This window comes from Melanostigma gelatinosum (genome assembly GCF_949748355.1).
Source record: "Melanostigma gelatinosum genome assembly, chromosome: 22".
NCBI lineage: Eukaryota > Metazoa > Chordata > Actinopteri > Perciformes > Zoarcidae > Melanostigma > Melanostigma gelatinosum.
In genome coordinates, this window is record NC_136655.1 from 1,806,696 (window position 1) to 1,877,430 (window position 70,735).

At 43.3% G+C, this 70,735-nt stretch overlaps 4 protein-coding genes across 8 annotated transcripts; 1 reads left to right on the plus strand and 3 right to left on the minus strand.

Annotated features, from left to right (window-relative positions):
• Positions 1-2,820: 2,820 nt before the first annotated feature.
• Positions 2,821-12,231, minus strand: rab3ip (RAB3A interacting protein (rabin3)). 4 transcript variants are annotated; one of them, XM_079294817.1, is made up of 14 exons: positions 12,104-12,231; positions 9,375-9,489; positions 8,883-8,999; positions 8,546-8,712; positions 8,278-8,449; positions 7,689-7,784; positions 6,340-6,417; positions 5,998-6,207; positions 5,774-5,902; positions 5,516-5,628; positions 5,346-5,369; positions 4,984-5,083; positions 4,792-4,861; positions 2,821-4,236 (listed from the first exon to the last, which is right to left on the minus strand). In XM_079294817.1, exons 3-14 carry the CDS (start codon positions 8,970-8,972, stop codon positions 4,154-4,156), a joined length of 1,332 nt encoding a protein of 443 aa, XP_079150943.1. In that variant the 5' UTR covers positions 8,973-8,999; positions 9,375-9,489; positions 12,104-12,231; the 3' UTR covers positions 2,821-4,153. The 4 variants fall into 4 exon arrangements, with proteins under 4 accessions (XP_079150943.1, XP_079150945.1, XP_079150944.1 ...); XM_079294819.1 differs by lacking the exon at positions 7,689-7,784; XM_079294818.1 differs by lacking the exon at positions 5,346-5,369.
• A 1,417-nt stretch (positions 12,232-13,648) lies between these two features.
• On the plus strand, positions 13,649-21,418 carry proser2 (proline and serine rich 2). The gene is made up of 4 exons (XM_079294844.1): positions 13,649-13,783; positions 15,228-15,433; positions 17,955-18,198; positions 18,313-21,418. Exons 2-4 carry the CDS (start codon positions 15,335-15,337, stop codon positions 19,785-19,787), a joined length of 1,818 nt encoding a protein of 605 aa, XP_079150970.1. The 5' UTR covers positions 13,649-13,783; positions 15,228-15,334; the 3' UTR covers positions 19,788-21,418.
• A 1,884-nt stretch (positions 21,419-23,302) lies between these two features.
• On the minus strand, positions 23,303-38,857 carry upf2 (UPF2 regulator of nonsense mediated mRNA decay). Of its 2 annotated transcripts, XM_079294572.1 has the most exons (21): positions 38,817-38,857; positions 37,695-38,059; positions 36,653-37,432; positions 35,918-36,078; positions 35,630-35,821; positions 35,397-35,549; positions 35,210-35,313; positions 34,931-35,016; positions 34,446-34,554; positions 34,220-34,333; positions 34,014-34,130; positions 33,526-33,915; positions 33,040-33,315; positions 32,613-32,796; positions 31,288-31,424; positions 31,006-31,110; positions 30,821-30,919; positions 29,873-30,049; positions 28,423-28,564; positions 28,135-28,255; positions 23,303-25,252 (listed from the first exon to the last, which is right to left on the minus strand). In XM_079294572.1, the coding sequence occupies exons 2-21, from the start codon at positions 38,045-38,047 to the stop codon at positions 25,243-25,245; spliced, it is 3,810 nt and encodes a 1,269-aa protein (XP_079150698.1). In that variant the 5' UTR covers positions 38,048-38,059; positions 38,817-38,857; the 3' UTR covers positions 23,303-25,242. The 2 variants fall into 2 exon arrangements, with proteins under 2 accessions (XP_079150698.1, XP_079150699.1); XM_079294573.1 differs by lacking the exon at positions 23,303-25,252 and having other exon boundaries at positions 27,139-28,255.
• Positions 38,858-40,285: 1,428 nt separating this feature from the next.
• Positions 40,286-45,644, minus strand: slc35e3 (solute carrier family 35 member E3). Its single transcript, XM_079294684.1, has 8 exons — positions 45,453-45,644; positions 44,221-44,661; positions 43,971-44,081; positions 43,807-43,866; positions 43,048-43,146; positions 42,844-42,926; positions 41,556-41,640; positions 40,286-41,456 (listed from the first exon to the last, which is right to left on the minus strand). Exons 2-8 carry the CDS (start codon positions 44,614-44,616, stop codon positions 41,355-41,357), a joined length of 936 nt encoding a protein of 311 aa, XP_079150810.1. The 5' UTR covers positions 44,617-44,661; positions 45,453-45,644; the 3' UTR covers positions 40,286-41,354.
• Between the last annotated feature and the right edge of the window lie 25,091 nt (positions 45,645-70,735).

Below are 70,735 nucleotides of genomic sequence, written 5' to 3' on the forward strand. Positions count from 1 at the left end.
TGGTAGATGATGGGGGTTGATAGATGAGGGTTTGTAGATGATGGGGGTTGATAGATGATGAGGGTTGATAGATGAGGGTTGGTAGATGATGGGGGTTGATAGATGAGGGTTTGTAGATGATGGGGGTTGATAGATGATGAGGGTTGATAGATGAGGGTTGATAGATGATGGGGGTTGATAGATGATGAGGGTTGATAGATGAGGGTTGATAGATGATGGGGGTTGATAGATGAGGGTTGATAGATGATGGGGGTTGATAGATGAGGGTTGGTAGATGATGGGGGTTGATAGATGAGGGTTGATAGATGAGGGTTGATAGATGATGGGGGTTGATAGATGAGGGTTGGTAGATGATGGGGGTTGATAGATGAGGGTTGATAGATGAGGGTTGATAGATGAGGGTTGATAGAGGGTTGATAGATGAGGGTTGGTAGATGAGGGTTGGTAGATGATGAGGGTTGATAGATGATGAGGGTTGATAGATGAGGGTTGATAGATGATGAGGGTTGGTAGATGAGGGTTGGTAGATGATGAGGGTTGGTAGATGAGGGTTGATAGATGATGAGGGTTGGTAGATGAGGGTTGGTAGATGATGAGGGTTGATAGATGATGAGGGTTGATAGATGAGGGTTGATAGATGATGAGGGTTGCTAGATGAGGGTTGATAGATGAGGGTTGATAGATGAGGGTTGATAGATGAGGGTTGGTAGATGATGAGGGTTGATAGATGAGGGTTGATAGATGATGAGGGTTGATAGATGAGGGTTGATAGATGAGGGTTGATAGATGAGGGTTGATAGATGAGGGTTGATAGATGATGAGGGTTGATAGATGATGAGGGTTGATAGATGAGGGTTGATAGATGATGGGGGTTGATAGATGATGGTTGATAGATGAGGGTTGGTAGATGAGGGTTGGTAGATAATGAGGGTTGATAGATGATGGGGGTTGATAGATGATGGGGGTTGATAGATGAGGGTTGATAGATGAGGGTTGATAGATGAGGGTTGATATATGAGGGTTGGTAGATGATGAGGGTTGGTAGATGATGGGGGTTGATAGATGATGGGGGTTGATAGATGAGGGTTGATAGATGGGGTTGATAGATGATGGGGGTTGATAGATGAGGGTTGATAGATGGGGGTTGATAGATGAGGGTTGATAGATGATGAGGGTTGGTAGATGATGGGGGTTGATAGATGATGGGGGTTGATAGATGATGGGGGTTGATAGATGAGGGTTGATAGATGAGGGTTGATAGATGATGAGGGTTGATAGATGATGAGGGTTGATAGATGATGAGGGTTGATAGATGAGGGTTGGTAGATGATGGGGGTTGGTAGATGATGAGGGTTGATAGATGATGGGGGTTGATAGATGATGAGGGTTGATTGCTCAATGGACGCGGTGGCAGAGTTTGCGTGTTCTCTTAGCTGGAGACTTTTTAAGATGTGAGCAGAGATTTGTGGTGTTTAGCCCAGACTTTTACGTTTATCTCTGGCTCTCCTCATTCGTTGGGTTTTTATCACCGTATTTGTTGGCTTTTAGTCTTTTAAAAACATTTTCACTGATAAAGACTGTTCACTCTCCCGTGTGAACCTGATTCAACGGGACTGTCTCGCAGCATTCTAACAGCACCGTAATAGTACAAAATGTAGACATATGCAAGCATGTTAAAATAATGCAGTGAAGCATAAAGACAGCAAGAGAGAAGGACACTCGTGTCCAGCTGTAGAGTGCACTGCAGTGAATGAAACGCTAGAATGATGTCATATTTGTCATATTCTCATTCCATACATTTATATTTTATACATGTAAAAAGTTGTGCCTGTTGAACAGATAAAATAAAATAGAACAGAAAGGAATTCAGTCGAGTCATTAAGCTCAGCGCTGTGTTGACTTTAGACTAAAAATAACTGAAAGGGACAGACGGACTCTGTGTGTGTGTGTGTGTGTGTGTGTGTGTGTGTGTGTGTGTGTGTGTTCCTGCTCTCAGCTGGTTTCTCAACAGGCACTCGGTGTGTTTCCATAACGTATGAATATCCTTACATAGTGATAATGATGATAAACACTTCAGCTGCTCACCGCGGTCACGTGCGATGGAACATTTTCATCCATCACTCTCCATCGCACCCAGCGAGCTCATCCACTTTCTGCAGAACTTGTTCTGTGAGAATGTTCTTCCATCTACTGGTGTGTAGTTAACATCGCAGCCTCCAGAGGGTGCTGTTAGGACTTTATACTGTTGTCATAAAAATAGCAGAACAAATTAGTGTTGTATGCCATAAAATCATAAAGAGTCATAGTACACGGCACAACTGTTTCATTCTGGAAACAGTTGTATGTTGTATCTGGAAAAGATGTATGTTTAAGGGTCTGCAGTGCAGTGAATTCAAAAGAAATTTCATTGTATAGTATGTCCAAAAAAGTCAAAGAAGTCATAGTATAGCATGTCGTAAGATGTCACAACAGTATTTAAAAAAAATATATATATATGTACAAATGTCTAAAAATTCATAGTATAGTGTGTCATAAAAACGCTGGCACTCCTGTTGGTTTCTCCAAATTGGTCAAAAGTCGTATGTCAAAAAAACGTCAAAAGTCATAGCACATGTTGAATACCCTCTTGGTATAGTTTGTCAGTATATGTCACAGTTTAGTATGTCGGAAGCATCTCTTGAACCACTTGTATCACTCTCAAAATTACACCGTTCACCTGTAGTGTACATCTCACCTGACCTGTAGTGGACTCGACCTCTGACCTCGTCTCGTAAACAGACTCCACAGACAGCAGCAGGTTTCCAGAGGTATTACTGTTTTTATTTCAGAGTGTTTGAGAGAAAAGGCACTAAACCAAACCGGGAGAGTGACATTGACTTTGAGAGTGAGTGAGTGAGAGAGAGAGAGAGAGAGAGAGAGAGAGAGAGATGCAGAGGATCAGGTTTAAATTAACATATATATAAAGTTTAAACACCAGGCATACAAACACACTCGACATCCCCACAGCGTACTATCTACACATGTCCTGATTGATTAAATACAGCAGGCTGAAAAACACCAGGAGCCCCCCCCCTCCCCTGCAAATATATCGAGTCAAAGTATCTAAAAGATGTCGTGCTTAACAGCAGAAAATGTAAATGTAGTGTTTTTATTTTTTACTTTAATTCTCCTGAAGCTTCATCAAAACCCCGACAACAACATAACTCTTAAAAGGAATTATAAATACTGTTTTACTTCATACAGAGACAAACTTTACAATGTTGAAAATACATTTTGTTGAAGCTCCGTTCAGACGGGACTGACTCCACAGAGGGAGGAGGGCAGACGTCCACCGTGTGCTCGTTTGTCACTGAACTCAGGTTTGAGATGTTTAGGACGTTTGATGTTTGTAATTATAAAGTCATGACCCGTTAATGTCCCCCCCGCCTCCCTTAGAGACACGAGTCCGGCCTGAACGGGGTTTTACAGGAACGTTTGTACTCGTGATCTGCTGATTATCTTTGCATCAAACTTCTTTACATTTCACACACTGCCTTCAACATAAATTAAATCAAAGCTTATACTTGCTTTCACCAGAAGTGATTGTTTGGTCATCATTTTACTGTAATATGTTTGAGATTCAGCTTCGAGTTTTGAATACAGATAATAACACATAAACGGAGCAGCCGTTCCACTGTCGGCAAACAATATTCAACTCGAACTAGTTCAGGTTGTTCAATTGGTGTTGTGGACATACAATTGGAATTTCCAGTGAATTTCAGAGAAAAAGTCTATTTGAAAATAAATTGATGATTTAAAGCGTCACTATTTATCGAGGTAAAGTCAAAATTTCACAATAAAATAAAATCTTGAAAATAAAGTTTTAGTTTTAAATTTTTAAAAAGCCTCAAAGCTCCTCAGACGGGTTGAAATGCAGACATATTTAAATGTGTAACTCCTCTTTTCATGCCACTTGTCTTCATATATTGGAGTGTTACATGTACATAAAGTAAATATCATATTTTGGACAGAAACCCACCAAAGACAACAGACCACTGACGTCACAGTCTTTTAAAAGCAAGGAGGAGGGAGGGAGGGCGGGGGAGGGACCAGGGCGAGGGCGGGGCTTCCGGGGCGTGGTCTGCTGTGATTGGAGGGCGGGGCCATCCGTCGGTCACAGCTGGTCTTTGTAGTAGCCGAGCTTGGCAAAGGACATTTCCCTGCGGAGCTGCATCACCTCCCAGAACATCTGCTCCGCTGCAAACACAGCAGAGAGCAACACCGCCGGGTCACGTGGTTTCTTCAGTCAATATAACAAGTAGTGCAGTGTGTTGAAAAACATTACAGTGTAGAATGTTGGAAAAAGGCCGAACCGTCGAATTACAACCTCCGTGTGCGTCACATGATGCCATGACCAAAGAGACTTGTTCCCATAGACGTACATGACCAAAGAGACTTGTTCCCATAGACGTACATGACCAAAGAGACTTGTTCCCATAGACGTACATGACCAAAGAGACTTGTTCCCATAGACGTACATGACCAAAGAGACTTGTTCCCATAGACGTACATGGGCAGAGACGTAGTCATTTTGTTCTGTTGTTGAAGTGAATGAACTTAAGTACAAACACCCGAATAACCTTTATTTAATTTGTAAAATGCACGAACAACTGAATCCAGAGTTATGTTCATGTGAAGGAGAACCAGGATGGAGCGAGGGCTGGGAGGCGGGACTAAAGGTCTGTTTCTTATTAGATGACAGGGTGTTTCCAGATGACAGGGTGTTTATAGGTGTGTGTGTGTGTGTCTCACCATCCTGCTGTTTGACCAGCCCTTGGTAGATGTAGCGAATGTAGGTGAAGAAATTGCACACGGCTGTGATCTGAGAGAAAAGACAAAGAGACAGAAACACCGTCACAACGTCGTTGAGTCGAACAGAACTGAGAAACTTCTGAAGATGTTCTTCTGAAGATGTTCTTTTTCTGTGTTTGCGTCGGTACTCACTTTATATCGACAGTACGGAGACACGTAGTAATAGTTGGACGAGTCTTCGAACTTGATTCTGTGCTTACAGGTTTTGGTCTGACCACTCAGCGCACATTTTCTATCAGAGGGACACGAAGAGACAAAGACACGGAGTTATTGGTGGGTTTCGATGTCAACGTGAGGAAAAACTGAACACAAACTGGGACTCGGAGGAAGCAAGGAAAGGAAGTAAGGAGAGAGGGACGGCTGTTCGACATGTATTAAAGGTTTGTCTCATTGATAAAGCCGGACAGAAGGATGTTCATGACTCAGAGGGTGTTTGTTAGGAGGAGCAACTGAGGAGAGATGCAAAGATGCTGATGAGAGAGAGTCAGACTCACGTGACGAGCTCGTCCTTTCGCCCACTAGAGGAGGAAATTGAGGGAAGATGGAGAGATGACGATGAAAGAGTGAGAGCTCGATGAAGAGGAGGAAGAGTTTTTACATTGATGTGTGTGTGTGTGTGTGTGTGTGTGTGTGTGTGCGTGTGCGTGTGTGTGTGCAGGCTCACTTTGGTCCTCCACACTCCACCGCCGAGGCTTTGACCACAGGCAGCGGCTGGAAGCCGACCGGCTCCACACTGAGCGTGTTCTGCTCCACGGCTTCCAAGATGGCCGATCCGAGCTGAGGGAAGGGAGAAGACGACGAAGGACATCAAGGACGGGTTCACAACTTTTCTAGTTTGTGTAAACACTATCGTCAGGTTGTTGCATTTGTGTGTTCATTGATTGGACGTCCTTTCCGACACTCGATCTTTGTGGTCGTGTACCTCACACTTGTTGAAGGCGAGGCAGGGGTAGATGTCCTCACGGTAAACTCTCTCCAGGAAGCGGCAGCCGCGGTCGAGCGTCGGCTCCTCCTTCCACGCCTTGAAGTCGCTGAACAGCTGACTGTCCACCTACACGTCCGACAACACAGGTTACGTCACACAGTGACGCTCGAAATGGAGGCCACGGAGAGAACAACAAGTCAGCAGTTATTATGTGGCGCTACCTCCCGACACTCCCGTACGATGGGCTGCGTGGCCGACGGGTCGGGCTGCGTCCCCAGCATGGCGGAGGAGGTGCTCTTGTTCCGGCTGTGGCCCTTCCTGAAGGGGGTCTTCACGCCTCCTCCCGAAGAGGGCAGCTCGCCCAGCGGGGAGGTGGGGGAGGAGAGCACCAGCGTCTTCAGGGCCTGGACCTCCGCCTGGAGGACGTCGATCTGAAGCGCAGGAGGAAAAGCTCTTTGACTCAAATCCCGATGCCGTCGCCCTGTATTTCAGTCCTATTTAACGTTAAACGGGAGCTCGGTCGACATGAACGTCTGTAGTGAGCGAGTGTTCCGCGTCGTCACCTTCCCCAGGGCTTCTTTCAGTTGCTTTTCAGCGTTCGCCTGTTTGACGTTTGCTTCTCTGACCATCTTGTGGGCCTCCTGTAAAAGAACACAATGATTTGATATTTTTGCATATTTTCATCACTGGCGATGGAAGTGTTGGGATTTACTTCATAGTGAAGCAGCATCTCCACAAGATCGGTGACGTTTAAAGGAACAATTTACTGACATAAATATCAGAAAAACACAGGAAATGAACTGTTTGAATCCTAGTTTTGCTGCATAGATGTAAACAGGCTGCAGAAAACACACACACACACACACACACACACACAGAAGAGGGAAAAACATGTGCCGGCCAGCCGGACAGACTCAGTCTGCTTCAGGAGCTCCAACGTCGAGGTTTGTCAAAACAAGTGGAAAAAGTCCAACTGAAATCACATCGAGTCGTCCCTTCTTCTTGAATGCGCTGTCAGAATAACACCGGAGCTTTCCTCCAGCCTCCATCATCGATTGATCCGCCAATTATATGGCAATTAATCGATGAATCGTTTTGGTTTCAATAAAGAAAAATAGCCATCGCAGTATCTCAGAGCGCAAAGTAACGCCGTCACAGTATAAAATCCCAAACTGTATTTATTAAGTTTAATTAAATTTACTATGATTTAAGCAGTAAATTCTCCCATTTACAGAACATGGGTCAGAGCCCCAGATAGCAGCTGACGTGCTAACAGCTGACGTGCTAACAGCTGACGTGCTAACAGCTGACGTGCTAACAGCTGACGTGCTAACAGCTGACGTGCTAACAGCGTTTTGTGAGTCTCAAACGTCCTCACTTGAGTCGGTTGGTTCTGAAGACTACAAGTTTGCTACTAACGAGCTTAACACACCTGAATAACTCACTGGACTGGTGTGTGGTCAAGTTGCATTGTGGGTAATGTAGGCTCCAGTGCAGAATAAGAAAAATAAAACATCTCTGCTGCATCGATCCTTAAAGGTTCCGTCATGAGTCCAACGCTGAATAAGTGGAGAACTCTTTCTAGTGATTCATTAACAAACGTGCGGAGAGCTGAAACAAAGCTTTCTCTCTTGTAGTCGTTTCTATTTTAATCTCTTGATGGAGGATGAAGAAAAACAACCTGAGAGGTCGTAAATCTTTAGAAATCAGCTTCCCATCGACCTCACAACGCCTCCGTATCACATCTCTGCTGCCGAAGAACACAGAGCAACCAATCCCGTGAGAATCGTCTTCATATATTTAGCTTTTTGGTCCGGTTTCAGTCTGGCCGCTGCCTCAGGGAGGAAACAGGAAACAGGAAACGGGAAGCAGAGACGGACAGACGGACGGAGGAGGAGAGGGATGAACCGACCTGGAAGAGACTGGCGGTGAGCTCCTCCAGCTCCTGGCCGAGCTGGTCTCTGACTTTAGACAACCTCTCACACTCCTCATCCTTCAACAGCAGCTCCTTCCACACACACACACACACACACATAAACAGAAAACAACACAAAAAATACAACCGCCAAATGAAAACACATGAAGGTGAAATCATAGCATGGCAACAAACAAATGCTCTCCCACAGGTTTCTTCCTCTTTCCTCCCCGTTAAAGGGGATTTTGGGGAGTTTTTCCTGTTCTGATGTGAGGGTCCCGGGACAGGAAGATGTCAAACGTGTACATATTGTAAAGCCCTCTGAGGCAAATTTGTAATTTGTGATTTTGGGCTATACAAAAATAAATTGAATTGAATTGAATTGAACAAAGAGATGAAGAAAATTTAAATTGATGAAATATGTTTGAGGAGCCCTTTTTAAACAATAACAAATATACAAAAATAAAATAAATGCATTAAAAAATCAAAACTATGAGAGTGTGGAGAGATGAAGTGAAGTCCTACACACACACGCTCGCACTTGACTTTGTGTGTGTGTGTGTGTGTGTGTGTGTGTGTGTCCTACCCTCTGGGCCTTGGCCAGCTCCTCCTTCAGCCTCTCGTTTCCTTTCTCTCGGACCTCCATCACCGACGGGCTGCGCAGCCGCGACAGGCTGTCGCTCAACGCGCTGCACTCCTCCCCTTCCTCTGCAGACAGGAAGTTGCCCTCGGCGGACTCCGCCTCCTGGCCGGGCACACTGGCAGGACAAGGGGACCATTACGAAGGCCTTCTTGACGATTCATTTGTGGTTAATCACTGAACCGCCACAGATCTGTTTGGGTGTTTTCTTTACCTTCCATTGTGGCTCTGCCGTGGCGTGGAGTAAACCGGCTGCGTGGGGAGCTGGTCGGCCCGCAGGGAGGTGGGACGGCCAGCGGGGGGCGCTCCCAGAGAGTGGGTGCGGTACAGCGAGGCGGGCGGGGCGCTGTGACGGGCGGGGGTGCGCTGCTCCGCTTGGTTCTGCAGGAACGACGCAGAGGGACAACAAATGTCGGATTGATCAACTTTATATGAAACTTAAGTGTGTGAGGCATCTTCGAGTTCAGCCCAAAGATGGAGAACACGCTCGTCTCTCTGTCAATCAAGCCTGTAAACATCCCAAAATATGCTCTCCAGCTAAGTGGACCTACCTGAAGGTCCGGTGTCGTGGGTGAGGCCAAGTTCACCTCATGGAACCCCTCCAGATTTTCTGCTTTGCTCTGACCGCTGCTGCAGGCCATAGCAGCTGCTCTCAGACATCATACACTCTGCGCACACACACACACACACACACACACACACACACACACACACACACACACACACACACACACACACACACACACAGACGCGCACACGCCATCATGTACTAAATGAACATCATGCTGTGTTGAAGAAGACTTGAAGCTAGAGATTGAGACATAAACTCATGTTTACAAAGTTTACTGAGGTAATAAATCAAGAGAGAAGTAGAAACATTTTCTCATAGACTTCTATACAACCAGAGGAGTCGCCCCCTGGTGGACACTAGAGAGAATGCGTGTAATCCATCAACGCATACAGTCTATATCAGAAGCAGCATCAGCAGTCGGTGAAAGCTGAGGTCAGTGATGATGTTCAGTGTGGCGGTGTGAGTGTTGTACCATAGTGATGCTGTGGAGGATCGATGGAGGCTCTCAGACAGTCAGACAGACAGGAAGAACTGCAGGTGAACGAGTGACTCAGCAAACACACAGACGGGTAGAGACTGTCCTTAACCTGAGAAGAGAGAGAGACAGAGCGAGAGAGAGAGAGAGAGAGAGAGAGAGAGAGAGAGAGAGAGAGAGAGAGAGGAAAGAGACAGAGACAGAGAGAGAGAGCGAGAGACAGAGAGAGAGAGAGAGAGAGAAAGAGACAGAGCGAGAGAGAGGAAAGAGAAAGAGACAGAGAGAGAGACAGAGACAGAGAGAGAGAGAGACAGAGAGAGGAGAGACAGAGACAGAGAGAGAGACAGAGACAGAGACAGACAGAGAGAGAGAGAGAGAGGAGAGACAGAGACAGAGTCTATTGTCATACCAGAGATCCTCCTTCATCTTCATCATGATGTTCGTGACATAATCTCTGTGACACCTTGTTTCTGGTTGTCCTACCTTTTGTTTTTACCTTCGTCAGCACACCGGTCTCACCTGCTCAGCATGGCGTGTGCGTGTGTTTCTGTGTGCGTGTTCATGTGTATTAAGTGTGCGTGTGAGTGTGAGTGTTAAGTAGGTGTGTCCCCCACTGAGCATATATCTATAGATATTTAAATAAGACAAATAAAGTGTGTGAGTCACTGAGTGTATTTAAAGTCCAGCTGGAGAACATGTTTGTGTTGTTTGTTTAACATCAGTATCAGTGTGTCACAGTCACACCTTCTTCTGTCATCAAACAGTTTAATAAATATCTTCATAACCTGATGATGGTTTGAGATTAATTCCTCACAATTAACATTTAGTGGCGTCATCGTTTCTCTGGTGCGTTCAAGGACAATCTGACATCTGAGACTTTGTGAGTTGGCAGCTGAACAGCAATGTCCAGGATGTTACACATGACGATGGACAGTGAGAGGGGACACACACACACACACACACAGGTGAAACCCTAACCCGCCTCAAACCAACCAATCCCTCCTCTCGGCCCCTCTGCCCGGTAACCCGACCCGATGAGGGATTCTGTGTAATGATCCGGTTACTGTGGTAAAGGCTCAACCCGTAAGTTTAAAGGGTTAACAACGCAGTTATTATAGATAATAAATCATCAACTTGTGAAAAAAAACACAAATAATCATGAAAATATTTGTATTTATTGATTTTATTTATTATAAATATTATTTGTATTTAATATAAATTATTTAATATTGTTTATTTTGATTATTTTATACACTGCTGGGGGTTTAATCTGTTATATTACATCATCATCTATTACTTAATGTATAATTTAGATATATCATAAAAAATGTAGTTAAAGTAAAAAGTACAACAGTAGAGGAGTAGAAGTATAAAGCAGCATAGAATGGAAATACCCAAGTACAATTTTGAGGTACTTGTACTTTATTCGGTACTTTGGTAAATGTACTTTGGGGACTTTCTACTACTAGTTGCTTCCTTAATAAATACACATTTCTAGTGTTGTATATGTTTACATCATCTGTACTGAGGATCAATAAATGTATTTGTTATTTATATATTTTTCTTATATTTGAGCTGCATTGTTGATTTATTAAATTGTCGATGATGCTTCTTGCTTTTGGGGTCTCACGATGCAGTGATGGAGCAATGGAGAAAGATAAAATACGCATTTTTACAAATGCAAGTTATAAAAACACACTAAATGTGTATTTTGGCAAAACCTGACAGAGCTTGTGCAACAAACAGTATAACTGAGTTTAATGAGACACACAGCTTCTCTGTTCATTCACAAAATGCTAGCTGGAGGAAGCCGGTTATAATGTTATCAGCGGGCTAACGAGCTGAAATTTAACCTAGAGTTGAATTGCTCATATGTATGGAAGCCCATTTACAGCAACAAAAAATCAAAATAACCCAAAAAAATAAAGAAATTAACATTACAAATATATTATATTTATTTACAAAAATAATATAAAATAAAAAGAATGTTTTTTTATTATTACATTTCTTAAACTTTTTTTCCGACAGCAAAAAAAACTTTAATTATTATTATCTTTATTATTTTTGCTGTCACAAATGGGCTTCCATACATATGACTCAAAAGGCTGCGTCTTAAAGCACCTGTTTCAGGTCGCACTGACGGCTAGCATTGACGGTTAGCATTGGGCTAGCATTAACGGCTAGCTAGAATGTATTAAATGCTAGCAAGCGGGCTAAACATGCTACTTTAACACGAGGAGAAGACGGCTAAAAAAAATAAAAAAGCTAACGTGTGTCATCGGAGACTGCACGCATGAAAGATGCATGAAACATCTTCACTGTGTGTGTGTGAGCTTCGGTTGCATTGCTATGTCGAGCTAACGAAGCATTAGCATCAGATTAGCTAATAATGTTATCAAAGTCCTCGCTTCCATTATCGGACAACGCTCAAACACTTGGCCACACGGCTAGCTGATTCCACTAATATGACTCGTTGAAAAAAAGGGATGTATTGTAAATTAATCTGACTTTAATAACAGAAAATATGCGAAAACGAGTGTGTGGTGGCTTGGTTGGGAGAAATAGTGCGACAGACGGCTCTGTGTCCGATGAATTTACCCTAATGGTGCATTTACATGTAGCTAAATTAAGCTAGCTTCATGCGCCTATTATCGGACACAGAGCCGTCTAAGGACATTTACAACACTAACACGTTATATTTAAACACGCCATAGGTGCGGACTCACCGGACGTCTGTGAGGTTACAGCAACCGGTCCGGTGTGGGTCTTGCTCCCCGGTAACGTGTAAGATTCAACCGGACAAACAAACGGACGCACCGGAGCAGTTGTTGACGCAGACCGGAGCAGGTTACTCCAACGGATTGTGGTGCGTTTAGGGACGACTGGGAAACCAGATGATCCTCATCGGGTTATTTTTTATGCATGGGATATAAGATAAATGTATCAAAAGTATTATATATAAGTAAATAAGGAATCATAATAAAACAGTAATAATAATACAAATAATAAAAATTGTAAATAACATCAATAAATAATATTAAAAACAAAAATTAAAAGTAAAAGATATTATCATATTATAAGAATAAGAGAGACTTTTGTGAAATATGTATATAATCATTGATAGACGAAACCGTAGAGGTTTATAAAAGAGTCATAATAAAGCTAAATTTGTTTGAAATTTTCCATATAATTTCCTTAAAGGAAAGATGGATTATCTGTGTTTTATGGTCAGATATGAGCTCACCTCTCAAGATAACAGATTACCTATCAATTGTTACTCATTAACAACTTAAACATGTCTTTCCACATAGTTCTCTTCAGGAGTGGTTATTGGTTCTGTGGGAATTGTGCTGGGATCAATATTAGTTAAACGACCAGAAAGAGATTAATAAAGACTACAAAGAGACACAAAATGACCAGAAAGAGACTCAACACGACCAGAAAGAGACTCAACACGACCAGAAAGAGACTCAACACGACCTTAAAAAGGTCTCGTATCCACATGTTTTACTGTAGAATTCACCACAACCTGAACTCAATGTGAAGGAGTGAGCTTCCAGGCTGCAGCCAGCAGGGGGCGCTCCAAACAAACAAATCACGAGAGTGAAGTCACCTCAGTCACAATGAGTTTTTAATTCATTATCAGGTAATGAAGTACATTCTTTGTACTCTACACATATGTATCATATTTATTGTACGTGTGCTTTATCTCAAGATAACTTATCTTTGTTGTCAGATTGTATCAAGATATCAAACTTGGTTTCTGTTTCTTTATAAACTGAAGATATTATTTTGCTGATTAAACAATTTTCTTGTGACTTAATCGTTGCTGTAAGAAGTTCCTGATCCTGCAATGAAATAGCAATACCTAAATGTAAAAATACGTACCTATAACTATTTTACTACAGAAGTATTTTCAGCAAAATATACTCAAAGTATCAAAAGTAAAAGTACTTTTATGCAACAGAATGACAACCAGTGTTGTGGAAAGATTTCAAGGACACAAAAAATCTCCTCGATTCCAATAAAAAGAGCAAAACATGGTGACGCTTTAATGTCCCACTGCTCCTGAACACATCCTAGTGAAACTCTGAGGCGGGTGTGTGAGATAACTTTCCACTGTGTCACTGCAGCCAACTCCCAACACTTGTTCACACACCTGAATGAAAACACACACACACACACCCTCCTGGCGGCAGTGGGTGGAGTTTCCTGGAGGTTTTAAAGCGCTGCGTAATGCGCCGAAGTGGTGTCATTACGCACGCGGAGCTCACCGAGCGCACAACGCATTTGGACTTTTCAAGATTAAAGTCTTCTTCTACGAAGTGTTCGGAGATACACGTCGATGCGGACTCCCTGAAGAACCCGGTTATTGGTTTATGATGACAGATCTGTGGAGTGGTTCGGTAAGTCATGATGAATTTATATTTTTGTTTCCATTATGGAGAATTAATTTCAACTAACAGAAGGTATTGTACTTCTAATGATTGTATATAGATAGATAGATATAATGTAATATCGTCAAATTACAGCTAAATATGTGGATGGCCTGTTTGTTTTCTTTGCCAATATGAGCTTTATTATTGCAGATTAATTTGTTCCAAAGTGTTCAGCTAATATACCACATTCACATCATTTTGTGCAGCTAAAAAATTAATATTTAATAAACACTGGGTTCAAATAAAAAGCTCTGGTGCTGCTAGCTTTCAGTTTGATGACCCACTAGATAAATAACAATACAAATATACAAATGTTCATACTATTATAGGTCAAAATAATATTATCGGGTTAGAAATTCCAAACGTAACACAAACACCGGGACATAAATTAACAGTTTTTTGTGTTTTTGACCCAAAAGAATCATAAAGATTATTCTATTACAAGTCAAAATCGCCACATATTTGTTTGGGCGAATAACACAAAGAAAAATAAATAAAATAACACTTATCAAAATGACCCAATGACCAATATATTACCCATGGCTACTGTGCCGATGACACATCAAACACAATAACACTAAAACTGAATTAAAGCATTTGAACCAAACAGAAAGACTTTATAAATGGCATAACTCTTTCTTGGTTTAATAGATGGCCTGGCAGAGATGCCATTATGCTGTAGTTTGGGTGACTAAATGAATCCATCAGTTTGGGTTTTACTGGTTAAAGTTACTTCCGACCTCAACAAGGAGCTCTTTCTTTGTTATTTCTTCTTCTGAGGTTTTTATCAGAGCAGCATCAAAGAGGAATGTGTTGTCGAAACAAAGACTCCGGTTTCGGCTTCAGGAGCCTGTTTTGCATCTTCCTGTTCCAGGTTAACTGGTCCATCAGGTGTGTCTCTCTGCTGGGATGCTGAGTGGTACTGCAATGATTTCTACTGGAGTATTTCCAGTATTATTCTGATATAATAAATAGTATAGTTGGAGCTTCTTGTCACAAAGTTATCAGTTCCACCAAAGACACCTTAAACATTTAAAATCATTTAATATGAATTTGTGCATAAGAACTTTGTTCTTACGTTAATCATCTCACGACCCCTCCGATTTATCTGGTGACCCTTTGGAGGGGCCCGACCCCTACGTTGAGAACCCCCGGACTAAACTAACCGTAATCAAAGTAGTTAAAACGAACTCACCCTCGAGCTGCTACAGGGGAAAATAATGAGTACTTTACTTTGGTACTGATTTTAAATGCAGGGCTTCTGCTTGTAATGGAGTATGTTTACAGTTTTATGTACTTTTACTTCAGTAAAGGATCTGAATACTTCTTCTTTTGGTCATTATGAGTAAACAGCTCCCTCTATTACGCTCTCACGTCGATTGACCTCATCGTGATCTCTCTGTGTCTCCAGACTCGTTGAAAAGAAGATTAGATGATTCTTCAGAGCGAGACCAGATGTGATTCTGGTTTTGTCCTCGTGCCGTCCAGGGAACACCGGACCCTCCGTGAGATGTCCTGATGACCTCTGACCCTCGCACCATGGACGCCCGTCTGCAGGGAAACCCTCAGCTCCAGCACAGGGTCAACGGAGGAGGTGGTCGAAGCTCCAGGCCAGGCGTAAGTATCTGAAAACCACTGAAGTTAGAAGTTAATCAACGCTTTACTCGACGTTTGTCTCATTTTAGAGGGTAAAACATCTTCCACATGTGTAGATCTGTGCACTTTTACATCCTTTGAGCTCTGGAACAAATGCCTGGAGGTGGATTTTGTTACTTTTGGAGAGAGCCAGGCTCGCTGCCTGTTTCCCTGTTTCCAGTCTTTATGCTAAGCTAAGCTAACCAGCTGCTGGCTGCAGCTCCATACTCGTGCAGACATGAAAGTGGTGTCCAGAAAGAAAATAAGAGTACCGGTAGCTACTTCCCAAAATGTTGAAGTATTCCTTCAACTAAATAACATGAACAACCTCACCCTGTTTGCAGTTGTTATGCTAAGCTAAGCTAACCAGCTGCAGGCTTTCTGCTGAGCGTATAGACATGAGTGGTATCATCTTAACTTATGTTACTTTCAGAAAGAAAGCGAATAAGAGAAGCTACTTTCCAAAATGTAGCGTATTCCTTTAACAAAATAATTAGCTAATAAGCGGAAAGAATAACCTCATTTTGTATGCTAAGCTAAGCTAACCAGCCTACTTAAAGCACAGAAATGAGAGCGGTGTCAAATTTCTTATCCAACTCTCAGAGAGAAAGTGAATAAGAGTACTTCCTAAAATGCTGAAGTATGACTTCAACTAAATAATTTACTGATAAGCAGAAAGAACAACCTGACCCTGTTTTAATTTATGCTAAGCTAACTGGCTGCTGGCTGTACGAGAGTGATATCAATCTAAGCAAATAAATGTATTTCCCAAAACATCAAACTATTATACGTTTGTTTTCGATAATTGCCAACTAGAATAAATACAGCTGATTTATTTGTCATCACTGGAGACACAGGTGTGTATAATTACACCCTCGTGCTCGGTTTCCTGGAGCATAGAGTTGTCTTGTCCTATTGTCAGTAAACACACATTCAGCGTATCAGGTGAACAGCTGATTATTCAAACTGTACTTCGCGCTGACTGAGGCCCTGTCTCGTTTTAACACAATGCACAGAGTCATCACAGACGCTGAGAAATAACAACTTAATCCCTTCGCATGCCTTCGGGGGATGACATTCATTATCAACACAACAAGAACCGGTTGAGCTGCAGTTTCTATAGGTTCCCAAGCTGCTTCACGACAATATACCGGCTGAAACCAGCAGATCGGTGTGTTTCTCTCTTATTGGTTTCAGTTGGGTGTTGCTGCAGGTGTGTGTGTGTGTGTGCAAAGCAAAAACAAGGCCTCGTAATGTCGGCAACAAACCCTGTTTTGCCGTGTCGAGGTCATCCCCTTGAAATAGCTGAAAATAAGCCGTTTCCTTCGGTCTGGTGGCCGTGTAATTACAGTAAAACATTTTGTCGTCAAACTCTCTGTTGTTCATTTGTCACTCGACGAGTACTCGCACTAGTGCTGAATGTTTGGTTCAGCTTTGGGAAGTACTCTTAGTCTCTTTCTCTCTGAGAGTTCAGATGAGAAGAGGATTGAAACCTCTTTCATCTCTTTGCAGTAAATATGACGCTGCAGAAAGCTAGTTAGCTTAGCATAAAGCCTAAATGTCACGAATAAGACACGTTTGTTAAATACCTACAAAAATGTAAGTGTAAAACTTCTCACTGTTTTTAATCAGTGGATGGAGTTATCGGCGGTCAAAAGCTCCAGAAAAAGGCTAGAAAGTGGAACTTGAGTTGAGATTATTTAGTTTAACTGCTGTTGGCAACATTAGATTTACACAAAACAATAAGTGTTTGAAAAGATTTGTCTGCAAATACTTGCTCTGGTAAGTTTTACCTGTAATATAATACGTTTCTTTGTGGCTCAGTCCTTCCACATCTACTTAGTTTGACATTGTTACAGGGGATTATTCCCCACGGCCATGTGGTTTGGCTTAAATATGTGGACTCGATCTTTATCAGGATTGAAAAACAGACCTCAAAGGGAAGCAGCAAAATCAATGCGTCATCAATGCGTGTTACGTGGATATCCCTTTGAGTTATTCTTCGGTTTCAAACCTGTGCTGAGCTGGACAGGTTACAGTGGAGGTGAAGCAGAGATGGCGAGAGGAGAGGAGAGAGGGGCGTTTGAGCTAAATTCAGGGTCGGAAAGTAGTTTGGAGGGTTGGGATGCAGGAACAAACAGACCTGTGTTCAGTCTGTACACATGACTACTGTATGAGAGCAGATGGTTTAGCAACATGGGGTTCAATATAACTTTTCTTCTGCACAAAAAATTACAGAACAAATATAATCCAGTGGAAAAAAGTCTCGTTCCTTATTTTAACCTTTTCAAACAACTGCCCAGTTTAGAAAACCCAGAATAACTTCATCCTAAGAAGCAACTTTATTAAATCTTGCCCTCTAAATATTATTTTGTCAATAACAACTCTAAAAATATGTTGTTTTGATTTCTTGGTATCTATGGGGATTCATAAAGAGCTTGAAATAACCTCAGACAATCACAACATGTCAACTAATTTCCTTCTTCCTCTTTGGCCTCGACAGGAAGATGATGCTCTGCAGTACCTGAGCCGGGAGGAGCAGGAGTGCCTCAAGTTCTTCGAGAAGACCATCGACTCGTTTGACGAGAGCCTGGAGCCAGTCGACGGAGCCCCAACCTCGAATCCCACTGTGTCCTCCCTCTTGGCCAGACAACCCGATCCTAAAGACCAGGATATTATATACCTGGTCAGCCCAGAACCGGAACTGGTGCAGACCAAAGAGCCAATCTTCAATCCCAGCAGTCCAGGTAGCGTACAGCAGTGTGTTCTTGTAGCCAGGAATACAATGATAGTGTATTGTATTTCGTCATTGGTCAGGTTGTAGTCTCTCAGATTTTCACTTTGCAATTTGTTCCTCCTAGATTTTCAGAGTATGATGATTCAGAACCCTGTAAGCCACTTCAAGATGAGGCCAAGGCAAAATTCGATGGACAGCTTGCCTTCAGAGTACAACCCTCCACTACCAAGCGGCAGCTATGGGTCGACAGACAACCACTCCTCCTACCATCCTCCAGGCTGCATCCCCACCCCGGTCCTGATTGCCCAGCAGATAGCAGATAACCGGGGAGGTGGAACTAACTTGCATTCCTCCTCATTCCTCCGTAGTCACAGCCAGGAGTCCGACAAGCCACAGAGCCCAGTCGGTGATCTTCATCTTAAACATGGTCCTCCTACCTCTGCTAGGCCGTCCCGCTTCCCTGCTAACATCAGCGTGACCCACAGCAACAAGGAGCACCAGAACCAGTCGCTGGGTAATGTGAACATCCAGGACAGACGGGCGCAGATGCTGGCTAACCTATCGGGAACGTCAAACCCTCTGGTGCAAGAGGATCCTCAGCCGGCCGTGGAGCCGACGGCACGAAATATTCCCACTCGCAGCATTTCCTTCAAGGACCCCTCACCAGACAAATCCAGGATGGAGGCCCTGTCTAAGCTGGGCCTGAACAGGAACCAGGCCATGCCCAAGGAAATGTCGCTCCTCGCCGCCCCGAGCGGCACTTTTCCGAATCCTCCGACGCATGCAGAAACCAGCGCCAAACCAATGGAGGCCAGTGCTCCCCCAACAACGGACACCACCATGAAATTGCCAGAAGCCAATGTTACGATGCCGCGTCTGAGTCAGAGTCCCGTTGACAGAAAACCAGAGATTCTGCGGTCAGATTCTCTCAAGAGGTTTGACGATAGAAACCACCAACTGAGCAGCTACTACCCACCACCTCCTTTGGATAAAATGTCGTCTTTCCCCCCTCCGCCTGAAGTCACTTCGCTGGAATGTAACAGCTACGGGGGGAAATCCATCAAGGTGAACCCTTCTGTCTCAACCAGGAGCGAATCTACAACTCCGTCTAGCCATGAACCCAAAGTCCTGCCAACTGCGCTGGCTAACCCCAGCGAGTTCAATCCCTACGGAGGAAAGACCAAAGTCATGGCTCCTGCTCCTGTAGCCACGACCAGGAGCGACCTTCCCGACATCCTCAGCTTCCATATTAACAAGGGTCCAACCTTGCCCGCCAAATCGGAGCCGCTGCCCATCGAGCTTAACAGTTATGGAGGAAAGAGCCGAACCTTCAACCCCACCACTGGGTTGACTCGCCCTTCAGAGAGCCCGGCAAAGAGTTTCAAAGCTCCAGTGCCGACCCCGAGACATCGGCACTCCTACCACGGCGACGTTACCGCTCAGAAACCAGCGCCGCGAGCCTTTTCCCCTGAACGCCGGCGGAGATCCACCTCCATGTTTCGTCCCCAAGGCATCACCGTGCAGTTCTCCGGACGGGGGGCAATGGACGAACCGCGCAGGGAGGCGTTGAGGAAACTGGGACTGCTTAAAGAGTCTTGATGAACTCTCTGGGGAATCAAGTCTCCAATCCCGTCGAGCCTGAATCTCCGGTGTGTACCTGCTGGTGGAGGTTGGAATGCTAGAAGTGTCCCCATGTATGTCTGAGTGTGAGGTGTGGTTGGAGAGAAACCTACTCTTACAAAGGAATGGAGACAGATCCAACGATAGACCTGCACAGCCAGTTCTCACTTCCGACAAACCGTTGTGACACGGTGCAGCTGTTGCACTGTTTCAATGACTATAGTTTGGACAGATAAACTGCTTTATGTTGCCGCCGATCCAAGACATCATTATACCTCGACAGAAGACATTTTGGGAACAAAGTGATGTGAAGAGAAGCATCATCTTGCTGCAGGAATCCCCGTTGTTTGACACGAGGCTGATTGTGAACAGGACTGGAAACATTTTATATGTTGTTACTGTAAGACACAATCTCCTTTAAATTCCTATAAAAGATGTACATTTTTTAAAACACGAATATGTTTTTAGCTGCAAGAAGATACTTATAACTGCAACTTAAACCGCAGCTAATTATGCACAAGAGTAATTAGATCAACAAAAAAAGAAAGCAATAAATTGTTAAATTATAGAGTATTTTAGCTGCAAATTATTTGATTTTAAATCCTTTAAAAAAAAAAAAAATCGTTTGAAAATACTCTGAAAAGAGTTTCCGATGTTGGTTTCTGGATCCAGTTTGTTATATCATTTGTTTTACGGTGTCACTTTCCTTCCAGCAGCTAACAGCAGAGTGAAATTAATGTGTGTGAAGTTACGCCTTTTAAAAAAAATAATTTCTATTTGTTATCTCCCGACTTTTGGGCATTTTAGTCAGCAGTGAGTTTGAGTGTGTGCGTTGTTTTTTCTGTCAGCACTTTAGGGAAAGAACAAAGTTGAAGGCACTTTTCTTGGGTGCAATTTTATTACTTCTGAAAACAACAAACTATGCAGTAAAGAGCAGAACGGTTGTTATCTTACTGTGGAATCGAATCTTAACAAGAAAATCACACAAAGTGTTATGGAAGCTGATTCCTCCATTGACGTCCTGGGATAACAATGCTGCAGGAGTCACGGTGCAAAGAGCTTTCTCGAAAGATGTGAAGCTGGACGATATTTTTACTCAAACCTCCCACACCAAACCACAGACTGTAGATTGGCTTTGTGGGCAGGACCTCTACTTTTTTTGTTTTACTACGCAGAGGGAATACTTTAAAAGTGCTCTTTAGGGATGGGCGAGCACATGGCATTGAACAAAAACACAAGCACTAAAAACCACAGAGTCTAGAAATACATCCTGGATGACTTGTGGTTTTATTCCTGGTGAGCTGTTGTCGAATACTTTGGGACATTTTGCAAAGTGTGTTATTTAACTGTTGTACCAGCACATGTGTGTGTGCGTGTGTGTGTGTGTGTGTGTGTGTGTGTGTGTGTGTGTGTGTGTGTGTGTGTGTGTGTGTGTGTGTGTGTCTGTTTACTGACTCCGGCCTCTGTAGTTCACCTACAGCAACTTTTGAAGTATATTTTGTTCCCACGAAGAAGTATCGAGGTACTTTTTCCTGTGTGAATATGTTTTTTTTTCGTTTCGAGACTCCGGTTCTCTGTAGTTCAGCTACAGTCATTTTGAAGTATCTAATGGTGCATACATAGAGTATACAGAAACATACTTTATAAGGCAATGTTTTGTGCAAAGTGTACAAATGTGCACATAACAGGGATTTAAAGTGTGTGTGTGTGAATGGGAAGATCATGTGAGCATTGCTGCTATAACACCCTGGTATACTGTCTGACTTATTTTAAATAATATTATCTACATTATAAACTGTATATACTTTGCTTAAAATACATATGTTGAAATTGTTGTCATCAATCATTAAACAGAATAATAGTGACTTATTTTCTCAGTTGTTTTTTAATTAACTCTGGAATGTAAAAGCTGGTGCTGTTCACTGATTGGCCACATCTGTGGAATATTTCACCTGAGTGGAAACTTACAGGATGTTTTAAAGGTGATGAGGAGGCGTTCTGGGCGACTTTCTTAAAGGGGCACGACACTGATTTTACACATAAAGATCTGTTTACTTTTGGCAAGTAAATAGTTCCTAAAATGGGTTCCTTCTCTTCGAAAGGAAAAAGGTAGACATTTTGAGAAATATGCTTGATCGCTTTCTAGCAGATGTCCGTTAGCTTAGCTTAGCATAAAGGCTGGAAATGGGGCGGGGAAAACTGCTAGCCTGGCTAAGACCAAATGTAACAAAATCGACCTTCCAGCACCTCTAAAGCTCGCAACTATTTCTCTGTTTTACAAATGTTTATCTGCCGAATTATTTTTTGCCGCAGACCAGTAACTTCCTGGTTGCCTGGCAGGAAATACTCCAGCGAAAGAAAACACCATTTTGTACCTATCGTGCATTAAATAGCATTGCATTTGATTGGTAAGCACCTGTTTCTCTAAGTTATAAATACCCAGCGTTGTTCTAAAAACCAAGAAAAGATCGTAAAATACTTGGGTTCAGGAAAAGATCGTAACATACTTAGGTTCAGGAAAAGATCGTAACATACTTGGGTTCAGGAAAAGATCGTAACATACTTAGGTTCAGGAAAAGATCGTAACATACTTGGGTTCAGGAAAAGATCGTAACATACTTAGGTTCAGGAAAAGATCGTAACATACTTAGGTTCAGGAAAAGATCGTAACATACTTAGGTTCAGGAAAAGATCGTAACATACTTAGGTTCAGGAAAAGATCGTAACATACTTAGGTTCAGGAAAAGATCGTAACATACTTAGGTTTAGGAAAAGATCGTAACATACTTAGGTTCAGGAAAAGATCGTAACATACTTTAGGAAAACATTGTGAAATACTTACCGTAGTTAGATTTGGTAAAATATCGTCTTTTGGGTTAAAATAACTAATTACTGAAGAACGCAAGTTACGTGGGAAATAAACATCGACTTCTCGTTTCACAGGAGGAACAAACAAAAGGTCTCCTGGCTAAAAGGTCGCCGTTTCTTGGACACAGCCGCCATGTGTAGGTCTTTCTTCCTCGTTCATGACTACGCTGATGAGTTAATTCCAACTCGTCTTTTGTGTAAGGACTGGGGGTGTTCACGAGATACGTGTAGATGTTGGCGTAGTTTACCGATGGAAGATAAGTAGGATCGGCACTGAAAGGATCTGCACTCATCGTATAGGGATCCAAGTTACCAATAACCTTCAATTTGGCCAGGTAGCGAACCTTTGATGCACTATCCAGTGATTCAAAGTATGGTATTTTCGCCGCACTTCCTTGTTTACTCGCCGCCATGTAGGATCTGTATGTACTCCAACATGGCGGACAGACCTCGTGACGTCGGCGAGACCACTCGCAGTGTTTAGAGGAGCAGGAAATGAGGACACATTTATGTTTGCTCGCCTTGTAATTAAGACCTCGAACAGGGCGCACCCTCTCAAAACAGGCGAATAACACGACCTCATCCACAGACCTGGGAACACAGCGGTGATCTTCATACATTTATTGAGATAGTTCTGTCATGAGCTCAGACACAAAGCCACAGGAAGCTGCTTCTTCTATCTCTGCAGGAATCTAGACACAGATTGAACTAAACCGGAGCCGCCGCTGGACGCTTTTCACTACAAATGACATGAAGAGCCATGCAGCAGAGTATATTTATCCATCTATCAGATCAAATGAATCTATGACGATATCGTCAGGCACGGTTATCCACTAAAGAAAAGAGCTTCTTTTACCACGTTACACTTCACAAATCAAAGCAAGCTGAATGTTGTCAAATCGAACTCTTTAGATGCTCCTAAATCTGAGAAGAGAACAAAAATAAAACATCTAGAAGGATAGAAGTGTCCGATGGTTTGAGACTCTGTCGCTGTTGTTGTTCTTTGAGTTCAAGCTAGGCTAACTGTTCCCCCCGTTTACAGTCTTTGTGCTAAGCTACGCTAACCACATGAGCTCCTCCGGTTAGTAGCATGTTTCCCAAACCACCGCACTGGATGGTAGGCTGCTGTATCTGACAATTAACTGTAGGTATGTGTCAAAATTACATCTTTAAGCATTTATCAGAAGAAATAGTCGGTAACTCTTTATTTTAGGGGTCTCATCATTTCCCATCATTTTGAGTAAATGTCGATTGAAAGGCAAGATCCTGGAAAGTTATTTGATTTAGTGATGAATATAAATAAAAATGTTTTCTACTCAGGCGGTAAATAATGATCGTTTTGAATTTTTTAATTAATCTGCTGATTATTTTCTCAATTAATTATTTGGTTTATACACTATAAAAAAAACAATTACAACAGCCCGAAACCCCCAACATATTAAACTTATAATAATATAAACAGAATTAATCACCTGGAGAAACTACAGACGTTTGGAATGTTTCTTTAGAAATAATGATTTAAAGAGACAGTTCACCTTTTCAGAAATCATGTTTTTTCACTATTTTCTCTCTACCGAACTACATCCACCAACCGGGTCACTGAGCTTCCTTCTGCCCGGTGATATACGGTCGGTGAATGTAGCTCCGTAGAAAGAAAAACAGTTCCTGTGGTTTTGATTTTAGGGTGTACTGTCCCTTTAAGAAATGATTAATCAATCATGAAAGTAGTCCCCGGAGTATTTTTGACTAATGGCTCAAACAGCTGCCTCGGAACATCATCTATTGGTGCCAAATGATGTCGTTCTGTCAAGAAATGTACCGACCTGAAACAGAAAGTGTTCCCAAATTATAACGATATGATTAATATTTTCATTATAACCAGAAAACGACACTCTGGATCGACACGAGAGTCTCGCACCATCGGCCACATTTCAACGTGTACTAACACGTGACCGGTGTTAAAACCTCACCGCCCTCCGTCTCCGTCGACGTTGCAAAAGTTGCAAAACAACAACAAAAAGAAAACGTCCCTCTCTAGTCTCGTGCACACTTTCTATCCACTCGCAGGTTTTTTAAACTCCTAAATATGAGTCACTTTTTGTTGTTTTTTCCACCTGGCGGCGGGAGGCGACTCCGTTTTCCGACTTCCTGTCCCGCCCATCGCCGTCCAGCCGTCCATCCCGCTCACGTGTTCAGTCATCTTTGTAGTTCTGATCCAGGCAGTTGTCGTTTTCTTTGTCATCTCAGGCAACAGACAAAAAAAGAAAAGAGAGCCATCTGTCTTGACCTCCACCATCACCCCCCACGGGACTTCTGACCCTTTTGGTTTAGTCTCTCCTCGTCGGGTAAGAAGTGTGTGATCCGGTTCAGGGTTTTGGTCTGTCCCGGCTTCAGGGGGAAGGAAAGGAGTAAGGGGGGGGGGGGGGGGGGGGGGGCGTCTGGAGGACTCGTTCGGTTCCCTGTTTAGACCGGCTTCCCCTCCGATATTTCGTTCTCTCTCTCTCTCTCTTTCTTGCTTGTTCATTCGCTCTCTTGCTCGCTCGATCAGCCCGGACCCAGACTCCAATCAGCGTCTCCTGGAGGACAGAGCAGACATTTACTGTAGACGTGATGAGCAACAGGGGGACAGTCTGTCTGTCCAACAACTTCCTGAAGGGACGAAGAAGTCCCGCCCCTTCCTGTGGACCATGGGACTTTATCTCGTGACAGTAAGAGACAAATCATTTCACATGATGATGTTTGTCAATTTAAAAGATCTTTTGTTCACGTCAAGTATGAGACTGTAAACATATGTAGCTAAAAAGACAACACGTGACGTTTCATACCAGGACGTACTCACAACAACAACAACAACAACAACAAGTTAATCTCTTTGTTTCAGTGAGTTTATACTGAGCATCGGGAAAAGTACGGAAGCCCTGAACCACCTGATATAAATTATTTTCTCTTCTGTGTTTTCACAGCCTCTTGTGGCCGAAATGAGTATTACAACAACAAACACTTGGGGGGAAAAAGCATCCTGTAGTAAAATAAAAATTTAAAATATATAATTATTTTTTTCTATAAACACGGGAGAGAACGGGTCTCGCTCGTACTTTCTCTTCCCGGCTAAAAAAAAGAGTCGCTGGATAAAACACATCGGGTGACGTAACATTACATAGCTGTTACCTAAGTTAGCTAGATAGCTAGCGAGGTAACGTAGGTTGTACGAGACGAGAGGTTGTAGTTCATTGAGATGTAGTTTCACACACTTTCTTCACTTGAAATTGACAAACATCATTTGTGTAATTTAGGGCACAATTAAAACGGAATAAACTAATTTATTTGTCTCTCGCCGTACATATTGTTCCCGAAATAAGGTCCCATGGGGGACACAGGAAGGGGCGGGACTTCGCCTCTCTTTGGGTGCGTTTGTCTACATGAGAGCAATGTTTGTTAAAGAAACAGAGCGTTCTATTTCTGTGTGAAATAAGGAAACGGGTACTTAGTTCAAATGGCTGAAAGAAAAACACACTTTTCCTCGTTATAATGCAAATTAGTGCCGCTTGTGCAAGAGCTCGCCGCCATCGATGAGAAATGATTATGATGAGACACGAGGCTGAAACAATATAACGATGACAACAACTTAGAACACATACGTAAACCCAGTAAATAATCCAGTCAATTAAAAACCTGACGAATCCCTTTTCCTTCTGTTCACTTTTATTATTGACGTTACATTGACACAACGTATTTTGTGTTTTCTTTTTGTGTATTTGTATCTGTACATTGTCACTTGTAATATTTACGTTTTTGTTACCTGCCTCTGGACTACAGGCATAAATACCAGACATGTTTACATTTTGTATTTTATACTGATGTTCATTAATACCAATTACAAAATGTGTTAAAATATCTGAATTAACTTGCTAAAATATCAAACAATGAGGACAATGACAAAACAAAAAGATCCAGATTATGTGTCAATATATTTGACTGACTACAAATGGACTTGACTCGACTTAAATCAGACAAAACAAATATCAGCATTACCTAAAATGATCTAATACATGCTGAGGAATTAAAGAGACGGTGCTTTCTTTTTAAACAGATATATTACACATATTTGTAGTATTTCAGTATTTTTGTGTGTTCTATATTCATGTTTCTTGACATTTGAAGTAGTTGCTTTTAGTTTATTTTACTGTGTTTATTGGTAAATGTGTGAAAACATACATGATCTATATTGTAATGTATAATATACACAGTATATAATGTGTCTCAGCTGCAAACACGTGTTTGGTGTTTACAATGAGTATCATGCAGGTACGGAAGCCCTGAGAGGTCAAATGAGAAAAAAACGAAACAATTTTCTCCGTGTGCTGTAAGTTTTATCTCCCGTGTTTATGACTTAAGAACAGGTGAGAAAACTATTTGGGTCACGAGAATTGTTTTTCTTAATTTCCTCTCTGGGCTTCCGTAGCTATTGTTTTGGTTTTCATACCAAAGTGTTTTTAGTAGAAGTCTGCAGCAGCAGATGTAGCGGATGATGAAACATGCTGCTGTAGTGATGAAGTTTAAAGAAAAGACCAAAACAAACACGTGAATCTTTAAGAACACAAAGATGTAGTTCATTTAGTGTCATTTCTTGCTGCCGACTGTAGTTTTTAATGGACTATTTTCAGAGGCGGATGAAGACTAACTGGGGTGCGTTGATGGTGATGAAGGAACAACAGTGTGTCTCATTGATGTGTTTTTAATGGAGCTCTGTGGCTCAGAGGAAGAAGAGATATCAGGCTTTGTTACACACACAATACTTGTTATAAACGTTTTATTACTGTTACTGAAGCCAAATCACACATTTCACCCTCCGCTCCACCTGTAAACACCTTTCCCTGTCTCTGTCCTCCCTTTTATTATCTTCAAATATCTAAAAAAAACTATTTTTAAAAACCTCCTCACCAAAATAAAAGCACCTCGGTCCGTAAACATCATATCCCTCGAGAGAAAACAAAACGTTCATGCTGTGTCGTCGTTCCACTTTACAGAAGCAAGAAAGACACACAAGGTGCTGTTTGATGTCAAAGTATAAACTTCAAGTAATCTTTATTTTCCAAATATATCCAGAGCTTTAAAAAACAAACAAAAAAGAAAAGAAAACTGAAAATCAGAATCAGTTAAAAGTGCAAATATAAACAGGAAGTCCTCAACAATAATCCTTTCTCTGTTTGTTTTCTGTTAACTTGGGGCTGAAGCCGTGACGCGTCTGTCTCCTGCTCGTCTGTCCTGTCTCGCCTCTCCTGCCTGTCTCGCTTCGCTCCGTTCAAAGAGTCACAACAAACCTGAGACAACGAGCAGCTGCTCCTCACATCGCCATCCGACACATTCTGCACTTTGTTTGTTTGGGGAAGGTGGTTGTTTTTTTGTTTGTTTGTTTATTTTGAGCGCCGGGCCGGCCGCTTCAGTGAAAGCGTCTCACCTTCCTCCGGTCTTGAAGATGAGGTCGGCGTTGGGAGCACCTTTCGGGTGCTGGTAGCGAGGCCGGCGCTCCCGGTTGGTGTTGGCCGGAGCCGGACGCTGAGCGAGGGACTGCATCATCTCTGCAACACACAGAGGAGATTTATTAACAATCATATGTCACCTTTCTGCTTTAAAAAACAACAAAACCCATGTTTTATATGCAAATGAGCTGTGAACTAACATCCCAAATGTTTCCAACGATCTTCAAACCTGAGAAATGTGTCATTTTGAAACCCTGAGCTCGTACCCTGGTAGTCCTCCTGCTCCTGCCTCTCGTTGATGTCCAGAGTGAGCTTCTTCATCTTCATGCGCTCCTCTTGCTCGGCCTGCTGCTGGTTGAAGTGGTTCGTCGCCAGGTGGGACGACAGCGGCACGTTCAGGATCTTATACTGTCGGTCAGAAACACACACACACTGGTATGAGATACACAAGATCTGGAACTAGACAGCTAGTTTTTGGCGTTTAGCTGATTTTCTTTGAAAGCTGAGAGTTAAAGGTACAGTCCCTGGCTTTGTTTCACTGCCCAAAATCCCCAAACGTCCTCCCGACCGCCAGTTAGCTTTGGCCAGAGCCAGGCTAGCCGTTTACCTCCGTTTCCAGTCTTTATGCTAAGCTAAGCTAACAGGCTGCAGCTTCGTATTCACCGCACAGACATGAGAGTGGTTTCAATCCTCATCTAAATCTCTGCCATGTGAGGAGTCCAGGTCTCACACACACTCCCTCTCTCTCTCTCTCACACACACACACACCCTCACACACACACACACACACACGCACACACACAGTAACCTGGTGTTTGTTTACAGAGAGAGAAGTCATTTCCTCGTCCACACATCATACAAAGATGTTCTGTGTTTGCTCCAAACTTTCACATGAAATGTGATTTTATCTTTATTTTATTTGCGTGTGTGTTTCTGGCCGCTGTCCTTTAAAACAGAGAGTGAAGCGGACCGAACGCTTTATTGAACCCTTCGAGCCGGACACACCCTGCTGCAGTACAAGAACCAGTCTCTGCTCTCAAACCACACATTCCACCACTGCACAAGTCCAGAGTCAATATTATTCCTAGACTGTGTGTGTGAGAAGTTTCTGTAGGAGGCAGTGAACGTGTATCACTGTCATTTATAAACTGTCGTACAGTTCCTGATCCTTGACTACAGATTAAGAAAGGACTCTGGTAGTGACCTGTCAATCACCGTGTAGCCCCGCCCTAAAGCATCCCCTGCTTTATGGTCTGTGTGACTCTAAATGGACCATAATGTACTAAATGAACATCATGCTGTATTGAAGAAGACTTGAAACTAGAGATTGAGACATAAACTCATGTTTACAATGTTTACTGAGGTAATAAATCAAGAGAGAAGTAGAGTCATTTTCTATAGACTTCTATACAACCAGAGGAGTCGCCCCCTGGTGGACACTAGAGAGAATGCAGCTTTAACACACAAAGCTTTGACTTCACTAGGTTGCTGCCTGGTTGTGATCCAACAACAGCTACGACATGATCAACATTAAAGTGATACACAATTGTTTGTTGTACTTAAGTAAAACACCTGAATACTTCCTCCGACATTGATTATTTTTGGGCAGTGATGTCACCTTTAATCGGTCCATAAACAGGCTGCACTGTGCTGCCTCGGTGTATATTATGATGTACTGCATGTGTTAATACAGCCGTCGTCCTCCGTGCACGCTACCTGCTGCTTGTTGCCTTTGCGCGTCAGCATGACGAACTGCATGGTGTCGGAGACGTCTGCGGCGTCGTCCTCTCCGATGCACGGCTCTCTGGAGCCGCCCTTCTTCAGCTGACTCTTCAGCTGCAGAGGAATGGCCACGTCCAGCTGGTGCACCTTCACCGTCTCGCCGCTGCGCTGCTGCAAAACACACAAGTTGTACCTTTTCAGAGATGTTTGGATCAAAGCGTAATGTTTCACTCTGGGGATAAATCCTCTCTTCATGGAGGTTGTTGTGTTATTTAGCCGACGCTCGTTGATATAAATGACGGAGACATAATAGTAGAAACACCCGTCAGTGTAGCGTTAGACCATTCAACAGCACCACCAACTATACAGACATATTTAAATATAATAGCTTCACAAATAACGACATTCAGGCGTCCATATATGCATTTAAAACAGGTTTTTCTTGCCGTTATCGTTCCTCGTGTTCAACTGGACGTCAAAACGTCGCCTCTTTTTATGTAAGTGATGGAAGACAAAATCCAAAGTCCTTGTTTTGTGCAAAGATTTACTGAAAAGTTCATCTTCTGGAAGCTAATATGGATTTCGGACCAATCAATGGATGTATTTGGTAATGAATTCCTTATTTTTGTAACTATCCTTCAAAGGCTTAACAGGGAAACGCAAAGGCTCAAGGTTTATCTTTACGGTCATTGTAAAATAAATAAAACAATAAAATATAGCTAAGTATATAAGAGTAGCACCAAAGAAAGAAATAAAAGGTAAAACTGATTCATATTTACAAGGAAGATACAACAAAAGAGGGAGAATTCATCAGTTTGAAGCCGCTATGAGGAGCTTTCGTTTCGTGTATTCTGGCGGCCCCTGTGGACTGAAGTGGTATTGTTTGTAGGAAACTTTCCCCCTCGCGTTCACGTGTCAGCTGAAGTTTCCAGGACGTGCTACCTGGAGGTTCTCCAGCATCATCTTATCCAGAGCCTGAATGAAGTCCTCGTCCTCAGCGCACGCCACGTGCTTCAGGCCACCTCCGCGGATGGTAACCTCCTAAACACACACGGCCGACGTTAAACAATCTGCATATCTGAGGCGCTGATCGTCTCATCTACAGCTGTTCGTGCGGTCGATCTTACGTTGTTCTCCTCATCGGTCTCGTTTTCTTTGTTGGAGTCGGTCAGGTAGTCGGTGTTCTCTTCTTCCTCTTCCTCCCGCTCCCCCTCTCCGTTCTCCGACCCTTCCTGTGGAAAAACAAGACGCACGACATCACGATGGAGACGTTTCATTCCAGATTCAATTCAGTCAGATCCGCCGTCACGTCATCGCATTCATGATTCGAGTTTCAGGAACGAGGCGAGCGGACAAACAGGGTGAAGTTTTGAAGAGTTAGATCATCATCGTTGTCATAACAGACTCACATCCTCTTCCTGTTCGTTCATTTCACTCTCGTTGCCCGACTGCTCCTCGGTCTCGGCGCCGCCCTCTTCGTCGTCGTCGCCGTCGTCGTCTTCCTCGCTCATGGCGCTGGAGCGGCCGTCCCTCCCCATGGCCAGACCTTCATCAACAACAGGAAACGCTTTAGAAGAATCATTTAAAAAACGCCAACAACACAGAATATTCTGCATTAAAAGTCAGGCGAATACCTCCGGCTTCAGTTATAAATAGAAGGAACACTCATTGTGTCATTCGCGTGTTCTTCTTCTGCGCTCGTTAAGAGTCGAATGGTTTTCATTGTGACGACAGAAACCAAACAGAAGAATGAAGTCAGACAGGAGCTGAAGATCAGGTCTGGTGTCACTCAGGAATGCCTGATCCTGGTTTAGAGTATGAAGCGTCAAACAATGGCCCCACTGTTTAGCTTGGGGGGGGGGGGGGGGGGGCTCATCAATCACTCTCTCTGACACACACACACACACACACACACACGCACGCGCGTACACTTACTCGTGAAATGTACTTAAACACAGTGTGAATGGGGACATTTAGGGACATTTCTGCCCTTAAGAGGCTGAATGTCTGTGTTTTGGCGACATAGTTTATGAAAGACTTTTCATAGGAGGTTTAAAATGTTCAGAAATGACCGAGTGAGGCACAAGTGTTCAGTCCATTTTCCTACTGAAACCCTTTGAACGCAGGACTTTACCTTGTAACGGGGTATTGTTACACTGTCCAGTACTTTGCCTCCACACAGTCTCTCTAAAGGGAGGAGCTGGTGTTTACATTCTTCTCTGAACATTCACAGTCGACATCTTGAAACTCAGGTTTGGGCTGAAACCAGCAAAGAACAGTGATCCTCAATGAGGGAGGACGTTTCCTGTTTCCTTCTTCCTTCTCTCTCTCTCATTAATATTGAGACTGATCTGACACCATAGTTTGTCATCTTTGCATATGAAATGACTGATGAGAAGAATCCATTAATCGGCGCGCGGTACTGTTAGTTTGGAGCGAGCCGCTTGAACTAAACTCTCTGCGCAGACAGAACTCTGCGTTGGACGTCAGACGATAGAATCGTTTCTTTCCCAGTGAGCGCATGTGTTCGGTATGCGCGTGTTTCCATGAACTAAAACAATAAAAATAAATGAAACCTGTCTGACAGACAGAGGAGTGATGCAGCAGCGCCGTCGTCCTCCTACACACAGAGGAATGCTGCTCGGCCGGGACGACCGGCTGCATCCGTCACCCTGCATGCGGCGATAATTAAACGCCGGATATAAACGTCAACCACCTACAGACGTCCTCCTACCTAGTTTGACCAGCACCTCCCTCTCCAGGTCGGTGACCTGCTTGGTGGCCTCCTCCAGGGAGCAGCTGAGCCTCATCTTGGGCCTGAGCAGCTCCAGGGTGTCGGTGATCATGTAGTCGATGTCGATGGGGAACGAGTGGTCCTTGGTCCAAACGTCGGTGCTCTTCTTCCACCAGATGTACCGCTGCAGACACATACAGGACATCGTTGTTATTCTCTATTATTTAGAAGTCTCTTGCGAGAGAACGTTCGATGAGTCACGTATATGCACGACGTACCTGAGAGGCATAAAGGAAAGTGACACGCGTCGTAACGAGGGCAGATTAAGACCATTGTAGGTAAAGAAAGAAATAAAGATGGTGATAACGGACACTGATAATCCACCACTAAACACAGCGACCGGCGGTGCTCCTGGGAGCAGACGTACCTGGAAGTAGATGAGGAAACAGTCCAGCTTCCTCTTGCTGGAGCCGCGGTCAAAGTACTGGCCGCAGGTGTCGAGCAGCGTGCAGACCAGGCGGATGCGGAACAGGTGCTCCGGAGGGTCCAGGGCGCTGGGGCTGCCGTCCTGGTTGATCCCGAAGGAGATGAAGGAGAAGAGGGTGCGGAAGATGACGGCGGACTCCACCATGCGGTAGTTGTAGAGCTCGCCCAGGAACTTGGCGCTGCTGATCCGCCGCTGGTTGAACTTGGGCTGGTTGACCTGAGAATGAACGGAGGAATGATGATGATGATGAAGAAGTAAAAGGAGAAATACACCACTGTGAACATACTCAGGTAAAGTCCTGCATTGAAGAAATGTACTTAAGTAAAGTATTAACAGCTAAATGTAGTTAAAAGTAAAAGGCCAGTGCAGAAACAAACAGAAATATACATGTATGTGTATAGAAGTATCACTACGTCTCCTCCTTACCTCCATGCCCAGCCGGATGTCCTCCAGGACTCCGTCCACCACGTGGATGCCCACGTCCTCCTGGTAGGCCACCAGGCCGGCCAGCAGGTTGGCCACGCAGTGGATGCTGTTGTACTTGACGTTCCAGATGTTGACCATGCAGCAGATCAGGTAGCTCTTGGCCTCGGGGTCCTGCCACGGCAGCTTGCGCATCTGCCTCAGCACCTTCTCCGTGGTGACTTTGGACAGGTCCTTGTAGAGCAGCTTGCGGATGTACTCCTGCAGCGGCGGCCTCTTCTTCCTCACCGTCTTCTCCATGGGCGGCGGGTTGCAGTAGTAGTAGGCGTTCTCCACCATCGTCACGTAGCGGGCGTCCAGATGCTGCGCCTGCTTTTTACGCATCATTTGCTCCTGAAAACACGCAGGAATTAGGAAACAATCAGCCGTTTATGCACACAAAAGCATCTTAAATCAGTTCTTTCAGTGTCACTATCAACCCGTTCACTAACCAGCAGGACGCTGGTACGCAGGTGAGAGTCTGGGGATCTGAAGAGGAAGCGTCCGGAGGTCTCCAGCAGCGTGCAGGCCATCTCTATGTGGTGATGGGTGAAGTCAGACAGCAGCATCTGTTGGGACACACACACACATTTTATATTATTATTGTTTCATGTGCATTGATCAGCTCAGAGATTGAAAAGAAAGCCTCCGATCTCACCTTGAGACAATGAAGCGTGTCGGTTTTTGAGAACATCTTGAACTTGGTAAGTTCCCCGATGAACCGGACGGTTTTATTCTTTGTCTCGATGTTGATCTGGTCCTTCTTCCGAATCTACAGCACAAAACAAAACAGTTTTGGGGTGGTTCGTTTAATTCAGAGCCGTCTATTGAGTCCCAATAAAACAAAAAAAAGTAAATTATTCAGCAGCAGTCGGAGGACCTACGTGGAACCTGAAGTCCCCCTTCAGCATGGAGCAGAGGTCCTCAGCCACGTCCGACATGCATGGATGAAGAGTTGCCACCAGGCGAGAGTAGAAGGGCAGAAGATCCAACCTGCAACAGTAGAAGGAGTCTTCAGACTATAAACTATGACGACGGCGCCCCCTGGTGGAGGTACAGTACAAGGCTGGAAGTATAAGGCAGCTGAAATGCCTCCTGTGTTAATGAGCCTTTAAAAAGAAGCTGCATTCATGGATTGTTTTCTCCACTCAAAGGCAGCAGAACAAGCTGTAAACATAACATGCACATAATCTAAATATGAAGTTGTTTTGCCAACAGGTGGTGTACAGTGCAGCGCCACATGATCTGTTATTTACATAAAAACATCCATTAGTGCAGCTTTAAGAGTGACTGCAGCTATTTCAATCGATATAAACACCAACGTTCTCTCCATCCTGAGGGCGATGAAATGATTAGTCTGCAGCTTCACCTCTGCCTGGGGACAGTGAAGAGAGCTCGGACGAGCTTCCTGCGGTTGGATTTGGTGTTCATGTTCATGCAGAAGTCCATGGCAGCCTGCAGGAGTCAATTCAAAGATACGAGATCATCAACCTGTCATGTAAGTATTTGTTATACACAAGAGCGAGTCATCTAGCAGAGGAAACATGTCTAAAATACTGCCAGAATATCATTTTGTCTAAATATGAAACCATCTGTATTTTGTCGAGCAGACAATATGGACGCTGCATTCTTGGTTGTTTCTCCTCACCTTGTCGATGAGGTCTCTGTTCACACAGTTGGGGAGCTGCTGGATGAAGGCGTCCACGATCAGCTTCAAGTGGGACCCAGTGTTGGCCTCTTCATCCTCTTGTTCTACAAAAATAAAGGTTTATAAAAAAACACCACCGAACATTTAAAGAGCGGCGGTGCTTTCTGTGAAAGAGGCTGGTGTTCACCTTGCTCGTCCAGCAGCTTCTTGGCCAGCTCTTCGTTCTCGGCCTCGTCTGGTCCTTCCAGTTCGAGAGGTTCATCTGCGATGTCCAGAGCCTCCAGCTCCAGCTCCAGCTCCTCGGTGGTGGTGCCGGCCGCGTCCTTCACCTCTTTGCCATCTGAACCAGACGGCAACACGGTCAGAACAACAACAAAAAAACAACCTGTGTGAATCTCTTTCGTGATCTATCAAACGCACCTTTGGCGTCGTCCTTGTCTTTGGCCTGGCCGCTCTTCTCGTTGTCCTTGAAGAGGATGGCGGGGACGAAGGCCTTCAGGTCCACCAAGTTCTCGTAGAAGTTACGGGCGTCTTCGTCTTCCCAGATCCCCCCCTCCAGGTCGTACTCTCCGGGCTTACCGGGGGTGAAGATGTCGATGCCGGGGCCGTGCTCTGAGAGAGCAGAGGGGACACGACATTACACGTAGAGTTAAAAACAAATATGTCACATCCTTAAAGGACATCTTTTGATTTAACCAAGACACACACCCTCCTGCACGGTCTTGTCCTGAGGAAGCTCGGGCATGTTTTCATCCAGCAGGTCAGCCAGAGACTGCGTGTTGGCCAGCAGCTTCTGGTAGGAAGTGGCAAACTCTTCATACTGCTTGTGTCTGTCCTCACTCAGCTCCCCTTTGGAGTGTAGGATCCGCCTGAAGAGGAAGAGAAAGAGTGACCAGGGAGCACTAAAGCTTAGTTTACGGTCGACGTGGTGAAGCTGGCGAGCGCGCCAGAAAAAGACGCAATCATGGCCGGCGCGTGGGTCATGCAAATCTGAAGTTTTGGAACTTGGCGCACGCGATCACATGACTGTTACAAATAGTTCACTGATAAAAACACTGTTTACATGTCTGAGGATTATGTAAAGAAGGCCAATTCACTTTTACAGTGAAAGACGGTCTTAAAATCTTCATTTCACAATACTCGACTTGTTTCTTTACAGGGTTTGTATAAAGGTAATGAAGTAGTTTATGAATATGAGATATGAGTTTACAGATAAATACAATCCCTCCTTATAGTGGAGGTTGGTTTCTGGCTTTTAGCCGGTTCCACCGACAGTCTATGAGCGTATCTATGAGTTATAATCGTTGTCTTTTTGATTCTTCACAGTTCTTCCTCTGGCGTACTGGAGAATAATGCAACAACAGCGCATGGAGCATAAAAGCTTCCGTGCCATCTGTGTATAGTGAGTATGAACAAAGCTTAACCTTCGGGTCGGACACTCACCTGTTCTGCCTCTCGGTGTTCTGCAGCTCGCGGTGGTCCTTCTTCAGGTGCTTGGTGAGCGAGGTGAAGTACTCCCTGAGGAGGTTCTGGAAGGGCTGCTGCTTCTCGATGGTGATTATCTCGCTCGGCGGGAAGCCCAGTCCGAACTTCTCCGCGGCCAGCTTGACCTTGCGGGGCAACAGGCCGGCGATGTCGTCCCCGCAGTGCTTACAGAAGCTGATCACCACCGACACGTGGGTGTGCGTCTCCCGGTCCGTTCCGATGATGCTCTTCAGCTGCTCGTAAATCAGAGAAAGCCCCTCCTTGTCCGTGAAGAGGCCGACGATGGTGAGCTCGGCAATGAAGCGCAGGTCGGTGCGCAGCTTGCTCACGTTGGGCGACTTGTCCTCCTTCCTGGCTTCGAAGTGCTTCTTCCACGCCTGCAACAGCAACGGGGCGAACTCGGTGTACCGCTGGTGGAAGAGGGAGCACAGGTGGACGGCGCAGCCGACGTCGGAGATCTTCAGCTTGGCCTCCACGACGGAGCTCACGGCCTCGCCGATGTACTTGCTGAGGTTCAGCGAGCCGAAGTCGTTGGACAGCGAGTCTCGCTGCTGCTCGGTGAGCGTGCGCAGCTTCTTGACGAAGGCCGTGTTCTTTTTAAGGCTGGAGTCCAGGCGGCTGAAGAAGGCCTCTTCGGGCCGACCCTCTTGGGCGTTCTGGTTCTTGCTGCGGAGTTCCTTCCTGCACTGATTGCGCTCCCAGGCCTCCTGGTGCAGCTGATGTCCCTCCTCCTTTTCCCTGCAGAGGAGAGGTCAAATGGAACGTTTTTATGAAAATGAAAGACAGCAAAGATCTGAAGTTATAAGGGAGGTCAATGTTCTATGATTTCTACGCATATTTATGGCTGTTTATCAACACATATTGATCATGATGAAACTGTTTATCATGCCTGCGTTCTGACTCTGAGGAGAAACTGTGATTTTTGGTGCAAATTATCTGTTATTGCGGGTTAATCAGCAGTAAAATGAGGCTTTACAACAACAAAGTTCTCCAGACTTACTTCAGGAGAGCTGCCTCCTCCTCACGTTGTCTTTTGGCCTCCTCCTCTTGAAGCTTCCTGTCCTCCTCCTCCTGCTGTCTCTTCTCCTCCTCCTCTTTCTTCTTCTGCTCCTCCTCCGCTTTCAGTTTTTCCTCCTCTTTCTTTCTCCGCTCCTTTTCCTCCCTTTTCTTCTTCTCCTCCTCCAGGCGCTTCCTCTTCTCTTCCTTGCCGCTCATCTTGGCCTCGTCTTTGGCTTTGTCTCGGGTGGACGCTGGTCTTCTCTCACCATCTCTGTCCTTCTCCTTCTCCTTGCTGCTGGAGGTGCAAACGTCTTTCTCATCCATGTTTACTGAGCGCTTGCGTTCAGCAGGCATACTGAGGAAAGACTACAAAAACAGGTTGTTATGAAGGATCTCCTTGATGCTTTAATGCTCTTCTAACCATCTGCATTGATAAATATGCTGTGATATATATAGACAATATATTCAATATATATAGACAATTAATATATATCTAAATATATATATCTATATATATATATATATATATATATATAGATATATATATCTATATATATATATCTATATATATATAGATATATATATATATATATATATATCTATATATATGTATATATATTGTATATGTATACGTCTAGCACTACCAGCTAATTGGACAGAAGTGGAATAATATTACGGTAAAAATAAACTCCAACCGCCAACATCTGACACGTAACAGTTAACGTTACAGCAGCTTCTTTGCAGACACCGTTAGCCACCTAGCTTAGCTGCACAGCTTTGGTTAGGAAGACAACATTAACTCTCTTTAATGTTCATGATTTGGCTGAATAATCTGTTTCATGTTAGCCTTGAAGAAAACAATCCGTTGCATGGCCTTGTTAAGATGATAGAACGTTTTAAATGTGAACACAAATGAATAACAACAACAGAGTTAGCGCTAGCATATAGCTAACGCCGTTAGCCACTTGAATGCACGATGTAAACAAACGTTTTGACCACGTTAAACTGGCAGCTAGTGTGTGTTTAGTCATCATGGTGTAAACTTAAAATAATATACATCATAAATAGATGTTTAGCTGTTGTTTTGAGCGTGTAAATAGCATTAAAACATGAAAAGGTTTACCTGCTAATTGTAGCATAACAAACATCGGTCATTAACGTTGGTTTCTGTGTGAACTGCAGAAGGACCCCTGGTGTTGGCTCTACAAATTATGCCTTACTGAAAATATCTAAATTAAATCAATCAAAGTTATATTTTGGCAATATTTACAAATAAATTTCGTCCTGAATTTCTTAATTTAACCCATGAATGTTGTTTATATTTGAGGAACTTTGAAATCAGATTAGAAGTTTGTCAGATCGTCAGGCAATGCTTAGGGCAGCTATTCATGTAACGGTGGTCCGCAAAGAAGACGTTTCTATTTAGTTGTTATTTGGCCGCTTGAGGGCAACAAGTTCTAAACAAAAGAATGTTACTCACAAACAATTTAATTGTTTTGTAAAACATAAATGCATTACGGAGTAGAGGTGCAACCTGGTTTGGATGCTTTAAAAAATGAAATGTAAATAAATCTGTGTTTTATTACGTTTTACAATAACGCAATACAACATAAAAGTAAAAGTTTAAGAATTATCGGGTAAATGTACTTAAAGTGTTAAAAATAAAAGTAGTTAATGCAGAAAAAAACTCAAAATGACAATTTTTTGTCCTTATTTTTGCTACTTTTCTATGTGATACTATGTGAATACATCCTCCACCACTGAGTCTATGTACCAGTCGTAGTAGAGTTACAAAAAGTATCTACATTTGGGTTTTTAAAACTAAATTTGGGGAACGTACCTTCAACTGAACAACTTCCTGCTCCAGTGATCTAATTTATTTAAGTGGTGAATCAAAACAAACCTGAAATGTAGTGTTACATGTGTAAGTGTTTAAACTGTAGGGTTTAAACTGAACTGGACCTTCAGAGGAACCAGAACCGAGTGTTCTGTGAGCTGGTTTTACAGAAGCTCTCCGGAGTATTTTTAAACACACAATCTTTCCTCTCATTCGTTCATCTGAAAGTTCCTCTCTGCACACACAAACTGTGTGTGTGTGTGTGTGTGTGAACAAGGGTGGCTGTTGTAGCTTTATTGACAGAAAAATGACTGTACATGTGTGTATTCTTCTCTCACGACCCCTCAGATTTAACTGGTGACCCTTCGGAGGGGTCCGACTTCTTATGTTTGAAACCACTGGACAAAACTGAATATAAAGTCGTAAACAACTGGCTCCACCTCTGAGGTTCTGAGGCATGACTTTGAGTTATTAAACTGATAATTCTTCTGCTACTTGCAGCAGACTATCTTAAAATACACAGTCCTGGTTGAGATATGAATTGTATTAAAGTAAAAACAATGGACTTGTTTTAGAAAAATAGAAAGATGAACATTACATGTATGATGAAGATAAACTGTAATAAAGCACCCAGTTTGTAAAACTGCAAATACTGATGGCCAAAGGCTTCATCGTGGAAACTGTCTCCAGCCTGTCAATCAGCAGAGAAACAAGCAGCTGTAAAGTCTTTACATCACTTTTTATTCAGCACACGGAGAACGGTCATCACAGGGAAGTGAAAAGACAATCGTAAAAGCTTCGCTCTCAAGTAGAAATCAGTAAATCTCACCAACAATCATCAAAAATGCAACACTTCCTGTCAACAAATGCTACAAAATAAAAGACGAATAAAGAAAAGCTTAAATTAAAGAAACACTGAATGAAACTAAGAGCAAAAACAAACTAAACTGAAATACTGTTGATCTTAAACACTCAATTTAAACATTTAATCAGAGAAAAGATTGTGAAGCAACATTGCCGTTTGATTGATCAGGATAATGTTGAAACGTTCACCAACATTTAAATCATCCGTCCATCCAACGCAAAACCTTCGTAAAAATCATGCAAACTTTGTCTTTGGTGAACGACGACGAGACAATCTGTGCTGACAGCGAACCGTAACGGTGGAAGCTCTGGTAGTTTATTAGCATAGAGATATACATATATATAGATATACATATATATATATATATATATATCCTCCTCTCTGTATGAAGAGGACTTGTTTACAGCAACATGACAGGAGGCCAGATAATAAAGAGAACATTAACATCAGATTAAATTAACAAACATCAAAAGGCCCATAACTCATCTTTCTTTGAAGTTCTAAACAATCCATTGATTTTCATGAACACTTAGGAGACAGAAGTCGATGTTTTTTAATTAAACTCTGTAAACTTCAGCTCCTGCTTCCAGCAGCAGATGAAGGTTTGGTGCATTGATGGAGTCTGTCCTTTAACTTAACGATGACATAAACCTGTCGCCTCCTTTGGATTGGACACCGAATGTCTCCACGGTCAGTCGATCCGTCGACAGCTCGCCACAGGCAGAAAACGAAGCTGAATTTGAGCTCCTGCATCCCAAAGAAGTTGTGTGTTCTTTCATCTGCTTCAGTGTTGTTGAGCAAAGAACCGCAGGACGAGCGGAAGATGTGTTGAAATGTCGGGAGGCCGCGATGATCCTTAAAAAAATACTCCTAATAAGATAGAAAATACATATAAAGTTGTCTCTGCAGCCGGCGCCAATGGCAGGAGTCTGTGCAGTCGATTGACAGGTGAGTCAAGCCTATGGCCTTTGAGCCAGGCGGCTCTTCCCCTCCTCCTGTTCCGCCAGCTTGAAGTGCGTGTACGACAGGATACCGGCCAGAGTGCAGAGGATCCCCAGTGCCTGAGAGTGAGACGGGAGGACAGACAGACGGGTAACGTGTTGTTGGAGCCAGAAGGTTGTCGGTTTGGAATCCTCAGAGCAGCACAGGAAGAGACTCACCTGGTTGAGGGACAGCGGGTCGTGGAAGAGCAGGTATCCTCCAATCAGAGTGATGCAGAATTTGAAATGACCAAACATGTTGTAGCTGCAAAGTGGAGTCAGGAGAACAACAACGCGTATGAAACCCCTCCAGAGTCATTCAGGAAACCCTCAACTCTCTACAAGAAGACCAAAGACCGACTCAAGAAGTTCAGCGACACCTTCAGTAGGATTAGAAATATCCTGACAAAGCACCCCAGGACCTCCCCAAGAAGACCAGATTCTCTCAAGACCTTCTGAAACTCTTTCAGCAGGACTAAGATGCTCTTCACAAAGACGTCAATACTCCCCAAGAAACCATCAAACCTCTCAAATCCGCCAGAAAGAACACCAAATAGGTTCTGAAATAAATTTTAAAAGATACAAAGTTCCTTAAAATGCCCTAAAACCTCCCCAAGAATCCCTGAAACCCCTTAAATCCTCCCAAAACTCTTATAGAAGGCCTCACACCTGCCCAGAAGGACCTAGAGCCTCATCACCCTTCAGACCCCAGTGATTCTCAACTGGTGGGTCGCGACCCACTTTTGGGTCGCGGACCCGTTTTCAGTGGGTCGCGGGCCTTTGCCTGACAAAAAAAAAATTGTGATTTTATTTTGAAGGGCATTTTTTATGCAGCGGAATTATTCCAGCATTTACGGCACTTGTGGTGTGGGTTGTGAAAGTCAAATCACACGATCTCCAAAAGAGAGAAATGTCCAGAGAGACCAGAGTCATTAGACTCTGACTGGACAGACTCATAGAGGTGAATTCTTCAAACACTAATTTCTCTTTTTGGAAGATGAGAAAAATATAATATTGTGGATTTTTCACTTCACCCTGAATGAACTGAATTTAAAGCTGCAGCGCAATTCAGTGAAAATATTTTTTTCTAAATAGAATTTCATTCCGTAATTTATTCTTTAATCCAGCCATTATTTTACTTGAAATGAGAAGAACATGTATTTATATGTATTTATAATCCATCTAGTTAAATTTGAAAAATGAGAATAATATTTGTTAAAATATAATGTGTGCTTTCTTTATTTGATTTGACAGTTGTTTACTACACAGAGACGTTACTACTACTACACGTCTTGAATGTGTGTATATATATACACACACACACACACATATATATATATATATATTTATATAATTTGGGCGGTGGGTCCCGGCTTGTCATTAAGGGCTGATGTTGGGTCCCGCAGCCAGACCAGTTGAGAACCACTGCCCTAAAGGTCTCTTTGGACTTCCATACATTTGAGGATACGTGACAGCCGAGGTGTTTCCAATGATCCAGTAGATGGACAGGTTGACCAGGAACGCCACCACACCCGAGAACAGCACCGTCACCTAGGCAAGCAGAGGAGAAGGCTGTTACCACAGCAGACAATGTAAAAAAAATCACCAGGACCTTCACAATAAAAGCATGGAGCCTGTAGCATGGTGTGTGTGTCATGTTGAGTCCAGAGACCAGAGCAGGAAGAGACCAGGGTCCAAATATTCCTTTGTCTCCAGTCAGCGGCTCAAACAGAGGAACAACGCAGAGCAGGAAGCCCGACGACAGAGGAGCCTGAGAGGATACATTACTGTCGTTACATCACATTGTGTATTGATATAAACACAATACTATCACACTCACAGTATTAATACAAACATACTATTACATTGAGACATCAAGTATCAAGTCAAGTCCCAGGTCAAAAATGAACAAGTCTCAGGTCAAGTCCCAAATAAAGCTCAGCAAGTCCCAAGACAAGGCCAACAATTCCCAAAAGAAGGGGGACAAGTCCCAAATCAAGACCAACAAGTCCCAAGTCAAGGCTAACAAGTCCCAAGTCAAGGCCAACAAGTCCCAACTAAAAGTCCAAGTGAAAAGGAACAAGTCGCAAATCAACTCCAAGGTAAAAACCAAGACGTCACAAATCAAGTCCCAAGTAAAGACCAACCAGTCTCCAGTCAAGTCCAGGCCAACAAGTGAAAAAATAAAAAGCCAACATGTTCCAACTCAAGTCCCAAGTCAAGGCCAAAGGGTCCCAAGCATAGTTCTAAAGGAAGGGGAACAAGTCCCAAATCAACTTTGAGCAGAAAGCCAGCGTCAGCATGACTAATGCAAACGACGGTGTGAAAAAAAACAACTGATCAGACTCTCTATCAGATAAGAGTACTCAGTGACCCTTGTACTGTTACAGTATCCATACTATTTGTAATAATATCACTTCACAAGTCATACCTGATAGTACAGAAGCTGCATAGAGTTCACCTGGAGCTCGTGTTGTTTAGCTCCCACCCACTGAGAGACAGACAGACAGACAGACACACAGACAGGCAGACAGACAGTTATTTTCACGGAAACAACTTTGTATTTGTGTGTGTTTTGTGTGTATATGTACTCACCACTTGGTAAAGCGACGTCACCAGAACACCCAGCGACGCAAACACCGTCCCCAGCAGGTTGAACCTCACGTCGAAGTACGAGTTCAGTATCACCCCTAACGTGATGGGCACCTGGAGACACAGACAGGTAGAGTTAAACAAGAACTTTTTATTTTACAAGCCCAGAGCTTCATGCAACCACCTGGACCCAAAACAAAACGCATTGTCTGGACCCGACAAGTTTTAAGTTGGGGAGAAGGAGGTTCCTCACCAGTGTGAGCTTAATCTTGGTGGAGAAGGTCTTCTTGTAGTAGGTGGTCTGGATGAGGATGATGACGGGCGTGGTCATGGATTTAGCCAGCTGGTACGTCCCGATGGAGTTGTTCTGCAGCGAGAGGTTGGTGAAGGCCACGAACCCACAGAAGCTCAGCGCCAGCCACGCGATCCGGCGAAGCGGGAGGCTTTTGGGAGAGAAGATGTCAAATTTCTGGCAGATGTAGAGGCCCAGCCAGGTGACCACGAAGTGAACGAGGGTCAGCGTCATGTTGGGGAAGCCGTAGCGGACGTAGATCCACTTGTTGATGAAGACGATGCAGATGGAGGACAGCAGGTTGACCAGCAGGCCGACGGCAAGGCGCCGGTTGGCCGATAAGTTCAGCAGCGACATGGCTGACGACCCAAAGACGAGTTTAACTCAGAGAAGATGTTCACGCTGCGAAAACAGAGGAACTAATGTTACTCTAACGTGCACTGGTCTCCGTATTCTTTTACACTGAACAATTGTTGTTCTATTGTTCATATATGTTTACATTTGTATTATATTGTTCTTCTTGTGTTGTACTCTTTAATGAAACTCTGGCACAAGACTTCCTTCAGGATTAATAAAGTTTTATCTCAACACGATACATCTGTTTTACTTTAATGCAAAATACCTTTGTTTGGTAAAAGTCCTGTCTTCATAAGTATTGTCAAATAAATGCAGTAAAAAGTACTCATTGTGCAGCAGAACTGTCTCATTACTTTATGACATTATTCTAATAATATTTATAATGCATGTTTATGTCATAGCTGCCAACTACTTTATATAAAGTGTGGCAGTGGTGGAAAGTACCTACATGCACTCAGGTTTGAGGTATTTATACTTCTAGTACATTTCAGAGTGTGTGTTGTGCTATAGCTCCACAAGTACCTCAAATGTATACTTACGTACAGTACTTCAGTTAATAATAACATAATCCTTTATTAGTCATAATTACAGCAGCATAGTGGAGAGTATATATGTATAAAATTGTAGTATTGCAATATTATATATACAGACAGAATAGTTGAGTATTGCACGGTGTATTTATATTGCACAGTTAAATACTGTGTGTTGCTGTCAGTTAATGCAGCATATTTAGTTCGAGGTAGTTAGACACAACATACATTTATCTCTCTGTCTGTCTGCCTGTCTTGTCTGTCTGTCTCTGTCTCTCATTCTGCCACGCAATAAGAAAAGTTTACCTGGGGTCTCCATCTGTCTTCTTCTTCTTCTACCCGTCTCACTCCGGACCCCGTGAGTTTAACGTCTCTCTCCAGCAGTCGGAGCACCAAACCTCCGGACTCCAAAGCGACGAAACCTCACGTTAGTGTCCTGGATGATTTTCGGTCCATCTGCTCTTCTCCTTGCGGGAATACAGCCGTGATTTCTGGGTTACAAGCCGCCCCCCGTGTGTTCCTGTTTCCTCTGTGCCGTTGAACATTTGCGCGTGTTGAGAAATAGCGGCCCCTAGTGGACTGGAGGGTGAAGCACAGCCGAGATCATCTATAACAGGGGTCCTCAACTGTCGGACCCAGACACAATTGTATCCGGACCCAGGACCTAACACCGATAGATAATTCTGAATTATTCATATCAGACACTGAGTTTATACTTTAACAGCTGTGCAATATCTGCGCAAAATATATTCTTTTCCTGCTCGTCCTCTGCGCCTGTGTGCTCTCTGCTCGTGCTCTGTCTGTGTGCATGACACTCTGAGAACGCGCAGCTTGGGGGGCCTGATCGTTTTGGTCCAAAAGAGGCGGGTCTATGAAACAGTTTAGCCAATTGCTGATTCAAGATATAAATGAGTGACATACAATTTAGCCAATCAGCGCCCTCAAATAGATTCAGCTTTGGGCCAGAACGATCAGGCCCCCTCGCTGGGCGTTCTCGTCAGGAGAAGTCTCTACGCGCGAGCACTACTCCTCCAAGACCCGTTTGAGAGGAGAACTTTGAGGAGATTCTGCAGCCAAAGAGCTGATATCAGATCAGCCTGACCTCACAATCAGACAGCAGACTCGCGGGAAAGGGAAGCAGTACATGAAGCTTCTGTACTAGCTGTACACCAGACAGGTTAGCTAGCTGCATGACGTCATGCTAATCATTTATTTAGCTTTTTAAAACAACGGGGACGGATCCAGCACGGACAGTTACGGGAGTGAGGGATGAGGAGGTAAGGAAACATGAGAACACCAGGGTAGGGAGTGAGGGATGAGGAGGTAAGGAAACATGAGAACACCAGGACACACATGGAGAACTCTGTCAAGCTACATATTAGACAAAGTGAACATCTTTTCTTCTACATAGCTGTCCTCAGTCTCATCTGCTTAACTTGGTCATGGAGGCATCAACATGTAATAGAGATGTTAAATTAACAGTGAAAACTCATCATAGCTTCATTTAACATCAGTATTCATAATTACACTTCATGTTTACTTCTCCTGATCTTTACCTCCTATAACAAGGTCCATAGGGGCATCTCAATGAATGAACATGTTATATTATATTGTATAAGTGTTATTTACTGATTGTTTTCATGTTGGAATACATGTTAAATATTTAACTGCCAAGTAATAATGCATGTTTGATACTTACATTTTTTTTCCATTAAATCATACTGGGATATTGATAAGAAATTGATAAGATGGCCCTACCTAGAACATGTTCCACCAGCCGCCACTGATTATATCTATATCTATCTATCTATCTATCTATCTATCTATCTATCTATCTATCTATCTATCTATCTATCTATCTATCTATATATATATATATATATATATATATATATATACACACATATACATATATATATACACACATATACATATATATATATATACACACATATATATATATATACACACATATATATATATATATACACATACACATATATATATATATATTTTTTTTTTTTTCAAAGTTCAAGTTCAAAGTTCACTTTATTGTCAAAGTTTCCACATGTGTTATGCATACAGAAAATTCGAAATGCCGTTTCTTGCAGTCCCACAGTGTAATATAGACATGAACATATAACATATAATAGAATAAAATAGAATAAAATAGGAGAAAAAAAAAGTTAAGAACATAAGGGCCTATATATACATATATATATATATATATATATACATACACATATATATATATACATATATATATATATACATATATATGTATATATATATATAGAAGTTAACAGATGTTCGAATAATCATAAAACTTCTACTATCACAGTAGAAGTTATCAGATATTCTAATAACAATAAAACTTCTACTATCACAGTAGAAGTTATCAGATGTTCTATTGCATTATTGATCACTTTTAAAATCCCTGTTTTCAAATTACCTGAGTTACATGCTGGCTTCTGCTATGACAATACATTAAAAGAGCAATTACAGTACCTCGAATGAATACAATATACACGATATAATAAGGTAATGTATATCATGTAATTGTAATAGGCACACACTACATGAAGTGTATATATATTAAACATGGACGTATCTTATGATATGGCGTGTAATAAATAAAAACAATGGAAATATTACTATTACTGCAAATTTATTCATATTAAGGTATTATTATGAGGACATCTGTCAACTTCTATCACAGTAGAAGTGATCAGATGTCCTAATAATAATAAAACTTCTACTATCACAGTAGAAGTTATCAGATGTTGTAATAATAATAAAACTTCTACTATCACAGTAGAAGTTATCAGATGTCCTAATAATAATAAAACTTCTTCTATCACAGTAGAAGTTATCAGATGTCCTAATAATAATAAAACTTCTTCTATCACAGTAGAAGTTATCAGATGTCCTAATAATAATAAAACTTCTACTATCACAGTAGAAGTTATCAGATGATCTAATAATAATAAACTTCTACTATCACAGTAGAAGTTATCACATGTCCTAATAATAATAAAACTTCTACTATCACAGTAGAAGTTATCAGATGTCCTAATAATAATAAAACTTCTACTATCACAGTAGAAGTTATCAGATGTCCTAATAATAATAAAACTTCTTCTATCACAGTAGAAGTTATCAGATGTCCTAATAATAATAAAACTTCTACTATCACAGTAGAAGTTATCAGATGTCCTAATAATAATAAAACTTCTACTATCACAGTAGAAGTTATCAGATGTTCTAATAATAATAAAACTTCTACTATCACAGTAGAAGTTCACATGTCCTAATAATAATAAAACTTCTACTATCACAGTAGAAGTTCACATGTCCTAATAATAATAAAACTTCTACTATCACAGTAGAAGTTATCAGATGTCCTAATAAGGAAGTTGGACCTCTGTGAAGGAGTGATGCCCAGATTAATTACAGGCTCTTCACTTGGTCCAGTTCAGATTTGTTTTTTTTGATATCCGCGAAACCAGCTCCTCCACGAATACCTGAACTAATCTGCGTTCTTTAGTTCTTCCTGTGACCTGTCCAAGGTTCAGAAAGTGCGTCATAATATTCTGATTCATTTATTGAATCAGAATCTGCGTTCTTTGGTTCTTCCTGTGCCGTTGCACCTGGCCAAGGTGGAGTAAGTGCGTCCCAATATACTGAGGCGGCTGTTAAATCAGAACCTTCATTCTTTATTTCTTCCTGTGCTGTTGCATCTGGCCAAGGTTCAGAAAGTTCGTCCTCATATGCTGATTCATTTGTTGAATCAGAATCTGCATTCTTCAGTTCTTCCTGTGCCGTTGCATCTGGCCAAGGTTCAGAAAGTTCATCAGCTGAGCACACCCCGTCTGTCTGTGATGTTTCTGCTCTATCCATGGAGATTGTTTCCCGAACCTTCTTTCCACATATAAAGATGTTGGAGATGGCTTTGCCCACAAACGAGAAGAACTTGCAGACGGTGTTGGGCTTTTTGGGTCGTGTCAGGTGATATTTGACACAGAAGGCAATGCAGTCCCCAAGTTCTTGTTCCTCTAATCTCATGTCCAACATCACCTCTCTTGAATCGCCCCAATACCAAGAAAGTTTCTTGAAAATGGCCTTGTCAAGATTTTTTAATGTTGTTGGATCAAAATCGATATCTTGGACTTCGATCCACGTTCTGTCAAACAGACGCATAGTGATGGCCTCGTGGTCTTCAGTGTTCCAGGTCAGTTTTGTTTTCTTGAATATCCGCGAAACCAGAGCCTCCACGAATACCTGAACTGACCTTTTCTTTAGTTCTTCCTGTGCTGTTGCACCTGGCCAAGGTTCAGAAAGTTCATCAGCTGAACACACCTCCTCTGTCTGTGATGTTTCTGCTCTATCCAGCTTTTTGGGTTGTGTCAGGGACATGATTATCAGTTCATCATTCAAATGATGAGGTTTCTGTTTATCCATTGCTAATGTCATTGTAGTCTAACTCTCTGTAAGGATCTCAGGTAAAGGTCTGTGATTATCACTCTACACTCAGGCACTGGGGTACTATGACAAGTGTCTGTGAAAGACATCAACGGCGATCACGTGACGTCACAGATGACACACAGAGGTTCTAGAACACAGAGGTGACGCACAGAGGTTCTATAACGCAAACAGCGGACTCAGCGACATCAAAGGCGATCACGTGACATAACACAATCCCGAGACAGAACGCAAACAACGGACGCAGCGCATCGTTCTATTTCAAGCCTTTGTGACATCACGTGAACGACACGTGATGCACGTCCGTTGTTTGCGTACAAAACGTGTAAAAAAAAAAAAAAACGTTTAAAATAAAACGTGTAATTTTCCTGATTATGCTTAAATCCTTTTACTGAAGTTTTGTTTTACATTTTTACAATATTTCTACATGTTTACATCAGTGGGAATGCAGTATATAAGCACTGAACTATAGGGGCAGCATAGTGTCTCACGGCATCCAATCTACCGAGAAAGCAAAAGAAGAAGAAGAAGAAGACGACGAAGAAGAAGAAGAAGAAGACGAAGAAGAATCAATTATCACGAAGAAGAAGCCTGTCAATCCTCGTGAAGCGGGAATTTGTAGCCCACTATCATGGACTGGTAAATTACATTTCACTGGGTTTTGAACATGAATCATCTTATACACATGTTATATTTTTAATTATTCCCGTCGAACCGTTAGCTTGTTATTTAGCCTGCTATTGCGGCTATTTTACTGTGTTAGCTGGTGGCTAACTAAACCGTTCATAATCCATGCTGATGCTAATCAGGATAAATGCTGGTTTGTGTACTATTGACATGTTTTAACCATCGCTAAACACGTGGTTCTCGGTCAGTTATTGGAGATAATATATATGTATGATCTGTTATTGATTACACAAAGTTTAAATTATCACCGCTGAATGAACTAACGACAAACAGCTGTTTATTGTCGTTAGTACAGTTGGTATTACTGTCTATCAGGGAGTGCTTTCAGCTGTTAATGAATAGTTAGTTAACTAGTTAGTTACGTTATGTATTCGTACTTAAGTGCATTTACTATTGTACAATACAATTTGAGGTACTTGTACTTCCATTTTCTGCTACTGTATACTTCTAACGTTACTCCACTACTCTTCAGAGGGAAATGTAGTTTGTTACACAGATTATTCATTCAAAAATACAAATTAACAAATATATTATGATGTATTATTATAGTTTAAGATACTCAGCAGTATTCTTTAAAAGTAGCTCCACGGTTAGTGATGAACACATTACTGCATTCATATTTAAAATCTATCAAGATATTGTTTATGATTTAGAAATGAGCCTTTCTGCATAATGACTATAGGTATTCTTAGATACTTTTCACTGAAGTAGAATTTACTTGTAACAGAGTTACTCTACTACTTCTACTAAAGTACGTCTTCCAGCTGGTCGAACACATACGAGACTGCTAGAAACGTACAAAAGTACAGTTTCAGTGGTGAAACATTTGTCTCACATCAACAGAACTTCTTACGTTTCATTACAAGCAAAGAACTTCTTCTTCTGCTTCAAGCTCAATACGTAAACGCTGCCACAATAAAGGGTTCTTTGACTAAAACACTCGAGTCCTTTACGGTCTTCCATCTAGAAGAAACTCAGAAATTAAGTTTATTTTACCATAACGTTTCATCATCTAATGAACATTAAAATATGAAATATAGGGATTTGATTCAAGTTTTTGTGCTGCAATGAAAGGTATTGAATAAAACGAAGAATGGTACATGATACTTTCAGTGGTAAGAAGTAGTATGTGTTGCGTGTGTATTTGCGTACTCGTCTTTCCTTCCAGGGGTCAGGGTGAGCTGCTGTCTCCGGTGGTTCGAGATGACGAGGTGACGATCGCTGCACGAAGGAGGAGGAAGACGACGGTGGCTTGTATCCTTCAGCTGGGAGAGACTGTGTGTGTTTAGCTTCAGGTTAAATGTCTTCAACTGGATTCAGACCATTGGTAGGATGTAAAAAGTTATGAATGCTCAAATACAACAAGTGTTTCTGTGAGGTGGAGACCTGTCAGCATTCATTAATGACGTCTGGGCCCCGTTCCACGTACGTGTCTAACTTAGTTAGCCGGATACTTTTCAGGATAAGATGATGTAGATCAGGCTTTTCGGTTCCACGATGCAAGTTCGGCAAAATCACCATGGCAACGCATCCAAAAGCTTGAACCTGCTCCAGCGCAGGCTCAGTGAAGGTAGCTGGATAAGCTGGTCACTCCCCCGGAAAAAATGGCAGCTCCTGTCACATACGCACTTGCGCATATACTGGGGGTTATACGGGAGTTCCGGAAATGCATGTAAAGTGAGACACACGGTGATCCTTAACATCAGTATTCAGAATTACACTTCATGTTTACTTCTCCTGATCTTTACCTCCTATAACAAGGTCCATAGGGGCATCTCAATGAATGAACATGTTATATTATATTGTATAAGTGTTATTTACTGATTGTTTTCGTGTTGGAATACATGTTAAATATTTAACTGCCAAGTAATAATGCATGTTTGACACTTATATTTTTTTGCATTAAATCATACTTGGATGTTTGCTGAAATTGATAAGATGGCCCTACCTAGCCTATCATATATATATATATATATATATATATATATATATATATATATATATATATATATATATATATATATATATACATACACACACACACACACTTTGAATATATATATATTCAAAGTGTGTGTGTGTATATATATATACACACACACACTTTGAATATATATATATATATATATATTCAAAGTGTGTGTGTGTATATATATATATACATACACACACACTTTGAATATATATATATATATTCAAAGTGTGTGTGTGTATATATATATATATATATACATACACACACACTTTGAATATATATTCAGTGTGTGTGTGTGTGTGTGTGTGTGTGCGCGTGTGTGTGCGTGTGTGCGCGTGCGCGCTTTGAAGTTTTGTGTTTTTAATCACACATTTATTTTGCAAGTTTTCACCTGCAAGGAATTTGTCGTGGCGGAAGGCATAACATTCAACAATAACATTTAACTGTCAAAATAACATAAAACTATCAAATAACACTTAACTATCAAAAACAGTCAGCACAGTGCAGGAAATAGAAACATTTGAAATGTACAATAAGATATGGAATATAGGATATGGAATAAAGTGCACACAAAAACAGATAACAGGACTGTAAACCAAGTGAAGTGTATGAAATGTTAAAAGTGACAAGTGTGTTTAAATAGAGAGACAGGGATGTGCGGGGGAGAGACCAGAAGGAAATGTCCTGGGGATGCCAGGACATCTACTATCACAGTAGAAGTCAACAGATGTTCTAATAATAATAAAAATTCTACTATCACAGTAGAAGTCAACAGATGTTCTAATAATAATAAAACTTCTACGATCACAGTAGAAGTTATCAGATGTCCTAATAATAATAAAACTTCTACGATCACAGGAGAAGTTATCAGATGTTCTAATAATAATAAAAATTCTACTATCACAGTAGAAGTTATCAGATGTCCTAATAATAATAAAACTTCTACGATCACAGTAGAAGTTATCAGATGTCCTAATAATAATAAAACTTCTACGATCACAGGAGAAGTTATCAGATGTTCTAATAATATTAAAACTTCTACGATCACAGTAGAAGTTATCAGATGTCCTAATAAGGAAGTTGGACCTCTGTGAAGGGGAGTGATGCCCAGATTAATTACAGGCTCTTCACTTGGTCCAGTTCAGATTTGTTTTTTTTGATATCCGCGAAACCAGCTCCTCCACGAATACCTGAACTAATCTTCGTTCTTTAGTTCTTCCTGTGACCTGGCCAAGGTTCAGAAAGTTCGTCCGCATATACTGATTCATTTGTTGAATGAGAATCTGCGTTCTTTAGTTCTTCCTGTGCCGTTGCACCTGGCCAAGGTTCAGAAAGTTCGTCCGCATATACTGATTCATTTGTTGAATCAGAATCTGCGTTCTTTAGTTCTTCCTGTGCCGTTGCACCTGGCCAAGGTTCAGAAAGTTCGTCCTGATGTACTGAGCCAGTTGCTGAATCAGAACCTGCGTTCTCAAAGTCAAAGTAGCTTTTATTGTCAATTTCTTGCATGTCAGGACATATAAGGAATCGAAATTACGTTTCCCACTCTCCCACGGTGGAACATAAAGTGCAAGCACGACACATAAAACACTTCCTAGGCTAGGTAAAGACAGATATCCTAGTTAAAACATATACTATACTACAATAAAACATTCAATACACATAGGAACGTTCAATACACATAAAAACGGGAAAAGTGGGCAATTAATATAATAATTAATAATGTAGGGGCAATTGATATAATAATGGTAAAAATGGGCAATTAATATAATAATGTGTGTGTATGTGTGTGTGTGAAAAGTGGGCAATTAATATAATATAAATATGGATACATATTTACAGTACTTCTGTACTGGGGGGGGGGGGGGGGGTCAGCTTCAGCTTCCCGTCAGGCTGGAGGATATGATTGGGGGGAGTGAGGGGAGAGAGTTCAGTGTCCTGACAGCTTGGTGGGTGAAGCTGTTCTTTAGTCTGGTGGTGCGGCAGCGGAGGCTCCTGTACCTTCTTCCAGAGGGTAGGAGGCTGAACAGACTATGTGCAGGGTGACTGGTGTCGCTTGCGATTTGAGTGGCTTTCCGGGTGAGGCGGGTGGTGTATGTTTCCTGTAACGAGGAGAGTGGGGCACCGATGATCTTTCCGGCTGTCTTTACAATGCGTTGTAGTGCTTTTCTGCTGTGTTGGGTGCAGCTACCGCCCCACACAGTGATGCAGCTAGACAGGATGCTTTAGTTCTTCCTGTGCCGTTGCACCTGGCCAAGGTTCAGAAAGTTCGTCCTGATGTACTGAGCCAGTTGCTGAATCAGAACCATCGTTCTTTAGTTCTTCCTGTGCCGTTGCACCTGGCCAAGGTTCATAAAGTTCATCAGCTGAACACACCCCGTCTGTCTGTGATGTTTCTGCTCTATCCATGGAGATTGTTTCCCGAACCTCCTTTCCACATATGAAGATGTTGGAGATGGCTTTGCCCACAGACAAGAAGAACTTGCAGACGGTGTTGGGCTTTTTGGGTCGTGTCAGGTGATATTCGACACAGCAGGCAATGCAGTTCCCAAGTTCTTGTTCCTCTAATCTCATGTCCAACATCACCTCTCTTGAATCGCCCCAATACTGTAAATAAAAATATATTCATTCAATGTTAAATAATATGCGCTATACTTGTAAGCTTATATTGCGGAGTTGTGAGGTCACTGTAAGTAGGTCAAAAACTCCGAGCAGGGCATTCTGTCGCCTGTTCGCACGATAGAAACAGATACAGTGGACCTGAAAGAAACACTTGCTTAAACCACCAGATTAGGGCGGAAACCAGGCTGCTCTTCTGCTAAACACAGCTCCGCCTGTGACTTTGCCTTAACCAATAGGCTCCATCAGGGGAACCTATACACCGCATGCGCACTCTGTCTCAGCGCCTTTTTTAGCTTTTCATTCGCTCCTACAGAGTGAACTTTTCTAGGTCCATGCACGTTTAACTGCTGGACATAATACTTCTGTTACAAACAAACCTTATTGCTTGAATTGAGCTAAACGCCTCGACCTAAGTCTGTTCACCTGAGTTTTCTCCTCAACATGGAGCAGAGAATGGTTTTAATGATCAGTAGGAGATACATCTCGTGACAGACTTTTTCTTCTGTCCACAGACAAAACAACAGGTGTTTTCCCGAGAGGCTGGGGATTCCGGCTGCCGACCGGAGCAATTCTTACCACCTCGGGAAACTGATCAAAGCAGCTGCAATCAAAAGGTAAGCAGAGCCTATTTAAATGAATTCTGCAGATTGTCTATAGGTACTAAATTGAATTGATCAGGAGTACTGGGTTGTGAGTATGAATTGCATTGACTAAATTGCTAAAGATAAACTACGTATCATTGTGACAGAATTGTTATGACAGCAGTGGGGGTTTTAGCATAGAATGTACATGTGTGTGTGTGTGGATCTCACAGAAACTGACGATTGTGAAATTGCATAGGCTGACATTGTGTTCACCGCGTAAGTTTCGATAACTGTTCGGAGGTTACACAGCCGCGGCGAAAGCTTCGGTTCGCTGACCAATGACGGTCTGAAAAGACTGAATCCCGGGCCACACTGTTGATTTATGCGACGTAGCAAGCTAAAGTTTGGATCAAGTATATAGAAATTGTTGTTGAAATACGCTGATGTGAAAAGGAGTGTGACAGGAGACTGCACAACGTCATTTCCTTAAGGGACCAGCTTCGTGGAAGCGGACACTAACGAAGATCCATACGTGGTCTGATGTCCGAGTATTTCAGAAGTGGCAGTGTATGGGTCTGTGTGCAGCATAGATGAGCTCTGGGAAGACATCGATTCAATTGTAGCACAAGATATATCGCCACTTCCTTCGGGACCGAGTTACTACAAGGCGTACTCTGTAAAACAATAAGATCAACAGATCTTCCAGACGTGGTTTGCGTGCGAGTATTTGTAGAATCACGGCAGTGTGTGGTTGATTGAGTGTGGTGTAAAGTGCTCTGGGAGACAGCTATTTACCGGTTTCGTGCAAACGCTATAAAAACAGATCCATACGTGATTTGTTTGTGTTGCAGAAACGGCAGTGTATGGTTTCAATTTGGTATGATAGATGAGTGATTGCGTGAAGCGTACATGTGTTAGAGACAGCTGAGAATTGGAGTTGAAGTGTTTCCACCAGGTTCGTGTGCTTGTCAGTTTTTGACGGTCAGTGGAGCAGTACAAGCATGAGACACAAGCCTTGCACTCACCACAGAAACACAAACACTAGAGGTTAGACTAAAGACAGCTGAGGACAAGATAGAGAACGGCTCTGATTTGCGCTAATATACGTGTCAGTTGTACTGGTAGTGTTAGACATATTACAGATTTATTGGGAATTGTGTTGGTTAGGGTTCGTAGAAAATTTAGAAGCGAAAACAGAGCATGCAGACAGTCAGGCAGAGACACTGAACAAGGGAGTGAAAATTGTAGATAAGGACCAGGGGCAGCTGTAGGGAGTGTGAAAGATTGTAGCTAGGGACAGTTAGAGTCTCGTTCAAGGTCGGCAGGGCAGAAGAAAATTTGGCAGAAGCTTTGGCTCCATCTGGTGGCACTTCAGGAACTGCAGGCAGAAGAAAAATTTGGCAGAAGCCTTGGCTCCATCCGGTGGCACTTCAGGAACTGCAAGAAGAAAATTTGACAGGAGCTTTGGCTCCATCTGGTGGACATTCGGAAGTACTTCATCCAGAAAAATTTGAATTGAAAAAAAAAAAAAACACAAGAAGACATGGCTGGAGCTGTGGCTCCATCTGGTGGCTATTCAGGAGAACTGCGTGCAGAATTCAAAAAAGCAGTCACAGAGACTGGAGGCAAGACTGCATGGAAAAGAGACAAGATGCATTGGGATAACTGCATGAAACGATGGAAAGAGGAGGGATGGTGGAAGGCGGCCAGTTCACTACCTCCATCAGTCAACAACCTCTGGCTCTTTACCAACGATTTGACAAAACAAGTGGCTCAAGCACAGACTGCAGTGAGAAATCAAACGACAAATCAAACCAAGCGATGGGGGTTCGCTAACCCACTGAATCAAGCCCGCAAAGACAGAGAAGAGGAACAGCGAGTGGCAATGATGGCACTAGGAATGGCCATGACGGATCGGATGCAGGTGGACATGCCGACCGGAAAAGAAAAAACCAGGCCCCATCTGTCACTTGACATTACCCCCCTTGACGTCACCCCTACCACTCAAGCCCCGGTAGGTCTGGAAAAGACTGCACAGGAAACGGGCCAGGCATCTCTGGCCTCGGCCCAGGCATCTCTGGCCTCGGCCGCCCTCAACTGGCCTGTATCCAGCACTTCCTCCGGTTCCTCCCCCATACTCCCCTAATAATCCTTTTATACAAGCACCGATCAGAAAAGTAAAGGGAGGAGTGCTCTCAGGAGCATTCCAGATGGCCCTGGATGAAGGGTGCACCATCGACACGAGCTCCACCTCAACAGAGCGAGCGATGAGAGGCATGATGGAGAGGGTGAAAACATTGGAAAGAGCTATGACAAGAGTCCCCACAGACGAAGAAGATCCTGAGACAGCAGAGAGAGGCCACCCACTTCACAGTAGTGGATCTGGCCAATGCTTTCTTCAGTGTCCCACTGCACAAAGACTCTCAGCCTATCTTCGCCTTCACCTTTAATGATCAGCAGTATACGTATGCCTCCCTACCCCAGGGCTACAGGTGCTCCCCAGGTCTATTCAACCACCACTTACGCCTTCATCTTGCTGACCTCTCCCTCCCAGAAGGCGTGGTTCTGATTCAATATGTTGATGATCTGCTTCTGGCAGCAACGTCAGCAGCTCTCTGTCTTGATTCCTCTGTCCGACTCCTCACTCTATTGGCCGAAAAGGGCTACAAGGTCAAACGTTCAAAGGTGCAGTTCACCAGACGCCAAGTGTTGTTTTTGGGTCGCAATGTTTCATCAGACGGGATCGGCCTGTCACACACGCACAGGGCCACCATCCTGCAACATCCCCAACCGCTCACTGTTGCCGCTCTCCTCTCATTTCTGGGCTTAACAGGCTACTCACGAGCCCATATCCCAGACTACACCAACCACACCACCATTCTCAGAGAGATGTTGAAGGAAGTGGGCACCAGAAATCTTACTGCCAACCTCACATGGACAGCAGAGGGTGAAACAGCCTTCACCCGCTTGAAGCAAGCACTTGCACATGCCGCCGCACTCATGTCCCCAGACTACTCCCTACCGTTTCACCTTGATGTTTCTGAAAGACACAGCCTACTCAATGCGGTACTCTTCCAGAAAAAGGGGGGTGAAACTGATGTATCATTCATCAAAACTTGACGCTGTGGAAAACGGTCAATCCACATGCGCAAGATATGTTGCAGCAGTGGCAAAAGCGATTGAAAAGACTTCTCATATTGTCATGGGCCATCCACTGGAAGTACACACGCACCATGGCGTGGCGGCATTCCTGATGAGTAAAGAATTCACGTTCAGTGCCGCAAGAAAAACGAAGATTCAACACACTTGCACCATGCCACACATCACCTTTGTGCCAGCCACAAGAAATATGACTGCTAACTTTACGGATGGACAACCACGTGTGCGAGGAAGTTGCAGTACAAGAAAACAAATTGAGACCGGATCTCCAGAACACTCCCCACCTCACAGCTGAGGCCTGGCTGTACACGGATGGTTGCTGCTACAAAGGAGAAGAAGGGAACATTGCATCCTATGCAGTGGTGGAACAGAAGAGTGAAGGCTATCACCAAACAGTGGAGTCAGGGATACTGCCACAACCCGCTTCGGCACAACTAGCGGAAGTGGAAGCACTGATCCAGGCTCTGAAGTGGAGCACGGACAAAATTGTAAATATCTTCACAGACTCGGCTTACGCCCATGGAGCGGCCCACATCGATGGCCCTGTATAGCGAAGACGCAACTTCACCACTTCAAATGACCACCCCATAAAACACGAAGCAGCTATGAGAAGGCTGGTAGAAGCAATCCAACTACCAAAGGGGGTGGCCATCATGAAATGCAAAGGACATGACACAATCAGATCACGAATCAGCGCCGGTAATGACGCGGCAGACAGAGCAGCCAAGAAAACGGGAGGCTACACACCTCGCCAAATGGTTATGAAGCCAACATCCGGCCCACCTGAACTCACCATCGAGCACATCAAAGATCATCAAAAGAAAGCAGGACCTTATGAATGGTCCGAATGGACACGAAAAGGAGCCTCAAAAGACAAAGAAGGTCTGTGGAGAGCCCACGACGGCAGAGTGGTTGCCTCGGCAGAACTGTGTGCAGCACTCCTACCAGGGGCCCACGGACCTACACACGAGGGAAAGAAACGGCCATTGGAAAATTTAAAACAACTATGGTGGCATCCGCACATGGAAGCGATATCTTTCCTCTTCTGCGATGAATGTCAAATTTGTGGCAATCACAACCCAAGAAAACCATTCAAGACACCGATGGGATCTTATCCCGTGCCTTCAGCCTGTTTCCAAGACATCAGCATAGATTATACAGATATGACCAGAGAACAGAGTGCAGGGAAAGAGGTACATCTTGGTAATGGTAGACAGATTTTCAAGATGGGTGGAAGCAATTCCCACCAAGAGAGAAGACGCACAGACAGTTGTAAAGTGGCTGCAGACAGAACTGATTCCCCGTTACGGAGTACCGAGATGCATCCGCTCCGATAATGGATCACACTTTAGCAACACCATGCTCGCACAGGTAGAGCAATTTCTGGGAATCACACACCGATTCGGGTCAGTCTATCACCCGCAATCTCAGGGCCTGGTGGAACGAGCGAATCAGACTCTTAAGGCCAAGATTGCCAAAGTTTGCGCGGGCTCCAAATTAACATGGGTTGAGGCCCTGCCCCTGGCCCTTATGGCCATGAGGTCCGGAAAAGGGAGAGAAACACATCTCTCCCTACACGAGATCATGACTGGCCGGTCGATGCCAGGTCCACCCAGAGATGGAGGTCATATGCCACCTTTGGATGTACAGCAGATTGAAATGTCTGACTATATGAGTGCCCTAACTTCTCTTGCTGAAGCTCTCTCCAAGCAGATCGAGAGGACTCTAGCAGTACCTGAAGCAGCGGCAGCTGGAAAGCAGATACAAGTAGGTGATTGGGTCAGGGTCAAGGTTCACAAGCGCAAGTGGACTGACCCCAGGTGGACTGGGCCGTACGAGGTGAAGGAGGTTACTTCACACTCGGTTCAGGTCAAGGGCAAATCAGGCGCCCCTTGGCACCACCTGACACACTGTGTCCCAGCACCGGTACCAACCAGAACACTGGGAGAAATTCGCACTGATTTGGAAAATGCATCGGGAACTTAGGCGTTGTCCAGGGGACCCTTATGCAAACCCCGCCGACCGAGGTCGGCAGCGCTTCACCTGGAAAGGGGTGGGATGTGGGAAGAAAACTATAATGGGGGTGGGTATGGGCATACTAGTTGCCCTCCTGATCTGGGGACTAGAAACCAAGTATCAGACACACCAGCACCCATCTCATTCAACTGCCCCTTTTCCCTGTCCATCCCCGAATCTGACTCACAGCCGAACAAGACGTAGCACCCCAACATTGGTCCATAAAACAGCATGTAGATCCAAACTCGTTCTGGCCATAGCAGTTTACATCGCGGTTTTCATAGCTATACTCATCACCTGTGGCTGTTGCTGCATCCCCTGCCTCCGAACTTTGATAGGCCGTCTTAGTACACATGTTGCTTATCCACTGTTGGATGGAGACCAGCCGGCCCCTGACCCAGAGGGGTCTTGGGACCAGGAAGAAGAACCAGAGTTGCGTTCATTGACAAACTCCCAGTTAGACGACGACACACAAGTCTAAGAAGTTCACACAGATACAGTGGCCCTGAAAGAAACACTTGCTTAAACCACCATATTAGGGCGGAAACTGCCATCTTAGAGTAGGAGAAGAGTTCTCTTTATCTATTCACACAGAGACTTCGAAATAGCTTAGAACTGCACCCTTTTCCGGCACCTTAAGTGTTAACAATATGCATACACATTGACGTTCCAGAGAAGGCGGGATCCGGACGTGAGCCAGTGTGGGTGGAGATGCCCAGCGCTCCAACCAGGCTGCTGTTCTGCTAAACACAGCTCCGCCTGTGACTTTGCCTTAACCAATAGGCTCCATCAGGGGAACCTATACACCGCATGCGCACTCTGTCTAAGCGCCTTTTTTAGCTTTTCATTCGCTCCTACAGAGTGAACTTTTCTAGGTCCATGCACGTTTAACTGCTGGACATAATACTTCTGTTACAAACAAACCTTATTGCTTGAATTGAGCTAAACGCCTCGACCTAAGTCTGTTCACCTGAGTTTTCTCCTCAACATGAGTTTTATTCTCAACAATACCAAGAACGTTTCTTGAAAATGGCCGCGTCAAGATTTTTTAATGTTGTTGGCTCAAAATCGATATCTTGGACTTCGATCCACGTTCTGTCAAACAGACGCATAGTGATGGCCTCGGGGTCTGCAGTGTTCCAGGTCAGTTTTGTTTTCTTGAATATCCGCGAAACCAGCGCCTCCACGAATACCTGAACTGACCTTTTCTTTAGTTCTTCCTGTGCCGTTGCACCTGGCCAAGGTTCAGAAAGTTCGTCCTGATATACTGAGCCAGTTGCTGAATCAGAACCTTCGTTCTTCAGTTCTTCCTGTGCCGTTGCACCTGGCCAAGGTTCAGAAAGTCCGTCCTGATATACTGAGCCACTTGCTGAATCAGAACCTTCGTTCTTTAGTTCTTCCTGTGCCGTTGCACCTGGCCAAGGTTCAGAAAGTTCACAGATTTGTCTTCTACTATCACAGTAGAAGTCAAAAAGTCAAAGTCAAAGTCAAAGTAGCTTTTATTGTCAATTTCTTGCATGTCAGGACATATAAGGAATCGAAATTACGTTTCCCACTCTCCCACGGTGGAACATAAAGTGCAAGCACGACACATAAAACACTTCCTAGGCTAGGTAAAGACAGATATCCTAGTTAAAACATATACTATACTACAATAAAACATTCAATACACATAGGGACGTTCAATACACATAAAAACAGGAAAAATGGGCAATTAATATAATAATGTGTGTGTATGTGTGTGTGTGAAAAGTGGGCAATTAATATAATATAAATATAAATATGGATACATATTTACAGTACTTCTATACTGGGGGTGGGGGGGTGGGGTCAGCTTCAGCTTCCCGTCAGGCTGGAGGATATGATTGGGGGGAGTGAGGGGAGAGAGTTCAGTGTCCTGACAGCTTGGTGGGTGAAGCTGTTCTTTAGTCTGGTGGTGCGACAGCGGAGGCTCCTGTACCTTCTTCCAGAGGGTAGGAGGCTGAACAGACTATGTGCAGGGTGACTGGTGTCGCTTGCGATTTGAGTGGCTTTCCGGGTGAGGCGGGTGGTGTATGTTTCCTGTAACGAGGAGAGTGGGGCACCGATGATCTTTCCGGCTGTCTTTAAGTTATCAGATGTCCTAATAATAACAATAACACTTCTATCACAGTATAAGTTTTTAGATTATTATAACATCTGTTCTAATAATCCTAATAATAATAAAACTTCGACTATCATAGTAGAAGTTTTATTATTATTAGAACATCTGATAACTTTTACTGTAGAAGTTAGCAGATGTTCTAATAATAATAAAACTTCTATCACAGTAGAAGTTATCAGATGTTCTCAAAATAATAAAACTTCTACTATCACAGTAGAAGTTATCAGATGTCCTAATAAGGAAGTTAGACCTCTGTGAAGGGGAGTGATGCCCAGATTAATTACAGGCTCTTCACTTGGTCCAGTTCAGATTTGTTTTTTTTGATATCCGCGAAACCAGCTCCTCCACGAATACCTGAACTAACCTTCGTTCTTTAGTTCTTCCTGTGACCTGTCCAAGGTTCAGAAAGTGCGTCACAATATTCTGATTCATTTGTTGAATCAGAATCTGCGTTCTTTAGTTCTTCCTGTGCCGTTGCACCTGGCCAAGGTTCAGAAAGTTCGTCCGCATATACTGATTCAGTTGTTGAATCAGAATCTGCGTTCTTTAGTAATTCCTGTGCCGTTGCACCTGGCCAAGGTGGAGTAAATGCGTCCCAATATACTGAGGCAACTATTGAATCAGAATCTGCGTTCTTTAGTTCTTCCTGTGCCATTGCACCTGGCCAAGGTGGAGTAAGTGCATCCCAATATACTGAGGCAGCTATTGAATCAGAATCTGCGTTCTTTAGTTCTTCCTGTGCCGTTGCACCTGGCCAAGGTGGAGTAAGTGCATCCCAATATACTGAGGCAGCTATTGAATCAGAACCTGCGTTCTTTAGTTCTTCCTGTGCCGTTGCACCTGGCCAAGGTTCAGAAAGTTCGTCCTGATGTACTGAGCCAGTTGCTGAATCACAACCTTCGTTCTTTATTTCTTCCTGTGCCGTTGCACCTGGCCATGGTTCAGAAAGTTCGTCCTGATATACTGAGCCAGTTGCTGAATCAGAACCTTCGTTCTTTAGTTATTCCTGTGCCGTTGCACCTGGCCATGGTTCAGAAAGTTCGTCCTGATGTACTGAGCCAGTTGCTGAATCAGAACCTTCGTTCTTTAGTTCTTCCTGTGCCGTTGCACCTGGCCAAGGTTCAGAAAGTTCGTCCTGATATACTGAGCTAGTTGCTGAATCAGAACCTTTGTTCTTTAGTTCTTCCTGTGCCGTTGCACCTGGCCAAGGTTCAGAAAGTTCGTCCTGATATACTGAGCCAGTTGCTGAATCAGAACCTTCGTTCTTCAGTTCTTCCTGTGCCGTTGCACCTGGCCAAGGTTCAGAAAGTCCGTCCTGATATACTGAGCCACTTGCTGAATCAGAACCATCGTTCTTTAGTTCTTCCTGTGCCGTTGCACCTGGCCATGGTTCAGAAAGTTCGTCCTGATCTACTGAGCCAGTTGCTGAATCAGAACCTTCGTTCTTTAGTTCTTCCTGTGCCGTTGCACCTGGCCAAGGTTCAGAAAGTTCGTCCGCATATACTGATTCAGTTGTTGAATCAGAATCTGCGTTCTTTAGTAATTCCTGTGCCGTTGCACCTGGCCAAGGTGGAGTAAATGCGTCCTAATATACTGAGGCAGCTATTGAATCAGAATCTGCGTTCTTTAGTTCTTCCTGTGCCGTTGCACCTGGCCAAGGTGGAGTAAGTGCATCCCAATATACTGAGGCAGCTATTGAATCAGAACCTGCGTTCTTTAGTTCTTCCTGTGCCGTTGCACCTGGCCAAGGTTCAGAAAGTTCGTCCTGATGTACTGAGCCAGTTGCTGAATCACAACCTTCGTTCTTTATTTCTTCCTGTGCCGTTGCACCTGGCCATGGTTCAGAAAGTTCGTCCTGATATACTGAGCCAGTTGCTGAATCAGAACCTTCGTTCTTTAGTTCTTCCTGTGCCGTTGCACCTGGCCATGGTTCAGAAAGTTCGTCCTGATATACTGAGCTAGTTGCTGAATCAGAACCTTTGTTCTTTAGTTCTTCCTGTGCCGTTGCACCTGGCCAAGGTTCAGAAAGTTCGTCCTGATATACTGAGCCAGTTGCTGAATCAGAACCTTCGTTCTTCAGTTCTTCCTGTGCCGTTGCACCTGGCCAAGGTTCAGAAAGTCCGTCCTGATATACTGAGCCACTTGCTGAATCAGAACCTTCGTTCTTTAGTTCTTCCTGTGCCGTTGCACCTGGCCAAGGTTCAGAAAGTTCACAGATTTGTCTTCTACTATCACAGTAGAAGTCAAAAAGTCAAAGTCAAAGTCAAAGTAGCTTTTATTGTCAATTTCTTGCATGTCAGGACATATAAGGAATCGAAATTACGTTTCCCACTCTCCCACGGTGGAACATAAAGTGCAAGCACGACACATAAAACACTTCGTAGGCTAGGTAAAGACAGATATCCTAGTTAAAACATATACTATACTACAATAAAACATTCAATACACATAGGGACGTTCAATACACATAAAAACGGGCAATTAATATAATAATGTGTGTGTATGTGTGTGTGTGAAAAGTGGGCAATTAATATAATATAAATATAAATATGGATACATATTTACAGTACTTCTATACTGGGGGTGGGGGGGTGGGGTCAGCTTCAGCTTCCCGTCAGGCTGGAGGATATGATTGGGGGGAGTGAGGGGAGAGAGTTCAGTGTCCTGACAGCTTGGTGGGTGAAGCTGTTCTTTAGTCTGGTGGTGCGACAGCGGAGGCTCCTGTACCTTCTTCCAGAGGGTAGGAGGCTGAACAGACTATGTGCAGGGTGACTGGTGTCGCTTGCGATTTGAGTGGCTTTCCGGGCGAGGCGGGTGGTGTATGTTTCCTGTAACGAGGAGAGTGGGGCACCGATGATCTTTCCGGCTGTCTTTAAGTTATCAGATGTCCTAATAATAACAATAACACTTCTATCACAGTATAAGTTTTTAGATTATTATAACATGTGTTCTAATAATCCTAATAATAATAAAACTTCGACTATCATAGTAGAAGTTTTATTATTATTAGAACATCTGATAACCTTTACTGTAGAAGTTAGCAGATGTTCTAATAATAATAAAACTTCTATCACAGTAGAAGTTATCAGATGTTCTCAAAATAATAAAACTTCTACTATCACAGTAGAAGTTATCAGATGTCCTAATAAGGAAGTTAGACCTCTGTGAAGGGGAGTGATGCCCAGATTAATTACAGGCTCTTCACTTGGTCCAGTTCAGATTAGTTTTTTTTGATATCCGCGAAACCAGCTCCTCCACGAATACCTGAACTAACCTTCGTTCTTTAGTTCTTCCTGTGACCTGTCCAAGGTTCAGAAAGTGCGTCACAATATTCTGATTCATTTGTTGAATCAGAATCTGCGTTCTTTAGTTCTTCCTGTGCCGTTGCACCTGGCCAAGGTTCAGAAAGTTCGTCCGCATATACTGATTCAGTTGTTGAATCAGAATCTGCGTTCTTTAGTAATTCCTGTGCCGTTGCACCTGGCCAAGGTGGAGTAAATGCGTCCCAATATACTGAGGCAGCTATTGAATCAGAATCTGCGTTCTTTAGTTCTTCCTGTGCCATTGCACCTGGCCAAGGTGGAGTAAGTGCATCCCAATATACTGAGGCAGCTATTGAATCAGAATCTGCGTTCTTTAGTTCTTCCTGTGCCGTTGCACCTGGCCAAGGTGGAGTAAGTGCATCCCAATATACTGAGGCAGCTATTGAATCAGAACCTGCGTTCTTTAGTTCTTCCTGTGCCGTTGCACCTGGCCAAGGTTCAGAAAGTTCGTCCTGATGTACTGAGCCAGTTGCTGAATCACAACCTTCGTTCTTTATTTCTTCCTGTGCCGTTGCACCTGGCCATGGTTCAGAAAGTTCGTCCTGATATACTGAGCCAGTTGCTGAATCAGAACCTTCGTTCTTTAGTTCTTCCTGTGCCGTTGCACCTGGCCATGGTTCAGAAAGTTCGTCCTGATGTACTGAGCCAGTTGCTGAATCAGAACCTTCGTTCTTTAGTTCTTCCTGTGCCGTTGCACCTGGCCATGGTTCAGAAAGTTCGTCCTGATATACTGAGCTAGTTGCTGAATCAGAACCTTTGTTCTTTAGTTCTTCCTGTGCCGTTGCACCTGGCCAAGGTTCAGAAAGTTCGTCCTGATATACTGAGCCAGTTGCTGAATCAGAACCTTCGTTCTTCAGTTCTTCCTGTGCCGTTGCACCTGGCCAAGGTTCAGAAAGTCCGTCCTGATATACTGAGCCACTTGCTGAATCAGAACCATCGTTCTTTAGTTCTTCCTGTGCCGTTGCACCTGGCCATGGTTCAGAAAGTTCGTCCTGATCTACTGAGCCAGTTGCTGAATCAGAACCTTCGTTCTTTAGTTCTTCCTGTGCCGTTGCACCTGGCCAAGGTTCAGAAAGTTCGTCCGCATATACTGATTCAGTTGTTGAATCAGAATCTGCGTTCTTTAGTAATTCCTGTGCCATTGCACCTGGCCAAGGTGGAGTAAATGCGTCCCAATATACTGAGGCAGCTATTGAATCAGAATCTGCGTTCTTTAGTTCTTCCTGTGCCATTGCACCTGGCCAAGGTGGAGTAAGTGCATCCCAATATACTGAGGCAGCTATTGAATCAGAATCTGCGTTCTTTAGTTCTTCCTGTGCCGTTGCACCTGGCCAAGGTGGAGTAAGTGCATCCCAATATACTGAGGCAGCTATTGAATCAGAACCTGCGTTCTTTAGTTCTTCCTGTGCCGTTGCACCTGGCCAAGGTTCAGAAAGTTCGTCCTGATGTACTGAGCCAGTTGCTGAATCACAACCTTCGTTCTTTATTTCTTCCTGTGCCGTTGCACCTGGCCATGGTTCAGAAAGTTCGTCCTGATATACTGAGCCAGTTGCTGAATCAGAACCTTCGTTCTTTAGTTCTTCCTGTGCCGTTGCACCTGGCCATGGTTCAGAAAGTTCGTCCTGATATACTGAGCTAGTTGCTGAATCAGAACCTTTGTTCTTTAGTTCTTCCTGTGCCGTTGCACCTGGCCAAGGTTCAGAAAGTTCGTCCTGATATACTGAGCCAGTTGCTGAATCAGAACCTTCGTTCTTCAGTTCTTCCTGTGCCGTTGCACCTGGCCAAGGTTCAGAAAGTCCGTCCTGATATACTGAGCCACTTGCTGAATCAGAACCTTCGTTCTTTAGTTCTTCCTGTGCCGTTGCACCTGGCCAAGGTTCAGAAAGTTCACAGATTTGTCTTCTACTATCACAGTAGAAGTCAAAAAGTCAAAGTCAAAGTAGCTTTTATTGTCAATTTCTTGCATGTCAGGACATATAAGGAATCGAAATTACGTTTCCCACTCTCCCACGGTGGAACATAAAGTGCAAGCACGACACATAAAACACTTCCTAGGCTAGGTAAAGACAGATATCCTAGTTAAAACATATACTATACTACAATAAAACATTCAATACACATAGGGACGTTCAATACACATAAAAACAGGAAAAATGGGCAATTAATATAATAATGTGTGTGTATGTGTGTGTGTGAAAAGTGGGCAATTAATATAATATAAATATAAATATGGATACATATTTACAGTACTTCTATACTGGGGGTGGGGGGGTGGGGTCAGCTTCAGCTTCCCGTCAGGCTGGAGGATATGATTGGGGGGAGTGAGGGGAGAGAGTTCAGTGTCCTGACAGCTTGGTGGGTGAAGCTGTTCTTTAGTCTGGTGGTGCGACAGCGGAGGCTCCTGTACCTTCTTCCAGAGGGTAGGAGGCTGAACAGACTATGTGCAGGGTGACTGGTGTCGCTTGCGATTTGAGTGGCTTTCCGGGTGAGGCGGGTGGTGTATGTTTCCTGTAACGAGGAGAGTGGGGCACCGATGATCTTTCCGGCTGTCTTTAAGTTATCAGATGTCCTAATAATAACAATAACACTTCTATCACAGTATAAGTTTTTAGATTATTATAACATCTGTTCTAATAATCCTAATAATAATAAAACTTCGACTATCATAGTAGAAGTTTTATTATTATTAGAACATCTGATAACATTTACTGTAGAAGTTAGCAGATGTTCTAATAATAATAAAACTTCTATCACAGTAGAAGTTATCAGATGTTCTCAAAATAATAAAACTTCTACTATCACAGTAGAAGTTATCAGATGTCCTAATAAGGAAGTTAGACCTCTGTGAAGGGGAGTGATGCCCAGATTAATTACAGGCTCTTCACTTGGTCCAGTTCAGATTTGTTTTTTTTGATATCCGCGAAACCAGCTCCTCCACGAATACCTGAACTAACCTTCGTTCTTTAGTTCTTCCTGTGACCTGTCCAAGGTTCAGAAAGTGCGTCACAATATTCTGATTCATTTGTTGAATCAGAATCTGCGTTCTTTAGTTCTTCCTGTGCCGTTGCACCTGGCCAAGGTTCAGAAAGTTCGTCCGCATATACTGATTCAGTTGTTGAATCAGAATCTGCGTTCTTTAGTAATTCCTGTGCCGTTGCACCTGGCCAAGGTGGAGTAAATGCGTCCCAATATACTGAGGCAGCTATTGAATCAGAATCTGCGTTCTTTAGTTCTTCCTGTGCCGTTGCACCTGGCCAAGGTGGAGTAAGTGCATCCCAATATACTGAGGCAGCTATTGAATCAGAACCTGCGTTCTTTAGTTCTTCCTGTGCCGTTGCACCTGGCCATGGTTCAGAAAGTTCGTCCTGATCTACTGAGCCAGTTGCTGAATCAGAACCTTCGTTCTTTAGTTCTTCCTGTGCCGTTGCACCTGGCCAAGGTTCAGAAAGTTCGTCCGCATATACTGATTCAGTTGTTGAATCAGAATCTGCGTTCTTTAGTAATTCCTGTGCCGTTGCACCTGGCCAAGGTGGAGTAAATGCGTACCAATATACTGAGGCAGCTATTGAATCAGAATCTGCGTTCTTTAGTTCTTCCTGTGCCATTGCACCTGGCCAAGGTGGAGTAAGTGCATCCCAATATACTGAGGCAGCTATTGAATCAGAATCTGCGTTCTTTAGTTCTTCCTGTGCCGTTGCACCTGGCCAAGGTGGAGTAAGTGCATCCCAATATACTGAGGCAGCTATTGAATCAGAACCTGCGTTCTTTAGTTCTTCCTGTGCCGTTGCACCTGGCCAAGGTTCAGAAAGTTCGTCCTGATGTACTGAGCCAGTTGCTGAATCACAACCTTCGTTCTTTATTTCTTCCTGTGCCGTTGCACCTGGCCATGGTTCAGAAAGTTCGTCCTGATATACTGAGCCAGTTGCTGAATCAGAACCTTCGTTCTTTAGTTCTTCCTGTGCCGTTGCACCTGGCCATGGTTCAGAAAGTTCGTCCTGATGTACTGAGCCAGTTGCTGAATCAGAACCTTCGTTCTTTAGTTCTTCCTGTGCCGTTGCACCTGGCCAAGGTTCAGAAAGTTCGTCCTGATATACTGAGCTAGTTGCTGAATCAGAACCTTTGTTCTTTAGTTCTTCCTGTGCCGTTGCACCTGGCCAAGGTTCAGAAAGTTCGTCCTGATATACTGAGCCAGTTGCTGAATCAGAACCTTCGTTCTTCAGTTCTTCCTGTGCCGTTGCACCTGGCCAAGGTTCAGAAAGTCCGTCCTGATATACTGAGCCACTTGCTGAATCAGAACCATCGTTCTTTAGTTCTTCCTGTGCCGTTGCACCTGGCCATGGTTCAGAAAGTTCGTCCTGATCTACTGAGCCAGTTGCTGAATCAGAACCTTCGTTCTTTAGTTCTTCCTGTGCCGTTGCACCTGGCCAAGGTTCAGAAAGTTCGTCCGCATATACTGATTCAGTTGTTGAATCAGAATCTGCGTTCTTTAGTAATTCCTGTGCCGTTGCACCTGGCCAAGGTGGAGTAAATGCGTCCCAATATACTGAGGCAGCTATTGAATCAGAATCTGCGTTCTTTAGTTCTTCCTGTGCCGTTGC

Excerpts from the sequence above, each read along its gene's own strand:
- rab3ip (XM_079294817.1), bottom strand. The coding sequence starts at position 8,972 with ATGGCCTGCAGCAGCGGTCAGAGCAAAGCAGAAAATCTGGAGGGGTTC. Across the intron at positions 8,713-8,882 it reads CCACGACACCGGACCTTCAG|AACCAAGCGGAGCAGCGCAC; the intron begins GTAGGTCCACTT and ends TCGTTCCTGCAG. Across the intron at positions 4,237-4,791 it reads GCTGGTCAAACAGCAGGATG|CGGAGCAGATGTTCTGGGAG; the intron begins GTGAGACACACA and ends CTGTGTTTGCAG.
- upf2 (XM_079294572.1), bottom strand. The coding sequence starts at position 38,047 with ATGCCTGCTGAACGCAAGCGCTCAGTAAACATGGATGAGAAAGACGTT. Across the intron at positions 35,822-35,917 it reads GGACAAGACCGTGCAGGAGG|AGCACGGCCCCGGCATCGAC; the intron begins GTGTGTGTCTTG and ends CTGCTCTCTCAG. Across the intron at positions 31,111-31,287 it reads TGAACGAACAGGAAGAGGAT|GAAGGGTCGGAGAACGGAGA; the intron begins GTGAGTCTGTTA and ends GTTTTTCCACAG.
- slc35e3 (XM_079294684.1), bottom strand. The coding sequence starts at position 44,616 with ATGTCGCTGCTGAACTTATCGGCCAACCGGCGCCTTGCCGTCGGCCTG. Across the intron at positions 44,082-44,220 it reads CCAAGATTAAGCTCACACTG|GTGCCCATCACGTTAGGGGT; the intron begins GTGAGGAACCTC and ends CTGTGTCTCCAG. Across the intron at positions 41,641-42,843 it reads GGAAACACCTCGGCTGTCAC|CTACAACATGTTTGGTCATT; the intron begins GTATCCTCAAAT and ends TCCACTTTGCAG.
- proser2 (XM_079294844.1), top strand. The coding sequence starts at position 15,335 with ATGACCTCTGACCCTCGCACCATGGACGCCCGTCTGCAGGGAAACCCT. Across the intron at positions 15,434-17,954 it reads GTCGAAGCTCCAGGCCAGGC|GAAGATGATGCTCTGCAGTA; the intron begins GTAAGTATCTGA and ends TGGCCTCGACAG. Across the intron at positions 18,199-18,312 it reads CTTCAATCCCAGCAGTCCAG|ATTTTCAGAGTATGATGATT; the intron begins GTAGCGTACAGC and ends TGTTCCTCCTAG.